The 62695-nt window shown below is 38.5% G+C and overlaps 1 protein-coding gene across 3 annotated transcripts; it reads left to right on the top strand.

Annotated features, from left to right (window-relative positions):
• The first annotated feature begins 7307 nt into the window (after positions 1-7307).
• TMEM64 (transmembrane protein 64) lies at positions 7308-61664 on the top strand. Of its 3 annotated transcripts, XM_033202631.1 has the most exons (5): positions 7351-8276; positions 22433-22588; positions 28540-28711; positions 35365-35438; positions 61181-61271. In XM_033202631.1, the coding sequence occupies exons 1-4, from the start codon at positions 7482-7484 to the stop codon at positions 35403-35405; spliced, it is 1164 nt and encodes a 387-aa protein (XP_033058522.1). In that variant the 5' UTR covers positions 7351-7481; the 3' UTR covers positions 35406-35438; positions 61181-61271. The 3 variants fall into 3 exon arrangements, with proteins under 3 accessions (XP_033058523.1, XP_033058522.1, XP_033058521.1); XM_033202630.1 differs by lacking the exon at positions 35365-35438 and having other exon boundaries at positions 61181-61664; XM_033202632.1 differs by lacking the exons at positions 35365-35438; positions 61181-61271 and having other exon boundaries at positions 7308-8276; positions 28540-32445.
• Positions 61665-62695: the final 1031 nt, after the last annotated feature.

Here is a 62695-nt window from a genome sequence, read left to right as displayed (position 1 = left end):
GAGAGATTCCTCAGGGCAGTGCATACTTGGTGAAGCATGGGCAAGTGTGTGAACATGAGGCTAGCAGATCAAGACGGATGAGATTGCAGCATTTCCCACTACAACTGTAACCTTGCATGGGATAGTTGTCCAAGACTGGTTATTTTCACCATTAGCTCAGAGTATCAAGGACACCAGTTTCAAATGTCTAGTTAACACATCTGAGGAACAGAATTAGGAGCACTATTTAGAAATGGCCACCCATCTGGAGTCATTGTGCTTTCCCTTGCCATCCTAAACCTTTCAACACCACTCTGATGCATGCACCGCACAGGCTTTGTAATGGAGTTATTGGTCTTTTCTCCACAATTGGATTGTACTCCCTGAAGGCAGGAAATGCCTTTAATTCATCTTTATATTCTCAAAAGAGTCTAGCAAAGTATATACCCTCAATATACTCTTCTTGAACAAATAAGCTGCATACCCCTCATTCAGGAAGAATTAGTTGCTAACAGTGAAGAGCAATTTCATACAGGGTCCAAATGTACTTATTTAAATTACAGATCTTAAGCAAGTCAGAAAAAAAGGCACTTGTCTTCTGTAAAATGCACCAAAAAGGGTCTACAAACTATTTGCCTTGCTAGCTGAAAAGCCTGTTGAAGAACAGCATTGTTCTCCTGAAGCCACCATTTGATGCAATGCACTTATACTTTCATTTCCTTTTGCTGAGGACTTATTCACTGAGGGATGCCTGGCTTATGTGTTTATGTGTTTCAGAGTTTCATGAAGAATTCAAAGCTTCTGGTTAGCCACTGTGGCTCACACCTGTAAACTCAGCCCTTTGGGAGGTCGAGGCAGGTGTATTGCTTGAGCCTAGGAGTTCTAAAGAAGCCTGGCCAACATGGCATAACACCATCTGTATAAAAAATACAAAAATTAGCCAGGCGGGGTGGCATACATCTGTAGTCTCAGCCACTCAGGAGGCTGAGGTGGGAGGATCACTTAAGCCAGGAGGTGGAGGCTGCAGTGAGTCATACACATGCCACTGCATTCCAGCCAGGGTGACAGAGCAAGACCCTGTCTCAAAAATAAAAAACAAAATAAAATAAATGAGTCAAACCTTCTGGAGCCCTATTACAAAATAAACCAAATTATAATTTTGAGCCCAGAACTCTAAAATCTCCCTTAATTAAAGATTTTAATGGGAGCCAGAGATAAGCAAAAACACAGCAGGCCACCAAACCCAGAAGAAAAGGGGACTCCAATTGCATTTGATAAACCACTTGCATGAATAACAATAAATCACAGCAAACTAATTTTAACAGTTAGCTTCAACAACCACATATCAAAACACATTTAATGTTATGGGTGCACTTTAACTGAAGCTAATATTGTACAGTACATGGAAATTCATAATTATAAAATAGCAAATTTAGAGTTTGGAGAGTGATGTACCATCGAATTCATTTTTTATAGTATCTTCCCATTTTCCATTTAAATGTGATTACTTAATGCTTGATTGGATTTTTCTCTTCTCATTTTCAGTCCTCACAGATACTAACAAAGTACTACATCTAAGTCAGAAATATAGTGGCAAGTCTATAACAGGCAGCCTGGAAAAATTTGCTTATTGTATAATTGACACCTGAAGAGCTGAGGAGATAGATTGGTTCTTATTTTTGATCAGGAAAAATCACAGAAATGAAGCCCCAGGCTATCAAAGGGGAGAGAAAAACTACCTGCCACTCCCCAACTACATTAAAATAAATCCTGAAATGACAGAATCTGTTACAATTAGAAATAAGCAGTGGAAAATTTGCATTCACCTCTACATCTTTCCTTTGAATCTCAGAGGAAGCACTGTCTCTCCCTTGCATCTAATCCTTCTCCTAATATATTAACCACATCCTCTTTCATCTCCTTTACAACCTGGCTTCATAACATTTCCTCCCTTCTCTTCCTTAATGCTCTCTTCTCTCCAGCCTTCTTTACTTCAATCTATAAACACACTGGAATCCTCCAGTTAGAATGTCCCCATCTTCCTCACCCTGTATTACCTTCTAGCTATCACCCTTTTCTTCCTTTGCATCCAAAATCATTAAAAGTGCTATCTAAATTCACTCTTTTATAGTTATCTTTCATTCACCCTCAAACTGGTGCAATTTGTCTGTTCCTGAAAGTACTTTCCCTAAGGCCCTAATGGCTACCTTTAAAAGAAATATCTAAGAGACACTCATTGGTCCTTCTCTCATCTTGGGTCTTTATCTTAGGTTAGTAGTGTCCAATCTTAGCAGTGCCCAATCTTTTTCTTTTAGAAATAAAATAAAATAGAGAATTAAAGGCTTCTGGAGCCCTATTACAAAATAAACCAAATTTTAATTTTGAGCCCAGGACTCTAAAATACCCCTTAATTAAAGATTTTAATGAGCATCAGAGAACAGCAGGCCACCAAACCCAGAAGAAAAAGGGACTCCAATCACACTTGACAAGCCATCTTAACATTCCATCTTTCCATCAAAATGTCTTAACATTCTCTCTTCCTCGGACTTCTAATATAACAGTTTCTGCAGATATCCTCATACTCCCTGAATTTACATTTGAAATCTGCTTCCACCACTTTCTCTGTGTGGCTATGGGTGAGTTATATCAACTCAAGTGATGGTTGTACTGCGCTTGTCAGCCTCTGACCTGCCCCTGCTGTGTCAGTGAGAGTCTCTGCAGGCAACAAAAGCAACTGTAAATAGAGTCTAATCAAGGAAGTATTAAAAGGGATGACAAAGCATCAGAAAACCATAACTAGAGCTGGAAAAGAGTTGGAAACTTGGTAAATAAGAACTTTGTTCACAAAATTGAACCACTGCCAAAACCATAGTGAAAGTCAATTGGGAAGAGATAAACACCTTGACCACTTCTCACTTGTACTATCCTCCAATATTCTGCTGGTGCTTCTCACTGGTCAAGCCTAACTGGAAATCCAGACCCCGGTGGAGGCTGAGTGACACCGTCTCTAGAGGCCAACCTCCTGAGACACACAGCAAGCCAGGGAAGGGCAGACACTGAACCTGGAGAGAGGACACCAGAGAACAACCAGCACTTGAGCACACTGCCCACTGCTCTTTCCTTCACTTAAAAAATATTTACTGTGACAGGGACTATTCTAGGGAATCAGAGTACAGGGGTTCACAAGACAGGAAAGATATGTACTTTCATGGTATTTCATTCTGCATAAGGAAGACAGAAAGGAATAAACAAGGCAATTTCAGGTGATGATAAGTGCTATGAAGAAAATAAGGGGTACCAGGAACCCGATGTAGAGAGGGCAGTCCTTTAGATGAGGGTAATCAGGAAAGTCATCTCTGAGGAGATGACAGGAGAGCTTAAAATGAACAAGAAGGAGGAGACCAGGCTTTCTCAGAGTCAAGGGCAGTGTGTTCAAACAAGAAAGATTGGCAAGGGCACAGTGCAAATGTCCCGAGGAAGAAACCAGCTTGACTCATCCAAGGGAGACACAGGAGGCCTGGGTGGCTGGAACATGTAAGAGGGAGGGTGGCAGGAGGTGAGGTAGGAATGTCAGGCAGAGGCTAGATCATAAAGGGCTTTGTAGGCCAGGCAGGCAGTTGGGTCTTTCCTGAATGCAATACAAAGGTTTTAGGCTGGTTGTGGTGGGCTGGTAGATGTGGATTAAGACACATCTGATGTCCAACTGTAAAATATAACTTTCACAATTCTGTGAAAAATAAATTGTAGTGGGATGAGAGTAGAAATATCCCACTACAGCTTGCACTGCCCTACCAGAGGTCCCATACCCAGGAAAGCTAAATGATGTTTCAGGTACGAGTGACACTGTTTAGAGCAGGATGAGCACCTGACCCAAGAGTAGCTCATTTCCAGGTTGGCTAGCAGCCCATGAAGCGACTTACAGCTAAGAGCTCTGAACTGGCTTACATTCTTCTGAAATACAGACTAGAGGATAAAAAGTGGATTAATCAGCCAGTTGGTAGTATGAGAATAAAGAGGCAGCAAAAAGCAGAGACACAGAAAGAAATAAGAGAGTAGCTTATGCCAGGGCTCCTAATAGCTACTCATATACCCATATAAACACTTGCTCCTTCTTTTTTTTTTTTTTTTTTCTTGAGACAGAGTCTCGCTCTGTCGCCCAGGCTGGAGTGCAGTGGCCGGATCTCGGCTCATTGCAAGCTCCGCCTCCCGGGTTTATACCATTCTCCTGCCTCAGCCTCCCAAGTAGCTGGGACTACAGGTGCCCGCCACCTCGCCCGGCTAGTTTTTTTGTATTTTTTAGTAGAGACGAGGTTTCACCGTGTTAGCCAGGATGGTCTCGATCTCCTGACCTCATGATCCGTCCGTCTCGGCCTCCCAAAGTGCTGGGATTACAGGTTTGAGCCACCGCGCCCGGCTGCTCCTTCTTCTAATTAGTCTCCTGAGTTTCTCTTTCTTACAAGCAAAAGAGTCTAACAGGCACATTGGTGTTCACAAGTTTTCCTCCTTAAACCTCTCCTTCTTATGCACATTAGCCAGGATGACAAAGATTTGCTCTGGTAACAAAGGTCAAATCTCAATGGCTTAAAACAACCAACGTTTACATGTCCCTCATGATATGACTGGGACTCTGTTCATCATCTTCCCTCCAATACCAAGACTGATAGTGCATATGCTCTCTGGAACATTGATGATTGCCATGGCAAAGAGAAAAAGAGTTCTGGAAGGTCTTGCATCAACAATTAAATGTTATGCTAACAATTAATTGAGAGAACATGTCATGTAGTTCAACCCCATCACAGGGAGGCCAGGGCATGCAATCCTGCTATATTCCCGAAAGAGAACAGGAAATATTTACATTTCTTCAAGATGGGCCCATTACTTATTTAATCTAAATTTAATCTAAGGAGCAGTGAGCCTTCTTTAAATGTTTGTTGAATACACAAATGATTGCCATTTGTAGGGAGAAAATGAAGGCAGGAAAACCAGACAGGAAATATTTGGCACACCTATCACCATGCACTGAATCATAACCATGGTCTTAATTGCTGCCTATACACCAATGTCAAAATTTCTAGGAGAGATGCCCCATTTAATTCCATATCTATATTTTGAACCACCTACTGGAATAGCACATTTGGATGTTATCATAGACACCTCAAGTCTCATGTATCAAGAGTGAACCCTATCTTTCCTACAGACTTGTAGTCGCTTTCTTGGTCAATGGCCCCATTATGTGTTACTTCAAATAAGAAATCCAGGTGTTATCCTTAACCCCTCCCTCTCTTCTGAAAACAAATCAGTTGCCCAGCTCCTCTTTAAACTTATCCCCATTCAACTAACACCAGGACCATTATCCTACTTCATGGATCCTCATAGCTTCTTGCCTATGCAATTTTGTCTGGTTTTCCTACCTTCACTTTCCCCCTACAAACGGCAATCATTTGTGTATTCAATAAACATTTAAAGAGGGCTCATTGCTCCTTAGATTAAATAAGTAAAGGGCCCATCAGAAGAAACTCAAAGCCTAAAGGAGACAGTGATGTAAACAAAAAATTACAATACAATGGGACAAACGTGATAACGGCCATATGGAAAGTAGCCTGGGAAAGGAAAGACCAAATTGAGGGTGATGGTGATGGGAAGGTAGTGTAGGACTGATATGGTTTGGATTTGTGTCCCTGCCCAAATCTCATGTCAAACTGTATGTAATCCCCATTGTTGGAGGAGAGGCCTGGTGGGAGGTGATTGGATCATGGAGGTGGAGTTCCCATGAATGGTTTAGCACCATCCCTCCTTGGTACTGTTTTACCAAAGTAAAACTTTAGGCAAATGCTGTGGGAGCAGTAAGAGCTGCTCCTCGGTGTGAGTCACAAGGCTTGGAAAAAGGAGTTGAAGGATGCAGCACTTGCCTGGCATCTAGTAGGGACTCTACCTAACTCAGTCTAACCAGGGTGGATAGAAGGGAATGGCATGGAGGAGCAAGCAGGAGGCTGATCAGCAAGGACCTAAGGTGTCCTGATCCGTTATTTGTCAGGCAACTGGGTGGAAGGTCATCCACTGAGATATCAAACCCAGAAGGAAGAGTCGGTCTATGGGGGATCACACTTTTAATGAGGGATACAATCACATGGTTAACATTTACTGAAGACTAATTTCAGGCATAGTGCTAATCACCTTACTTTACTATTTTGTTTAATCCTCACAACACTCTTATGAAGCAAATTGTACCATTATCTTCATTTTGCAATTTAAAAAGAAACAATGAGATTCAGGGACTGACGGTTTGACCAGTTACTAAACGTGATTTGCACCTGAGCCCAGGTTGATCATCTATCTACCAAGCTCTGCTGAGTTTGAGCTGCCTGCAGGAATTCTGTCTGGATGTGTCCACAGGCCGCACCACAAGCTGGGAAGTGTGGGCAGAGACATTGACTTAGGGGTCACTGCTTATGGGGGGCACGGCAGGATCAAAGCTGTGGGCCTGGATGAGATGGCTCAGGGAACTCTAAAAAGGAAGAAGGCAAGAGGACCTGGGGAACACTAACCTTAAACAGGCAAAAAGAGGAAAAGAAACCAGCGAATGAGTTTGAGAAGCTGCCCTCTGAGAAAACGAACCCTTAAGAAATGTCCTTCAGTGAATCTTTTTCAAATGCCCCTAGACCAATGCCTAGCACTCGATAAAGGACCTCTGGAGTCAAAAGGGGCGTTCTGTCAAGGGGGTGGGGGGACTTTATACCTAATTTTTCCAGCTCCTAAAGGACCAAGCGATATGAAACCCGCAGGGTGACCTCGCTACCTGGGAGGTAAGTCTGAGACAGGGAGAATAGGGTCAAGGACAATAGCCAAACCCTCCTCAGAACAGGACAAGAACGCTTTCCCCAATTCGACAGGGTAGCGGCGGATGTGAGCGCCACTCACAGCTGCCCGCTCGGATAAGAGGTTACTGCGGAAACGACCAGGAGGGAACCGGCGAGAATCCAAGCAGCTCACCGACTGGGGTCGCCTCGGTCCGAGAAGGGGAGCGCGCGCCCTGACACGCAGGCATGCGCGCGCCTGTGGGAAGTCAGGGAGCGCGCCCCTGCCAGTCGCCCCGCCCTCCCCAGAGCGCCTTCTGCCCTCCCAGCAGTTTCCCTCAGCAGCCCTGGGCCTCCGCTGGCCCACGCAGACGCCCCTCGACCCCTGCAGCCTGGCGGGCAGGCGTCACGGGGGCGGGACCAGAACACAGCCCGCTCCGCCCCGAGCGCCCGCGGCCCCGCCCCCTCTGGCCGACAAGGGGCGGGCACCGCCGGAGTGGGCTCCGTGGGCGCTGGGGCGGGAGTCTCCTCACTCCCGCCTGGCAGTCGATCCTCCGCTGACTCGGCGCCCTTTTCCGGGCTGTCTCCCACCCCCTGAGCGGACGCAGGGAGTCGAGGCCGGGCGAACCGGGCGCCATGAAGGGCAGCTGCCTAACAGGCGCCGCGGCGGAGGGGCTGGTCGGCTGAGGGCCCGCGCCGGGCCGAGGCATGCGGAGCCCGGGCGGGATCCTGCTCCAGGCGCTGCCCCGGCTGCTGCAGCACGCGGCCCTCCCGGGCCTCGCCGAGCTGCCTGCCCGCTGGGCCCTGCCGCGGGGTGCGGGCGGGGACGGCCCGGCGGACCGCCTTCCCCGCGGGGGCGGGGCGAGCGCGGCGGCGGCAGCGGCGGCGGCCTCGGGCGCCCTGCTCGGCGCCTATCTGGAGCGCCACGGTCAGCCAGCGGCTTCGGAGCTGCCGGAGCCGGGCGGGGCCTTGGCGGGCGGCCCCGGGAGCGGCGGCGGCGGCGTGTTGGTCGGCGTGGCCGAGGTGAGAAACTGGCGCTGTTGCTGCCTCAGCAGCACCTGTTGGTGCCGGAGCCTCGTGCTGGTCTGCGTGCTGGCAGCCCTCTGCTTCGCTTCCCTGGCCCTGGTCCGCCGCTACCTTCAGCACCTCCTGCTGTGGGTGGAGAGCCTTGACTCGCTGCTAGGGGTCCTGCTCTTCGTCGTGGGCTTCATCGTGGTCTCGTTCCCCTGCGGCTGGGGCTACATCGTACTCAACGTGGCCGCTGGCTACCTGTACGGCTTCGTGCTGGGCATGGGTCTGATGGTGGTGGGCGTCCTCATCGGCACCTTCATCGCCCATGTAGTCTGCAAGCGGTTGCTCACTGCCTGGGTGGCCGCCAGGATCCAGAGCAGCGACAAGCTGAGCGCCGTTATTCGCGTCGTGGAGGGAGGAAGCGGCCTGAAAGTGGTGGCGCTGGCCAGACTGACCCCCATACCTTTTGGGCTTCAGAATGCAGTGTTTTCGGTAAGTAGGGTCCCGCTGGCCTGTCCCTCTCCAAGTCTGTTTTTGAGCGGTCTTGTGGCGGCCCTAGGAGGGCGCTCTATCAGATAAACACCAGCAGAGAAGTGACATTGAGGGCAGGAGTTACAATTACTTTCCATCGCACCCTGGGAAATCTGTCATACACATAAAACATACCTAACGCGGAGCCTCGAAAGACAGTTTGTTAGGTAAAAAACTAATGTTCCTTTTTCGGGATGGGAACGTAATTAAAAATGAAAAGCCCTCTTAACAGTGGTCATGCAGGGACATGAATGGAAATGCCCATCTTCAATACTTGTCATCTTTTGTAGCAGCTTTGGCAACATTTAGGGAGGAAAGCTTCACGTTTTTAGCTTTCTCTCTTGCTTGCATAAATACATCCAGGGTTTTGATTCAAGTTTTTAGCGACATGGACCGAAGGAAGTGTTTCAGTCAACAGTGGAGGAGCTAGTTGCAGACTCCGGATTTTGGAGTTTCCTAAATTTTTAATGGGCTTTTTCTTCTTCAAGTAATTGTGCTTTAATGCGATGTAAAGGAGAAAATCCTACTGTTTATCTTTCTTTGGAGGAACTTCATTTCGAAATCGCACGGTGGTGAATAAAACAGAACAGATAACCTTTTGATCAATTAGCATTTATTTTTCTTCTATATATGCACCATTATAGACTCTTTTCTGTCCTTGTATTCATATGTTTTGCTTGCCCAGGTTTTTATAGCTAGTGTGCATCTCCATGCAACTGAGTTAGGATAGAAACACTGCTAGTGAAGAGATCATTTTACTGGAAGAAAGGAATCTGGTCTTTACAAACTTTGTGACTTTGGATCAAATTACTGACCCTATCTGGCTTCACTTTTCTCTTTTATAAAGTGAAGGACTTAAAAAAGTAGATTACCGTGTTCCCCAAATTCAATTATTCTAAACTACCAAGCGTTTATGTAGATTCCCAGGAACTCAACCCTTCAGCTAGACTTAAAGAAAACTGTACTGAAGTAAAAAGATAATTGCACTCAAAACCGTAGGAATTGATGTATTTTAAGTGATTCTAATGCATTGTTTCAAAAAGTAAATCATTGTTAGTCCCTGGAAACTTTCTCATTTTGTTTTGAATTAGGAATAATTCTAACCAATCTACCTCTTTGTGATGAAATTAAAATCTTTCACTTTTTTCTTTTCTTTTAAATGCCTTCTGCAAACCTCTTGATTCCAAGCAACAGCAGCAATGACTATGGAATGGTATTTGGTAGAGGCAGTGGAAACAGATAAGGGGTTTTCTGTAGAGATAAAGTTTAGTGTTAGCAGTAGTTTGGTATAGTCTTAGTCTTAAATTTCTTTTTCATACCCTCCTATAGTATGAAATATAAACTTGAACTTTGATCCAGTCTTGGGTAATAATAAATAAACCGTCCCAGGACTTTGAAAGAAGGTTGGCTAAGGAACCTGAATAGATTGATTGTTAGTTTGTGTTTCAGTATAGCATGTATCCTTGGGCCTTTTCTTGTCCACCTACTGCATGCCAACTACTATCCTAGGCTCTTTCCACATATTTCTGATCCTTAAACCAGCCCTGCAGAAGTTGATTATGCACATATGATAGACTAGTGTCTACTAGTTAGGAGCACAGGGCTGGTGCTGTGGATTCCTGCTGTCTGCTTAGAGTCTAGTGACTTTGGGCAAGTTGTTTATTCTCTCTGTGCTTCAATTTCTTATTTGTAAAATAAGGAAAGTAATGATACCTACTTCCATAGGATTATTGAGAAGATTACATGAGATGAATACATGCAACAGAGCCTGGCTTAACAAACACGTGTTGGCTTTTGTCGTTTCTGTTGTTAGGACCCAAGGTCACCAAGGTACTAAACTAATGGTAGAGTCAGACTTTGAACCATGGTCTGATGGTAGGGTCTCAACCCACCACCTCTTCATTTCTTCAATATATATTTAATGCTGGGTATAGTCATGGGTAAATAGTAAGGGCTCATTATGTATTTACTGATTGACAATAAGGTAGGCTTTTCTTTTGATTATGTCTGTTACATATTAAGTATGTGACTAAGAAGTTGTATTTTGTACTTGGTAATAATTTAAGGTAATCATGTAGTTGAAACTGAGCTTGACAAGGGACAACTCTGAATTTAGCATTGTGTGGTCAATAAAAAAGAAGGGAAAAAAAAGAAAAATGGCCGCTTGCAATAGGTATTATTGTCACCATTTCACTGAGAAAGAAACAGAAGCTCAACCATCCAGGAACTTCTTCAGTCACCCACCTACCAAGTGGCTGAGCTAGGGTTTGAACCCAGAATCAGCTGATATGGTGCATCTTACTGTAAAGTTTTTACTCATAGCCATAGCAGGGTGGGCTGTGAAGCCACTGGATATGGTCTGTTATGTCCTGTTTATACCTATTGTCCTGAACTGCCTGCTTACAGAAGTAGTCCTTTCAACTAAAACAGTTTACTGAATTCACCCAGGATATGTGAAAGAAAAGAAAGCTTAGTTAAGGCTGATGTTAGTTTTAGTCTGACTTTCCTTTCTGCCTTCTAGAACTCCATTCTGCCTCCTCATATACCCTCTCCACCTCATACCCCTCCTGCTGACCATAGTTGCCCCCTTTTTAGGCATATTTCTTGTGTTTTCTACATCCCTCCCTATCTTTGAAATCATCCTTTTTTTAAAAAAAAAAACAAATTCCAGTTAAAACTCATTTTTTTGTGTGTGTGTGCCCATGATTAGAGAAATTCATCTGGGCTTACCTCAAAGAAGTTAGGTGTAGTGGTCATGAGAGGCCCAGGCTTTGGAAATAGATGATCCTGAATTAGTCCGTGCCATCTGGCCTTCTCCATTTCCTCATCTGTAAAATGAAGTAGAGTTATGAGGCTTAAAAAAGCTGATACTGTGAAGGCATTAAGTATTTTGTCTGGCTCATAGTCACTTCCCAGTAATTGTTAAGTGTTATTATTATTTATAGTGGTGGAGGTAGTTGTATTCACATTTTAGAAGCAGGAGCTGATTGTAAAGGATAATATATGGAAGAAGGAAAGGCGCTTTCCCTTGCTTATCTCCTCTGAACCATTTTTTCCTCTTCTCCCATGCATACTAGAAACTTGAAATCAGATTGGTTTCAACATTTACAGTGTCATCTTGAAGTAGTTATAGTTATTCTTTTGAGCCATACTTTCTGTTGTGAGATGTGTTTAATAATACATGCTGCAGAGCTGTGATAAAATATATAGTTTGCTCATTATTTGCTACTTCTTTCTCACCATCCTCTGCATTCCAAAATGAGGATACTGAAACTGAGCTACTTTTTAAAAAAATTTAACAAATACCTATATTGTACTTAACTAATTGCCAGGCACTGTTTAATCATGCACTCATAACTTATTTACTGTTCATTTCAGCCGTGATCCTCATCATATAGCTGAGGCAGTTGAGGTACAGTGGTGAAATAACTTGCCCAAGATTACACAGTTAGTAAATGTTTAGAGTCATTAACTTACCCAGGGTACTAGTGTTGGTCCAAGAAGATCTGGATTTCCCAGACACATCCTGATTCCAGTTGTAGAATACTTGTCCTAGCGCACCTTGAATATCAGACATTATGGAGGACTGGGTAAGGTTCTATACAGTTGACTTAGGTATCATCCCAGATGTTAGAGCAGGGGTCAGAAAACCACAGCCCAATTTTGTATGGCATACAAGCTAAGAATGATTCTTCCATTTTTAAATGGTTGGAAAAAATACCACAAGAATATTTCATGTACATGAGAATTATATGAAATTCAAATTTCAGCATCTGTAAATGGTGTTATTGGAATACAGCTGTGCTCACTTATGTGTGTGCTATGTGTGTCTCTTTTTAATCCAAAATGGCAAATTGAGCAGTTACTACAGACCCTACTGCCTACAGAGCCTGAACTGTTTACTACCTGGTGTTTCATGGAAAAAGTTTGCCAACTTCTTCTGCCTTAGAGTCACAGCAACAAAACAGCTACCAAGCCTGAGCCCCTGCAGCTCTAGGAAGAGGCCCTTAATTTCTCATATATATCTTATATTTTTATTTAACAGAAAAAATATTTTTAAACAAAAGCAATCAATGGATATTGTGTGTAAAATGCAAACAAAATAGAAATTAGTAAATTTAAAAGTGCAAGACCTTACCCATCACTGTGGCTCACTTCTTAGTGAACTGCTTTATAGAATTATTTGTTACCAAACCACCAATTACTTTGGTTATTTATGTGAGCTCACCATAGGTTTGAAGCAACAAATAGATTCTTTGTTTTGGAGGGAGCCAGGGAGCTGTGAAACTGGTACTGACTGAAATAATAATAGTGAAGGATGTCATCATAACTTTAAGCAGATATAACTGTTTTTCAAGTTTTCTTAGAGTTTGCATTGAGTTATCAAGAAGATAAATCACTTTTAGTAATTTAGTTTATATTTGAACTGAAATTTATTACAGCTAAAGAAAAGTTTTTGGCAAATGACTCTAAGACCACAAATACAGTATAGTATCTTAGCTTATGCTGTGGAGTCTTCTGGTTCTGTCTTAGCTCCTCTGTAGCCCTGACAAAGTCATTTAATGATTCTGGCCTCCAGTTTTCCTTATTTGCAAAATGAGAGGGTATAGATTAGGTCAGTTTGCTTTTAAAAAGACAAGTGTTCTGAGCAACAATGTAACATTACGTTTTATTTTTTAACAGTTTAGTGATAGTGTGTGTTATAAAAATACACATTTTCTCATTTTCTTAAGTTCTTATTCTGTAATATGTTTTCTTATTTTCTTAAATTCTTATTCTGTGCTGTAGATATAGCCATAGATTCAGATAAAGATATGATAGTCGTAATACTTGTCACTGTATCAGTGTATCTAATGATGATTTCTTCTTACTAGTAAAGTGTAATGATTTGCTGCCAGTGGTACAGTTCAGGCAAAATAGAAAGGCAGACACAGTCTGTGTTTTGAAAGAGTTGGAGTCTGGCCCTTAAGGGTCAGATAGGATGACCAAGTTGTGTAATGTCATCTCAGTGCACATCCTGAGACCTCAAAATACCACTGAATGCAGCTGACCTTTATTTCCTTGAAACTGGTTTCCCGTCTTTGTGTGTCTTTAGTTATCTCATCAGCTTCTGCGCTTTTTTGTGTCATATGTAGGCTTATAATTCACTAATCTATATCTCTAGCCTGTTATATTAATATATATACAGTGTGTTTTATTAACCCTTCCTAGATTTAAAAAAATTTGTTTAAAAGCAGAGGTTATTAAAACGTATTTTAACAATATTTGTTTTTTCCGTCTATATGTATTCATTGTAAAAACTTTGAAAAGTATAGCAAGTACAAAGAAAAAAGTCCTTAGCATTTTAGTGTTTATTTTTCTCTTTGCATTTTATTGATATGTATTTTTAATATAATATTGAGTTAATGATTTTTGTGACCTTCTTTTACTTGATGTAATGAACATCTTGTCATTACATGTATTGCAACATGACTTTTAATGATTGCACAGTTAGCTGTAGTTTTCTATCTTTGTATCTTTTTTAAACCTGCTTAGAACTGGGCCTTAGATATATATAGAAGGCATATGATACATTTTTTTAGTACAAATAATAAACCTATAGTATGTCAGATTGTATGAAGAAAATCTTTTCAACTTGTGTTCCAGAAATTATGTACAATAAGATACACATTTTTTCCCCCTTGGGAGAAGATTTAAGACCTCTGTGTGTATGCAGGTGGGAGGGTGGAAGGGTGGTTAAACCAGATTGTCAGATAAATTGGTGACCCCTCCCTAAGATATTTGGGAGCCATTAAAAGCATTTCCTAATTTAGGGACAGTGAACTCTTGAAAAAGCTTGCATATATGAAGATGCTTCTGTGTCGTAGACAGACATTGACCTAACCATTTCTGTCAGTAGAAATCTCTTTACTCTGAAGCCCTCTAGCTGTTAGGGTAGGATCTCAGCATTGCTATGGCCTCGTTCTTCTTTTTTTTTTTTTTTTCCTGCAGTAGCAGGACTTTTTTCAGTACTCTCAGGGTTGCTTGAGAGACCCTAACGAGAGGCTCTTAGCCTTGACATTAGGTTCACCTTGGAGGTTTCTGGAAATATTTTTAGTATTCATTCAGTAAATAATTGGTAGGTGCCTAGTATATGCCTGCTGCTGTTTTAAATGCTGGAGGTGAAGCCGTGAATTAAATAAAGTCTCTCCCGTGAGGTGGTAGCATTCCAGTGGAGAAATAGCATTCTAGGTAAATCATGGTGTAAATTTTGCTGAAAATAAGTTAATTTTCATTTATAACATTTTTTCTGTGTGCCTGGCAGAGTGTTCTTAATTTCTGAAAATCCAATTAAAAATGGACTTTGCATTCCAACTTGTTTATAAACTGGCAACTACTCTAGGTTTCCATATTTATAGATAAAACATTGTTGGTGTTGATACATCCAACCTCCAATAAACATATATTTAGCACCTAATATATAGTAGGCATTTGTTAAGATCTAGGGACACAATGAGGACCAAGACAGGCAGATCCCTTTCCTCACAGAATTTATAGTTTGGGAAAGGACTGAGGGGCAAACAAATGGCGAAACCTTTAGTTATTCTCCAGTGCAAAGGGGACAGGGAAGTATAGTTTCTGTCAGAGCACTTGAAAGCACTTAAAAGACTTGTGGCATCTGGGAAGGTTTCCTAGAGTAATTGATGACTGAGTAGTGAAAGACAGTGTAGGAGTTTTCGGAGTAAATGGACTGGAAAGAAGGATGTGCTTGTTGTACTCCCCAGAAGGAACAATGTAGAAAGGCCCAGAGGGAAAGAGGAGCAAGTAGTGTTCTAGGAACTGAGACAATTTTGATGTGACTGGGACGTAGTGTGACAGGATGTGTGAAACACTCAGGCCAGATCATGAAGCACTTTGTGCCATGCCTCATGGCAGTAGGAGGGAGTTTAAGCAGGATTAGGCTCACTTTTTAAAAAGATTTCTGTAGGAGTTAGCATAGGTAGTGAGTGAGGTAGTCTGTGTGTCAGGACCAGAGAGGAGACTGAATTAGGAATAGGCCCAGACGGTGGATAGATTTCCCCAGAGAAGGTGCGGTTGACAAGAGGTAGTAGATATTGGATGTGGGAAATGAGGAATTAGCTGTTTGCCTGACTGACGAGGTTTCCAGCTAGGGCCGCTGAGTTTGGGAACACAGAAAAGATGAAGAGGTATTTTGAGGAGCAAAGGAAAGAGAATATGCAGTTAACGCTTTTCTTTAAACTGATTTTTAAAGTTTTGATTTTCTGAGAGTGAAAAGTAGTTGCCATTTATGAATTCTTTTTCTCTCTTCCCCATTTCCCCATTTTCTTTCTTTCTTTCTTTTTTTTTTTTTTTTTTTTTGAGACGGAGTCTCGCTCTGTCGCCCAGGCTAGAGTACAGTGGCGCAGATCTCGGCTCACTGCAAGCTCTGCCTCCTGCGTTCACGCCATTCTCCTGCCTCAGCCTCCGGAGTAGCTGGGACTACAGGCACCCACCACCACGCCTGGCTAATTTTTTTTTTTTTTTAGTAGAGATGGGGTTTCACTGTGTTAGCCAGGATGGGCTCGATCTCCTGACCTTGTGATCCGCCCGCCTCGGCCTCCCAAAGTGCTTGGATTACAGGCGGAGCCACTGCACCTGGCCAACTCTTCCCCAATTTTTCTGAAATATTAGTAGGAAGTATTTTAGGGATATATACAGTAAAATACTATCAGTAAATATTAATTAGATGAAAAGACCAAATTGGTCATTTTAATTTCTCTTGACCAATCCTTTCTTGACAGTCTTAGGGATTCATGATTTTTTTCTATAGTGATTCATGATTTTTTCCTTTATAATGTAATTTAATATATTTTAATTGGAATTTATAATATTTTAACAGTAATTTTGTTAATAAGCAGCATCCCAAATACCAAGCAACACGTCTGTACAGGAAGGTATAATTTGCCAAAATGAATGCTAGATTCTAAATATAATAAATATATTTAGAGAAACTTCATTACATTTAAAGGTAAAGGTTGTGGCCAGCAGCGTTGCATTCTGCACATAAAATTTGAGATCTTCTGAACACAGGTCACCTTTATATTCTTTATTACATCCATGCCAAGATAGTCTATGTAAAAACAAAGTTTCTTGGTGGGTTAAATTAAAGTGGTAAAACCATTGTGTAAACAGCTATAATCTTAGAAAGCAGAAGAGCTGGGTCAGGTTTCCTGAGAGCTGTGCTTGGTGCTTTGCCTAAGAGGACCGACCACAGCCCCAGCTTCAGTGAATGTCCCAGTGATCTAAAGACGGAGGTTCTCAGTTGTCAGCTCCAAAAATGCCATGTTCAGAGGTGAATCAGCTCTTGCTCTTCAGAATTACAGTTTTTTTTTTTTTCTCTCATTTATTTTTTCCCTCCCAGATGGAATACTTCGTTTTCAGGATCTATTTGGTATAGTGGTGAAATGCTCTTCTACATGTTAATAACCCCATGTTAAGTGAATCACATCTTCAAGTATATCATGTACCTCTGGGAATAAAGGATATACACTTTTATAGTGCTTCTAGAGTTTTTAAAACATGGGAGGATAGCAGTCAGGTGGTGTTTGCCATCCCTTAAACTCTCGCTGTGGTATCTCATCACAGAAACTAACTAGCAAGATAGCATTGATATCCTAGGTTGAGAAATCTAGGGGTTCTTTGATTTGGAATACAAATCCTGAGTCAAAATGCCGGGGTACTTGCAGGCAAGAATTCCAATGGTATTGATCTAGGCTCATGTTTAATGTCTTTCTACAAAGTAGAACGAGGAGACAAAATTTTAGAACTTTGGTGCTTGAAGACTGCGGAGAGAAGGCTGGATGCATCTCCTTGTGGAAACAAGTGTTCCAAATATGTTTGTCAAAGACTGAGCTAGATGGAGATTCCGAGTAAAATTTTTGCTTATAGAAAATGCCATATTAAAATAGGCCAGGCGCAGTGGCTCACGCCTGTAATCCCAGCACTTTGGGAGGCTGAGGTGGGCGGATCACAAGGGCAGGAGTTCAAGACCAGCCTGACCAACATGGTGAAACCCTGTCTCTACTAAAAATACAAAAATTAGCCAGGTGTGGTGGTGCACGCTTGTAATCCAGCTACTTAGGAGGCTGAGGCAGGAGAATTGCTTGAACCTGGGAGGCGGAGGTTGCAGTGAGAACAAGATCGTGCCATTGCACTCCAGCCTGGGCGACAGAGTGAGACTCTGTCTCAAAATAAATAAAATAAAATAAAATAATTTGGAAGAAGCTGTTCATCTTTAATAAAGTTATTAATAGTTTAAAACCTGTATACATGTATGTTACTGTGTTGCTCCATTGGTTAAAGCATTGAACACTCCAAAAATATTTACGATTATTAACTAAAATTATATGTATGCATAATCACACTTTTTCCAAAGGGTAAGGTTTGGCCATGAAAGATTTGATAAACTTCAATTTATGCAGTTTATGCATAGGTGACGGTAGGTAGAGTTGTTTCAGATTTATGAAATCTGTTCTTAAATTACCCATTTGAATATTATTGATGTCATCTGTGAATGTCAATTATGTGTTATATTTAGAGAAACTTCATTACATTTAGAGGTAAAGGTTGTGGCCAGCAGCGTTGCATTCTGAAATTTCTGAACTGAAATATTTATTTTAAAGATAACTTCCATAATATGTAATGTTTTGTTATTAACTGCAATGTAATTTTTATAACATTCATTTTTGTTGTATGTTCTTACTTTTTATATCTGACATGTTTATTCTAAAGAAAGTTCTCTGCTCCTATAAGTGCTCTAAATTGAAGAAGGAACCTTGCTCAGCTTAGCTCCATTCACATCATTCTTTGACTAGACTCCCTGGTACCTTTCCTCTGAGTATAGGCACCTTCCTCTTTTATCTAAGGCCCCAACAAGTATCACCCCATCTAGTTTTCCTGTCTTTAGTTTACAGGATTTCTTTGTGTGTGCCCTATAGACAATCCTAGCTGTGCTGCCAGCTTTATGAATACATTCTGTACTTTCCCTGCAATTGCACTCTAGCGTGGGCGACAGAGCAAGACTCTGTCTAAATAAATAAATAAATAAATAAATAAATAGCATGGGCGACAGAGCGAGACTCTGTCTCAATAAATAAATAAATAAAATAATTTGGAAGAAGCTGTTCATCTTTTGTTCATTCTCTTCTTGGAACACCTGCCTTCCTCATCCTATCTATCTTTGCTTGCCAAACTCATACTAGGCTTTCAGTGTTGCCTTGAATCCCTCTTTTCCCAAAAAGTTACCCTTTGGCCTCTACTTCTACAATTAATTTTCATCCTTTATTCTTTAATGCTCAGCATGTAGTCCTTCTCAGTGCTCCCCATTCTGCCTGTTTCTCAGGTAGTTTATGTTTACTTGTCAGTGTTTAATCCATCAGTGGTAGGCATTGTGTCTTTTTATCTCTTCCAAGCACCTCTTGGAGCATCTTGCATTAGCAGTTATTGAGTCAGTGATCAATAAGGTGGATTGTTAACAACCAGTCATTGTAATATTCTTTCCAAATCAGCAGTAATGCATCTCCAGTTCAATATCTATTAATAGAATTGAATGTAGTTTTATTGAAAATATGAAATGATTTTTAGATTAGGTTGTATTAATAGTTGTAGAGTCACCTATAGCTGTTTAAAATATCAGATTTTAAAATTAGTAAAAAGGTTTAATAAAGTGGCCAGTAGCTTTCTTATATACCAGTAATACTCAGATGGGGGTGTGGAAAAGTTACTTTGAAAATCAATAGTAGTGGCAACAATAATAACATGAAATGCTTAGAAATAAACTAATAAGAAATGCATGGGATACGTGAATAAAGTGACCAAACTTTAGTAAGAGGTATAAAAGACGATTTTGAGTAATTATAGAAAAATTTCTGGATAAGAATACCTAATATTGTAGAGATTTCAGGTCTATTCAGATTAATTTGCAGATTTGCCTTAATCCCAGTATAAAATTTACTCATTTTTTTTGAGTGATAGAATGATCTGCAAGAATAAATATAGCCTAGAACAGTTATGGCCATTTTTAAAAGAAGCATAATGAAGGAGTTTTAATAGAATGGGAAATTCCTTGCCAGGTATTAACTGATAGTCTTTATTACAATTTGGTTTCAGTACAAGATTTGAGACACCTATGTTTTAGTTCTATGCAAGATTTTAAATATAAATGGACAGTTTTAGAGCTCCAAATAAGCCCTTTTTATATAAAATAACTTTTATTTCTACTAAAGTAAACATAATAAGTCAATGGAGAAGTTATTGATTATTTAGTATCTAATGCTGGGAAAATTAGCTATTGGGAAAGGGGAGGGATCAGGCTATATCCTCACCTTGAATTTGAATAAATTCCAGAAGGAATAAGTGGTGAATGCTAAAAAGAAAAACATAATCAGAAGAAATACATAGGTAGAAATCAACAGTAGACTCTTAAAACACTTTCTAAAGCTAAATGCAATGTAAAAATAAGAGGACAAAATAGATAATATTTTATTATGTAAAAATGTAAAAACATTTCTATGTCAAAACATAAGAGATAAAGGACACTTTAGCAAAAACTATATGCCACATATAATAGACAGCAGGTTGCCCTCACTATATAAATAGTTCTTACAAATAAGAAAAACACTTAACATCCCAATAAAAAAGGGCAAATGTGAACAAATAAACCCATAAGGAAATGTGAATAAAAAATGTATATAGAAAATGTGCCAATATAAATTAAAATAGTACAGATTAAATAATGATGAAATATCATTTTTACTCCTATCAAAATAAGAAAGATTAAAATTTAATATTTACAGTTGGTAACAGTATGACAATGGATGCGTTCATGTATCACATACTGACAGGTGTGTTGAAGCATTGTGGACATTTTGGAAAATTAAGTTTTTTACTATTTGAACCAATAATTCTAGTGATCTATCCTACCAGAGTTAAGATACATATGTCATGTATTGCTGTATACCAGATCAAAACTTAGTAGCTTAAAACAATTATTTATTGTCTTACAATTTCTCTGGGTCAGAGATTCCTCTGCAACTAGCTGGGTGCGTCTGACTCAGGATCCCTCACAATGCTGCAGTCAAGGTTTTGGCCAGGGCTGCAGTCATCTTAAGGCTTGACTGGGGCAGGATTCACTTCCAGGCTATTGACTGGCTATTTTTCCAGGCTATTTTTGCTAGCTGTTGACTGAACACATCAGTTCCTTGCCACATGGGTCTCTCCATGGGAGCTACTTAGAGCATGGCAGCTTACTTTCTTGAGGAAAAAGTGGAAGTCCTATTCTTTTTGTAACCTAATTTTGGAAGTGACATCTCCTCACTTCTGCTCTTGCCTGTTTGCTAGAAGAAAGCACGAGGTCCAGCCCACACTCTAGGGGAAGGGATCACACATTGACATGAATACCAGGAGATCAGGTCATTAGGAATATTTTAGATGTTGCCTAACACAGAGGTTAATATCCAACAGATGTCATCATAATTTTAGAATTTTTTAATAATAGCCAAAAATAAATGTAATTACATATATACAAAAAATGAAGCAATGTAAATATTCTACAGTAGGAGCGGTTAAATTGTGCTACATTCAGGCAATGGTAGTATAATTGCATAATAATGATAATTTTCACCTTTTTTGAGTGTCAGTCATATGCCAGGTATTTCCTAGATACTTTAGAAATATTTCTGATCCTGGGCCGGGCGCGGTGGCTCAAGCCTGTAATCCCAGCACTTTGGGAGGCCGAGGCGGGCGGATCACGAGGTCAGGAGATCGAGACCATCCTGGCTAACACGGTGAAACCCCGTCTCTACTAAAAAAATACAAAAAAAAAACTAGCCGGGCGAGGTGGCGGGTGCCTGTAGTCCCAGCTACTCGGGAGGCTGAGGCAGGAGAATGGCGTAAACCCGGGAGGCGGAGCTTGCAGTGAGCTGAGATCCGGCCACTGCACTCCAGCCCGGGCGACAGAGCGAGACTCCGTCTCAAAAAAAAAAAAAAAAAAAAAAAAAAAAGAAATATTTCTGATCCTAACAACAGCCATCTAAGCTGGTGATGATTTTCATTTTACAAATGAAAAAACTGATAGTTAGCACTTTGGGAGACTGAGGTGGGCGAATTGCCTGAGCTCAGGAATTCAAGACCAGCCTGGGCAACACGGTGAAACCCTGTCTCTACTAAAATACGAAAAAGTAGGGCCGGGCGCGGTGACTCACGCCTATAATCCCAGTACTTTAGGAGGCCAAGGCAGGGGCATCACGATGTCAGGAGATTGAGAACATCCCGGCTAACATGGTGAAACCGCATCTCTACTAAAAATACAGAAAATTAGCCGGGTGTGGTGGCAGGCGTCTGTAGTCCCAGCTACTCGGGAGACTGAGGCAGGAGAATGGCATGAACTGGGGAGGCGGAGCTTGCAGTGAGCTGAAATCAGTCCGCTGCACTCCAGCTGGGGCGACAGAGCAAGACTGTGTCTCAAAAAAAAAAAAAAAAAGTGGTGTGGCGGCGTGCGCCTGTAGGCCCAGCTACAGGGGAGGCTGGGGCAGAAAAATTTCTTGAACCCAGGTGGCGGAGGTTGCAGTGAACCCAGGTCGCACCACTACACTCAACCCCGGGCGACAGAGCGAGACTCTGTCTCCAAACAAAACAAAACAGATATTTAGAGACAGAGTAGCTTATTGAATTCTCAGCACCAGAATGCCATTCTAGGGTTATCTGGCTTCAAAGCCCAGCGACCACACTGCTATTTAAGAATGCTTTTGAAGAATATTTAATGATATGAGGAAGACTTACAAAACTGTTTTTACAAAGTTATCTATGTGTGGATTTTATTTACATGAAAGAAAAAGTCACAAATGTTATCTTTTGATGATACTATAATAGAATATTAAAATTTACTTTTATTTCATTCTAAATATTCTACATTCTGCATGTATTCTCTTTATAATCTTTTTGTAAATTCAGGATACTGTTGTAAAGATGTCAGCTCCTTCCCAAGGAAATACCACTAGTTAGATTTATACACACATTTTTTTATGTTGAATTGAAATTTTACTTGGTAATGAATCATTCCCTTTAATCTACTCTTCTAGATTACTGATCTCTCATTACCCAACTATCTGATGGCATCTTCGGTTGGACTGCTTCCTACCCAGCTTCTGAATTCTTACTTGGGTACCACCCTGCGGACAATGGAAGATGTCATTGCAGAACAGAGTGTTAGTGGATATTTTGTTTTTTGTTTACAGGTGAGTTTAAGGCCAAGGGTTGTCTCTTTTTTTCTCTTTTTCTTTTGGTATGGCATTGCTGATTTGAGAGATTTCATTGAAAATAATAGGAGGGTTTTTCCATTTTAGATTTTTTTTTCTTGGTTCTTTTGGTACTACCTCATATTTTGACAACACTAAAATTTTTAATTGTGTGGATATATGCAAGTGTGTAGAACTGATACAGAAAAATCCTCTTAAAGAGGCAAAAAAGAGGCCGGGCGCGGTGGCTCAAGCCTGTAATCCCAGCACTTTGGGAGGCCGAGACGGGCGGATCACGAGGTCAGGAGATTGAGACCATCCTGGCTAACACGGTGAAACCCCGTCTCTACTAAAAATACGAAAAACTAGCCGGGCGAGGTGGCGGGCGCCTGTGGTCCCAGCTACTCGGGAGGCTGAGGCAGGAGAATGGCGTAAACCCGGGAGGCGGAGCTTGCAGTGAGCTGAGATCCGGCCACTGCACTCCAGACCGGGCGACAGAGCAAGACTCCGTCTCAAAAAAAAAAAAAAAAAAAAAAAGAGGCAAAAAAGAATGACAAAAATAAGATTATTTTTGCAGTGATTATTTTCAGTCATCACAAATCAAATACTGTATTTTGACTTTGTGTGAAATGTGCCTGAAAATAATTTTAGTAAGGTTGGGCAGAGTTGAGTGTTTATCTTGTTACTTTATATTCAAATTATTGAAACTCACCTGTTTGTATTTTTTAAAGTATTATGTTGACAATGTAAATTTCTTTCTAGTACAGTTTGATGTGAAACAAAAGATTGTTTTAAAAAGTGTTACCTCATAAAAATGTCTAAGGTTTTCTATTACAAGTCCAAATAAGACTTGTGTAATGGATTATTATTACCATGCAAATTGTAATATAGTTTGGGGCACATAAAATTTTACATAAGAGGTTGATGAAAGAGGAAAATACTGCCACGTAGGCAGATTTCCTTAGAGCCTTTAAATTTGCATGCAGAAATAGTTAAAAATTTATTTGTGATTGATTTTATTCCTGAGATTTAACAAAATAGAAAATCGTAATTTTTCATGAACTAGTGAGATGATGATGATAGTTAACCTTTATTCCATGCTTTATATGCCACATATTGAAGCCCATTTAGTCCCTACAAAAACCCTAGGAGGTACAGATATTTATTATTTTGAGCTGGTTATTTATTATACATCTCTTCCCAAATCTGCATTCAGTGACATCACATTGATAGCTTGAAATTGCCCATGATGGGAATATTTACACCATGGGAAATGGCAAGTGCTGTAAATCAAGCCCCCTATCTCTGATCCACAAGAACTGGTTCACAAAGACACCATTAGATAGTAACTTGTTTAAAGTCCCCACTAATAAGTGTTAGAGCCAGGATTTGATCCAAGGTGGTTGGTTCTAGAGATCATGCTCAAAAACAGTAGAATATAGTCAGCCCTCTGTATCCATTGGTTCCACATTCATGGATTCAGCCAACTACAGATTAAAAATATTTGGGAAAAAAATTAAAAATAACAATATAACAATAAAAAAAGCACAAAAAAGCAATGTATTACAATAACTATTTATATAGCATTTACATCATATTAGGTATTATAAGTAATGTAGAACTCATTTAAAGCATATGGACAGATATGCAAAAGTTATATGCAACTACCATGCCATTTTATATAAGGGATTTGAGTATACGCAGATTTTGAAATCTGGGGGGATCCAGGAACCAATACCCCACAGATACACGGGACAACACTATACTCCTCTAAGCAAATAATACTAATGAGATGGTCCTCCAGACTTACTGGTCTTTTAACTTATTAGTTTTAACTGTTACTGAGTATATGGTGCCGTATTACAGATTTAATTTTGGTGGCATTATTCTCAAAGTTTTGAGACTCTATTGTGTTTAAAGTACTATGATAAAATAAAGCCAGAGTTAATTTTCTTTATGCTTACGAGGTACAAGTTTAGTACATAAAGTAAAACCATGAATATTTACATTGAAATATTGCCCAAATAAAGCTTATCAATAAGAGTCCTTGCTTTAAGAAAAATGTTGTAATATGTTTGATGTGTAGAGTCAGTTTTTTTCTTTTTTCCCCAGAGCTGTATTTTCTTTAGATAATCTGAATCTAAGTTAAATGTTTTTGTTACAGTTGGTTTATTTATATTAATAGAGCACGCTAATCATACAAAGTTAAACTTTCTATACATTATATCTACAGCACAGTATATAAATTAACATTTATGATCGTCCCAGAGTACTGTAAAATTATCTAATGTGTATCGCGTTCTCAGACTTTTTTAGTATGAAGTTAAGCATTTTTTTTTTAGTTTCCTGAAAATAAGTAATCTGTTTGAAACATTTTTTCCCTTTGACTTTACATTTGAGTAATTAGAATCCCTCATTGTTAATAGTTTGGAGAGAACTTTTACTATTTAAAACTTTTATGCGTCTTAGTAAATTACTCAACCATAGTCAATGAAGTTCATGGTACTTTTTAAACTATAGAATCTTCTTTTATTCAGTGATTTCTCACCCTTTGGTTAAGCTGGCAGATTTAAGCTTAGAATACAAAACAGTGGGGAGTCACATATTTCTTAGCCTAGGGATTTATGAAAAGAAGTGAAGACATGTTTACGCTTGCTTGATTTAATTGATATTAGTTACAGCCTAATTTGTATCAGGAGGCATTTAATGCAGCTTACAAAATATATACAAAAGAATAAGAAGATAGCTTAGGTTAAAGCTAGCAGAATAAGTATATTCATGAAATTCCTCATATTTTCTAGAAATGAGCCACAAATTTGCCTCTGAGTTTTATGGCTGCCAGCCTAAAATAAAGCAGTACAAAACAAATGTTCATAGGAAGCCACAACCATTTCTTGTATAGTTTGATTATCCCTTATCCGAAATGCTTGGGGCCAGAAATGTTTTAGATCTTGAATTTCCTCAGATTTTAGTATATTTACATTATGCTTACCTGTTGAGTATCCCTAATCTAAATATCTGGAATCTAAAGTGTTCGAATGAGCATTTTCTTTGAGTGTCTTGTTAGTGCTCAAAAACTTTTGGTTGGAGCCTTTGAGATCTGGGATTTCTGAATTAGGGATTCTCAACCTGTACTGAAATCCAGCTTAGATTCTGTGGTCTATTTAGTTACTCTTCCATGCCTGTTATTTTTCTATGTACCTACCAACCAAAACCATCCAAGTTTTATCTGCTTTACCCCTATTCTTTTGGGGAAGTCATGTAACCAAACAGATTGATATTTAACTCATGGTTGCAAATCTTCACTTAGTTTCTCAATACTACCCCACATCCTAGCTCTCTCCTTTGTCTTCTCACTACCCTGCTGTTGTCTTGAAATAGTTAGTTATTTTAAACTATCTTCACTTCTCCTCACAATTTTGACTCCTTCACCTGCCCGCCCTCTTTATTGTCAACAGATTACCTCTCTTGCTTAACAGAAAAATCAGAAGCCTTCAACTGAGAAACCCCTGAATTTTCATATAAGAAATCTGTTAACTTCTTATGTTCCCGCCCCTGCTTAGCCTGCTTTCCAGTTAGCATTAAGAGATGCCTGCCTTTCTGTGTGAGTCTTGACCTTCTGCCTGTGTTTGATTCTTTGATTTCATTTTAATAAGGAAACTTTTAAAAAAATTGTCTATACTTTGTTTCCATTTTCTAAATCCTTTTAACACTTCACTCGGCTAAGGAAGATGGGGACGGCATGTTGGGGGACAGTCCAAATCATCAGACCCTGGGATCAGAAGTGCAGCTGGGAAAGTCCCACTTAAAGATACAACCATTTCACCCTTGCTATCTGTGGCCCTGCCACTTCCTTCCCTCAAACTGCTCTTTTTAAGGCTGTCAGTAACCTTTTCTAAACGAAATGCACTTTCCAGTTCTCATCTAGCTTGACCTGTTAGCAGTCTAAGACTCTTGACAGGGTCTTCGTTATTAAAACACTCTTCCCTTAGTTTCTTTGATACCACTGTCTTAACTTTTTTTCCCACTTGCCTGGCTTATGCTTAACTTCTTCCTTTCACCCCTTATATCTGTGTTTTTGAAGATTCTAGCTTTAGTTTTCTAGTCCTACTCTGAAAACTTTTTTTTTTTAACAGCAAATCCAATTACTCTGATGGTTGCTAAGATGTGCAGTTGGGTAAAGATCCTCCCCCCCACCCTCATCCTACTCCCCAGCACTGTCTTTAGCTCAGTCCTCTTTCTGTAGCTTCAGACCTATTCAGTGACATCCATGAACTTTTTTGGATATCTAACAGGCACCTCGAATTCAGCATGTCTAAAACAGAATGTAACATTTAATTCACAACACACCCCTCCCAGTATTTTCTTCATCTCTTTAAATGGTGTTTCCGTTTATTGATATGTAGCAAACTTAGGAGTTTTCAGTAAATATATCTTGTTTCTTTTAAGAGAATTAACGGAAAGCAATCACAGAATTTAAAGACCCAGCTTTAAGATGACTAACTTATTTACAATTTTACTGAGTAATGGGTACTTATTTAATGGCACCGCCTAGTGCAAGTTCCAAGTTCCTCCCCTCTCACATTTACCATACCCAAAGTATGCTCTGCTTCTATTGTCTCCTCCCCAACCACCCTCAGCACTTGGATTTAAAATACTTTCCCCATAAAGCTTATGTTATAATTATGGGTAGATTTTATTGAAATTGTATTATATTTCAGTATCACTTTTGGTTACAGCAGACTTTGTAAACTTGCTGGAACATTAAATAACACCTGCTGTATTTGCTCCAAGTCCTAAAGAACTGATTTATAAATGAACTTTGGAATAAAACTCATTTAGAAAATGTACACTGCTTAGACATTCTGAGGAATTGTACATAGAATGTTAAAGTGGGCCGGGCGCTGTGGCTCACCCCTGTAATCGGCCACTTTGGGAGGCCGAGGCAGGCAGATCACGAGATCAGAAGTTCGAGACCAGCCTGGCCAACATGGTAAAACCCCGTCTCTACTGAGAACACAAAAATTAGCTGGGCATGGGAAGCATGCCTGTAATCCCAGCTACTGAGGAGGCTGAGACAGGAGAACTGCTTGAATCCATGAGGTGGAGGTTGTAGTGAGTTGAGATTGTGCCACTGCACTCTAGCCTGGGCGACAGAGCGAGACTCCATCTCAAAAAAAAAAAAAAAGGAAAAAAGTGCAGAGGGACCATAGCTTCCTATAAGACAATGAGAAACTGCAGCTTCCCTAAATCACATGACTAGTGAGTAGCTAAGCTAAGACTAGAAACCTGACTTTCAGTTTCATCGGTATGATTATTTTTTCTAGTATCCCTTTGACTAACATTTTAAAATAATCATCATATTTTCCTCTGATTTTGTTTTTTCCTAAGTGTAGGCAGTTTCTTGTTCACAATCTCTTGTTAATTTCTTTGGAAGTTTATTGGCATTTCATTTTTTTAAGTGGTCCATAATACTTTTAATTTTGTCTGCACCAGATAGTTCAGTGTAAATGGTAGTGCTTCTCACTAAGTGGGCTTAGAAATACCTATGGACATTTATAGTCATGCAAAGGTATAATACATTAATTATACCAACAAAGTTTAGCCAGCTGTTACCTCTGTTGTAGACATTTTTTATTCCTTGAAGAAAGATTTTTGGTATAAAGAGACAGGTTTGGCTTGTATCAAGTGAACCAAAAGGAATGTGTGTTTTCCTAATACCGTGTCATGGTTACCTGTAGACTTCGGTCCTCCACTCCCAGGAGAAGCAGCAAAGGAAAGAATAAACAATAACTGTATGTAAACTATTTAAAAATGTATAGCCTTTTACCTACCATCTTTGAGAAGCCCCTGGTTTGAAGCATTTCTAAGCCAAATGTTTATTGGATTTATTTATCTCTTTTTTTCTGTATAAAATATTGATAACTGTAATGTTTTATTTTTATTCACAGATTATTATAAGTATAGGCCTCATGTTTTATGTAGTTCATCGAGCTCAAGTGGAATTGAATGCAGCTATTGTAGCTTGTGAAATGGAACTGAAGTCCTCTCTGGTTAAAGGCAATCAACCAAATACCAGTGGCTCTTCATTCTACAACAAGAGGACCCTAACATTTTCTGGAGGTGGAATCAATGTTGTATGATTCTAATGAGATATGTGATTGTCAAGAGCCTAGTGTGCTCTCTAAGGTCTAGCAGTCACTTCACTAGTGGGCAGAGACAAGTTCTAATTGTATTACGGCACAAACAAAACTGACTCATTTTTAAATTGCACAATTTTTTTTTTTTTAAAGCAAGAATCATTTTCTGGATATGTAAGTGTAAATGTAGATGCAAATTTGGCTGCACCTCTATTGGCCTATAGGTCTGCACTTTAGTGTTTTTAATTGTTTTATTTCTGGGTATTTACGAACAGAGAAATAACCCAAATATTATTTCTGATTAGTGTCTTTATTTATAAATCCCATGAGTTGTTTGTATGCATATTTCCTACTTGTAAAGATGAGTAAAAGTATGCAGTTTTAAATGTATAATGTTATTGGATGTTCTTTGCTTTGGTAGTCTTTCCAGAAAGGATAAACAGTGGTTTTTGTTTTGTTTTGTTTTATTGTTTAAGTGGGACCACTTAGCTTCCCATTTCCTTACTAGTTAGAGAACAGACATTAATTTTCAGTGGAATGTATTTTTGCAGGCATCATGTTGTTACAGGGCCATTTACACCTATTCACAAAGCTTAAATCCTACCTTGTGGGACTGAAGTGCTCTTAAGATAACTGTTTATTTTCACTGTGTAATATGCAAAGCAAAAGGGAAATTATTTAGTGGGTAGTGACTCAAAATTAGAACTCCTGTTCTAATTCAGTTACATTGGCTTTACCCTCCTTAGATTTTTCATCAAAGGGCTGTCCCATTGCAATCTTACTAAAACATTTTGTTAAAATAAACTTTTTTCCTTTTTATATTAATAATTAGGCTTTTAAATAAAAATATTATTCGTTTAAAATGGTGGGCTTACCATCATTGAAGATGTCACTCAGGTGGCCTTGTTTGATCAAAACGCCTTTTTTAAAAACCAAGCTTTAAAAACATGTTTATAATTTCATGAAGTACATATATATTGTTCCCATAGTCTTCAGCTTTAAAACTATAAATATGATATTAAGTTAATGCCCAAATTTGTGTTATTTGCCCTACTTTAAGTAAGTTTATTTTCTTTGTTTTTTCGGTACTTTTCTCTGATAAGACTCAGGAATTCTGAAATGTGAAATTGTCTCAATTCTTTCTCTTGTAGCATGAATCAAATGTATTTATTAATAGCACTTATGACTATAGAATATAATTTGGCATATGATTCATATTACATATGTATTATTCATTTATTTTATTTTTAAAATGGTTTAATTATAAACTTAATGAGTTTTTTTAACAGATGAGATTATAGATATTAATGCAAATTTTCTGGTAGGTATCTCTTTTATTGCTATGACGATTCCAACTTATCAGAGACCTCCCATTTGCCTTTTCATTACGGTAAAAGCTTTGCCCTCATCTACTAAAGTACAAAGGAATTCTTTGGAAGCAGATTATTTTAGTCTTATGCTAGAGATGAATTTGTTCATTTTAATGGGTGATCTTTTTTCCCTATCAGGTGTAATTGCTTTCCTATCAGGTGTAATTGCTTTCCTTTCCTTTATAATGTGTAAGTTTTTTCATCTTTGACTAACAGTAAAGTTCATTTATATGTCCATACCAAGAAGACTTCAGTGCAAATACTTTGAGAGCACCTGGGTCTACAGGACATAATTGGCCTCCAAATCCTCCTTTCTTGTTAATAGTAGGAAAATAGATATAGTATTGGAATACCCTTATTCTTTTTTGAGTCCTAATTACTCATTTCTTTTTTTTTTTTCTTTCTTTCTTTTGAATCCTAGTTGCTGGTTTTTAATGATTTTAGTTTAACAATCCCAACCAACAATACATTTGATTTATTTTTTTCTGTCTAACCTGACAGTCTTTTTCGTGTGCTTCTTGTTTGTTGGTTAGTTTTTGTGAAAGGAATCATTATTTAAGATGACTATTTTCATACTTGTTTTACACTTCACGTATTTGGAAGTGCATTTATTTACTTAGCATTTGTGACTTGAATAATTTCACCAAATGAATACTTTTTGATAGTTATAATGAGTTCTAATTGTTACACTTTGCTTGGTACTTATAATAGATATGTAAAGGTAAAAGAAATAATTTTTCTGTATTCTGCCAATCTTAATTTTATATAATAAATCATCCATTTTTTTCTTAAAATAGTATGGATTGACTGTTTCTAAAATACCAATCTATGGCTGTGGTTTTTCTTTTCTTCAGCATTTCCAGCATCCAAGTAAACAGTAGTCCCTTACAGTCCTGCTACTTGATGGGTGAATTTGGTTGCTGGGTTTTTAGGTTGCATTCACAATAAATCATGCAAAGTATTGCCATGCCTTATTTACTCCATTTTTAATCCTGTATCCCAGATTTATGGCAGCAACACACATCTATAGGGTACTTTTATGTTGTCCAAATATTGCTGTTAGTCATATATACTTATAAAATGTCTCCAGTCATGTATATTTATAGAAATGAAATGTCAAATTTCTCAGACTGTTAAAGTGCAGTATAAAGTTGCTTAATACACACTTAAAAATGGTATATAATTTCTGAATCTTATGAAAGATGTGTTCTTTTTTAATTCTTTGGGCGTTTTCTTAAGTTTTACATATTTTTTTGGTTTATTGTTAATGATTTTGTTTACTCTTTGCCAAATTTTGTCATGTAGGTTATTTTATGATAGCACCTTTTAAAAGTGTATATACTAATTTACTAAGTATATTCATGTCCATTTTTATTTGATCATCTGATTTGTGAAATAACTTGAAATTTGTTCTGTTTGGTTTGTGAAAATAATATTATCAACTCTCTGTCATTAGAATGTGTATTTTATGTTCAGAAGTGACTGTGGGTTTATTCAGAGCCAGCCATTCTCTCCCTTGATGCACTTTGTAACCAGTTACAAATCCTTTTAGGTGGCTTTTGCCTGATAGGGTCAAGTGTATTACTATAAAACATTTTTCTTCTTGTGAAGCTATTAAATTCATTAGTTACTCTTATTTCCCCTTGTTGTAATTAAGTGGTGCAGGTACAAGCATATCCCCAGCATTCCTGTGTGTGAATGTGCACTGCTGATTTGGACTGTTCTTGAGAAAGGTGCTGTGACTTACATATGTCAATATTTGTTGGCTCTAGGGATATCTTTAGAATGCTTGAGCAAGTCGCTAGGTGTGTGCCAGGTTGGTGCAGGTAAACCCATGCTGTTCATAGCCAAGCAGCATTTGCAGAGAAAAGGAGAGTTTTACATAGACCCCAGGCAAAACAGTACTAACCTAGTTGATGGACTTGGTGGTGGAATTTTCACCAGGTTCAGCTGGAGGCTACTCACTATATCAGAATGATGCTCAGTATAACACTGTTTGATTTTTAGATTGGCCAATTTCTGTTGTAATCAAGTATTTAGTATATAATTTTTTAAAGTCATTGCTTTAATCTGAAAAGCCATTAGAAGGGAGAGGAATCACTGTTGACAGAATATTTAAAACTCAGGAGTTCAAATAACCTCACATATTGAACATAAACTGTTAACTTACTCCACAACTTAATTCTAACCTGATACTTATGAATTGCAAAATGATTGCTGCAAACTATTTTCTAAGGTGGCTGAAGATTTAAAATAGATCATTCTAAAGGGAAATCAGTAAAATGTCTTGATAATTGGTATCCAAATCACTTGTGTGCCTGAGAAAATAAAAGGTAATATTTTACTTCTCGCTTTTCTTTCTTTGTTTTTATATTTTAATGGATGTAGAGACATGACCCATGAGAAGGAGTGTTTCAGGGGATAGGGAGGATGTACTCCTAAAAATGAGAATGTTGATAATTGACGCTCCATGGGGTGGTTATGATTCTGGAAGAAGCCCTAAGGAGAAATGATTCTGACATCTTAAATTGGCACTCACTCCAGTTTTTTTCTACATCTTTAAGTCATGAAATGCCACCTGCCAAACAATTGTTATTCGTTCATCCCAGCTAGTGGCAATATTTACGATGCTTTTCATAATGTCAAAGGACTTTAACCAATATAATTTTCTGTTGATCTCTACCCTATTTCCATGACTGTTTCCTAAAAGCCACATTCCATTTGCCATAACATTTTCATCTTAGCACCAAGAACAATATTTGTCCTTGTTTATTTGTAGAAGCTCCAATACCATTGTACACCTTTTGTTAACCATTTTGGACCAAAATTATTTGCTAGTTTATAAAATGGGCCACAAGACGTAGCTACATGTTGCAGACTACTTTCACCCAGGTGGTGTAGAGGAACATTCGTCAGATAAGCATTTTGACATTGTGGTGTGCTTGTTATCCAAGGTTGTACGATACTGTCTGCCATGCTTGCTCTTCTGGGTTGACAGTGCCTATTAGCATCAGGAGTGTGGGGAAAGTATATATTAGTGGTATACTGTATTATAAGTTAAATATTTAACATTTATGGGGTAGCATTATATGCATGGTGATATTAAACAAGACATATATATATAGTAAATTTACATTTAAGCACTCTGCCAAGTTTCAACCAAGTTGATTATCCAAATTACTAACTGATATCACTGTCTTAAACGTGACTTAGTGTTCTATAAGGTCACTTGCTAGATGAAAGACTAGAAAATCTTAAAATATTCAGTGAAGTTCAGTAAGAAAGAGTGAATAGAGTATGTATTGAACAAAAAATAATAATTCCAAAATTACAAAAATGTTAGAGTGCAATTTGAGTGGTATGCTTCAGTGTAAGTACATTTATCCTAGGAGACATAAAATTCATGACCACCACAAAGAAGGAGAAGCCAAGAGGGAACTCTGGTTCTGTCTTTGTTGATTATCAAGCCGTTTTCAGTAAAGTGATTTTGGCCTGTTTCATACTCTAGCTCTTATAGTCCTGTCCTAAGTTGACCTTGGCAGGCAAGGCAGGAACTGAGTTATTTTCACTAGTTGTTGTTGTTGTTTTCTTTTTTTTTTTTCCAGTTAATTACTCTGATTTTAAGTAAATTAGCTGGTTTTGTATCATCACATTTCTACTTTATACAATAGAACAGCTTTGTTTGGAATGAGCATTTCAAGTAGGTTTCGTAGCAGAGCATTAAATTATTAGATGGATTTGGAATAGGTTCTGGGAACATAGAACCTGGGTTTTTCCTTCCCTCCACTTGCTGCTGAGTGCATATAAGGCCTTGCTCTCTGGTGGAGTCTTGGCAGAGAAAACTAGGATAGTATTTTCTCATACATGGGCTGGCAAGTGCCAGGGGAAAAGACTGGAGAGCAGATCTTGAAGATCTCTTTGGCTTTCAAATTTGAACTTCTAAAGAGAAGTTTGATATTGTCCCCACCAAAATATGTCACTTCTCCCTTCCTGACCCCCAATAAATGGCTGAGAAGGAGGGAGTGTTCCCTGCTGCCTGAGAAGAGAATTCAGGAAGACCAGAGACAGAGAAGCTTCCTCCAAGAAACTCAGCCTGCCTGCTTCATGTTCCACCACTGGCATTTCTGATGTCTTATATTAATTGCAGCTTTGTTCTTAGTGTCAAACAACTGGAAACAAAGTGAACTTTGTTTTCAGCCCCTCTCTTGTGAATACATTGTGATAGATCCACACAAGGAAGATTGAGTAGCCATCAGAAAGGATGAACTAGATGTATTCCAGTGAATTAGAGACGTTTCCAGGAAGTATTGTTTTGTGAAAGAAGATGCAGAAAGCTGTAAAAATATTGCATTTTGAAGAAAATGCCCTTTCTTCCTTGGTATGTGTGTATATGTGGGTTTGTATGCATGTGAATATCTGCATCTCCTCATATAGTATTAAATTAGTATGGATAAAAATATGGAAGGAAAACTAAGATGGATTTCTCTGGTGGGGGTGGAAAGCTGGGTTCAGGGGTTTGATGAGGATAGAATGAAGAGGAGAGAGGGGGAAGATAATAAAGCCAAAAAGGAAGGGAAAAAATCAGTTATTTTTAAGAGCAAAATGGGCCTGTATTTCTTTCACTGGCGTGTTAGAAGTCATTCTCTTCTTAAAACATCCCAGCTGATAGTTGTTCTGCTCAAGTACTTGAGGTGACGTAGTAGAGAATTGAAGAGTGTCCTTTCTTAAGGCCAGCTACTAGTATTCAAACACCAGGGCCACTGTTTCTTGGATACATGATCTTGAGAAGTTAAGAAGTTACTTCTGTGTTTCAGTTGCCTCACCTGGATGATGGTAGCCTAGCTTAGCTCATGGAGGTGATTGTCAAAATTAAAGAGTTTAATACAGTTATGTGTTGAGAGTAACACTTGGTAGGTAGCAAGTACACAGTAAGCATTAGCTATTATTACCTGGCACCAACTTGTTCTTAGGCATTGAGAAGCTCTTTCAGTATCTGAGTATTTAGCAGACGACATATGGGCTAAAGTAGGACAGAGTATTAAAAGTTACCTGGCTCCTGTCTTTACAGAGCACACAATGAAGGTAGAGAGACAACAAATATAACAAAAATAACAACAATACAATACTTACAGGGTAAAATATCAATTTAAAAATTACTGTAGCACAAACTGAGTGGTGAAAGGAGTACTTAAATCATTGCATGTGGGGATAGTTGGGGAAATTTTCTTAAAAAGATACTTTTTTACCTTGTTTTTGGTTTTTGCAGGTAGGAACTATAAAGTTCATGGTACTCAAGGGGGTCTTTGACCAAAAAAGGACTAAGAAGAATTGAGGCAAAAGGTAAAAGTCATGCAAATAGGAACTTTTTTCAGGGTGGTGTAAACAAATGAGTTTTCAGTCTAGTACATTTTTCCTCAGTTAACTACTACCTCCACCAGCAGCTTTAAAAAGTTGTTCAGCTAACACATAACTTAGACTCATTTGATTCATATCTTTTGAGTTATCCATTTCCTTCATAAACAATTAAGGTTAAGTTTATCGAATTCTTATGATTCTTTTATGTCAATTTTTCAATTATCCGTATATTCCCATATATTATTAGTGAGAAAGTAAGATTTAAATGTTCTGAATTTCCACATAGTCGTTTTTTTGAGCAAATAGAGAAAATAGGCTAGATATCAAGCATTTGTTAGTCTTTGGGGTTACAGAAATAGAAATAACACTAGAGGGATTCTCAGTTAGTGGGGAAGGTAGAAAAGTGAAGGCACAATTACATTAAAATGTGGCCAACCAGGTCTATGATGACGGTTTGTACTGTAAAAGCAGAAGAATAAGGTAGAAATAGGAGCTATGGTATAACTGCTCAGTGTATTTTTCTTGCCCACTGCCCAGATAGAGCTGATTAGTAAGACAGGAGAATTGTAATAAAGAGTTCAATACACATAGAGCTGGCTAAAGGGGAGACTGGAATTTTATTATTACTCAAATTAGCCTCCCTGAAAATTTGGACACTAGGGTTTTTAAAAGATAGTTTGGCAAGCAGGGGCTAGGAAGTAAGTGTTGCCGACGGGTTGGGGATGCTATCATAGGGGTATGGAAAATGGCCCTGTGCACTGAGTCTGCTTTTGGGTGGGGGTCAGAGAGCTAGATAAGTCAAAAGTTACAGGCTCAAGTGGGGCCATCCTGTTGTCAGAAGAGCAAAAGCCTAAAAAGACATCTCAAAAGGCCAGTCTTCTGTTTATAATAGTGATGTTATTTACAGAAGTAACTGGGGAAGTTGTAAATATTGTGACCTCCAGAATAATGGTGGATAATTGTTTATGCCTATGTTTTAGCAGAATTTAGGCCCTTCTCATTTTTTTTTTTTTAACTTGGTGGACATTTATTAGTTTTATAAAGGTGGTTTAGTTTTGGGAAGGACTATTATTATTTGAACTATAAACTAAATGTTTTTTTCCAAAGTTAGCTTGGCCATACCCAGGAATGACCAAGGGCAATTTGGAGGTTACAGGCAAGTTGGAGTTGGTTAGATTGGATCTCTTTTACTGTTATGAAAGTTGACATAAGTTGTTATAATTTTTGCAAAGATAGTTTCAGTCCTCCCTTTTGGGTTTTGCCATACCTTATTTTTTTTTTTTTTTTTTTTTTTTTTTTTTTTGAGGCGGAGTCTCGCTCTGTCGCCCGGACTGGAGTGCAGTGGCCAGATCTCAGCTCACTGCAAGCTCCGCCTCCCGGGTTTACGCCATTCTCCTGCCTCAGCCTCCCGAGTAGCTGGGACTACAGGCGCCCGCCACCTCGCCCGGCTAGTTTTTGTATTTTTAGTAGAGACGGGGTTTCACCGTGTTAGCCAGGATGGTCTTGATCTCCTGACCTCGTGATCCGCCCATCTCGGCCTCCCAAAGTGCTGGGATTACAGGCTTGAGCCACCGCGCCCGGCCACCTTATTCTTAAGGTGCGAGCTTTGGATATTCTATTAGTCTGTTCTCATGCTAATAAAGATATTCCCAAGACTGGATAATTTATAAAGGAAAGGTTTAACTGACTCTCAGTTCCACATGACTGGGGAGGCCTCACAATCGTGGCAAAAGGCAAATGAGGAGCAAAGTCATGTCTTACATAGTGGCAGGCAAGAGATCATGTGCAGGGAGGGGAACTCCCTTTGATAAAACCATCAGATTGTGTGAGACTTATTTACTATTATGAGTACAGCACAGGAAAGACCCGCCCCCATGACTCAATTACCCCCAACCCACAGTACGTGAAAATTATGGGAGCTACAATTCAAGATGATATTTGGGTGGAAACATAGGCAAACCATATAATTCCACCTCTGACCCCTCCCAAATCTCACGTCCTCACATTTCAAAACCAATCATACCTTCCCAACAGTCCCTCAAAGTCTTAACTCATTACTTAAAAGCCCACAGTCCAAAATCTCACCTGAGACAAGTCCCTTCTGACTATAAGCCTGTAAAATCAAAAGCAAGTTAGTTACATCCTAAATACAATGGGGTATACAGATATAGGATAAATACATCTGTTCCAAATGGGAGAAATTGGCCAGAACAAAGGACAGGCCCCATACAAGTTCAAAATTCAGTGGGCCAATCAAATCTTAAAGCTCCAAAATGATTTCCTTTGACTCCATGTCTCACATCCAGGTCATACTGATGCAAGAGGTGAGTTCCCATGGTCTTGGGAAGCTCCATCCCTGTGGTTTTGCAGGGTACAGCCTCACCTCCTGGCTGTTTTCACAGGCTGGCATTGAGTATCTATGGATTTTCCAGACACCTGGTACAAACTTTCAGTGGATCTACCCTTCTGGGGTCTGGAAGACAATGGCCTCTCCTCACAGCTCCACTAGGTAGTGCCCCAGTGGTGACTCAGTGTGGGGGTTTCCACCCTACATTTCCCTTCTGCACTGCCCTAGCAGAGGTTCTTCATCAGGGCTTCTGCCTGGACATCCAGGCATTTCCATACATCCTCTGAAATCTTAAGTGGAGATTCCCAAATCTCAATTCTTGACTTCTGTGCATCTGCATGCTCAACACCATGTGGAAGCTGTCAGGGCTTGGGGCTTGCACCCTCTGAAGCCACAGCCAGAGCTGTATATTGGCCCCTTTTAGCCATAGCTGGAATGCAGGGCAGTAAGTGCTGAGACTACACAAAGCAGCAAGGCCCTGGGTCCAGCCCACAAAACCATTTTTTCCTCCTAGGCCTCCAGGCCTATGATGGGAGGGGCTGCCGTGAAGACCTCTGACATGCCCTGGAGACATTTTCCCCATTGTCTGGGCGATTAATATTTAGGTTCTTGGTACTTATGCACACTTCTTCTGCTGGCTTGAATTTTTTAAAAGAAAATGGGTTTTTCTGTTGCATCATCAGGATGCACATTTTTCAAACTTTTATGCTCTGCTTCTCTTTTAAACATAAGTTCCAATTCCAAGCCATATTCTTTGTGAATACAAAATACTGGATGTCTTTAATAGCATCCAAGTCACCTCTTGAATGCTTTGCTGCTTAGAAATTTCTTCTGCCAGATGCCCTAAATCATCTCTCTCAAGTTCAAAGCTCCACAAATCTCTAGCACAGGGACAAAATGCCACCAGTCTCTTTGCTAAAACATAGCAAGAGTCACCTTTGTTCCAGTTCCCAACAAGTTACTTATCTCCATCTGATACCGCCCCACCCTGGACTTTATTGTCCATATTACTATCAGCATTTTGGTCAAAGCCATTCAACAAGTCTCTAGGAAGTTCCAGACTGTCCCACATCTTTCTGCCTTCTTCTGAGCCTTCTTAACTGTTTGAAGCTCTGCCTGTTAGTTCCAAAGTTGCATCCACATTTTTGGGTATCTTGACATCAGTGCGCCACTCTCAGTACCAATTTACTCTATTAGTCTGTTTTCACACTGCTAATAGAAATATACCTGAAACTGGGTAATTTATAAAAGATATTTAATTGACTCTCAGTTCCACATGACTGAAGAGACCTCAAAATTGTGGTGGAAGGCAAATGAGGAGCAAAGTCATGTCTTACATGGTGGCAGGCAAGAGAGCATGTGCAGGGGGACTCCCCTTTATAAAACCGTCAGATTTTGTGAGACTTATTCACTATCATGAGCATGGGAAAGACCTACCCCCATGATTAAGTTACCTCCCACCAGCTCCCTCCCACGACATGTGGGGATTATGGGACCTACAATTCAAGATGAGATTTGGGTGAGGACACAGCCAAACCAGTCAGAGATGGAAAAAAGCCAATGACTGCTCCACCTTCCTGCTGACGGGGGCTTAGTTGAGATAGGGGTTAGTCCCAGGGTAAGAGAAATGAAACTGCTTTGCAGCTGTCTGCATGCCTAATATAACAAGCAAAAGTTCTGACTGCAGGAGTTCTTGTAGAATTCATCTGAAGCCCTGAGAGATCCTGATGAATAGCCCTGAAAGCCAATCAGACATGGGTTTGCTAATAGAGAGAGATTAGGGTCAGAGGTTGTTAGAAAGACAAATTGGGATAAACAGGAAAGAGTAAATTTAATACACCATATCTTCTATAGTCAATTTTTAGTTCTGTGACTAGATCAGTTAAACAACTGTGTCTCATTTCAGGAGGTTGTAGATGGGCTAGGCCTCTATATATGATGAAGGCAAATGTTTTTAATAAAATAAATTTCTATATTTTTTATAGAAATAAAAGAAAAACAAAGGTTAATGTTGGGCACAATTTATCCAGATACTAGACTCAAAGCATTTTTAGTTACAGAGGAAAAAGGTGGTGGCAATCTGATCTGACATGATTTTCTTGCCTGTATCACAAGGAATAAGTTCTAGCTTTCAAGGTCTTAGGGAAAAGTAGCAACCTAGCACTTTGGGAGGCCGAGGCAGGCAGATCACGAGGTCAGGAGATCGAGACCATCCTGGCTAACATGGTGAAACCCCGTCTCTACTAAAAAAAAAATACAAAAATTTAGTTGGGCGTGGTGGCAAGTGCCTGTAGTCCCAGCTACTAGGAAGGCTGAGGCAGGAGAATAGCGTGTACCCGGGAGGCGGAACTTGCAGTGAGCCGAGATCGCGCCACTGCACTCCAGCCTGGGTGACAGAGCGAGACTCCTTCTCAAAAAGAAAAAAAGAGAAATGGAAGAAAAATTTGAAAACATTAAGTTTAGGGACTTGTAGCTTGTAGCCTGGAAAGAATTCAAGATTTGGTCCAAATTGCAGAAAATAATGAATAATGAAAACCCCAAAACAGTGGCCAAGACTAGAAACTAAAAACAGATGTATTATAGGTTTTTTTATTTGAAACATAATTTTTCCTCTCGTTTCTATTTTATTAATGACAAATCATAGTAGGACAAATTTATTTGCAAATTAAGTCTAAGTTTTTTTATACTTGGCCTGATTATTTAGATAAAGTGCAGCAAGAACAATTATTTGCCATATAGGCTTTCTAAACATTGGCTTTGCTGGAATTTTTTAAAATAAGGAATTGCAGATTTGAATGTTTAAAGCCTTGAGCCAGCCATGGATTTATCTGTGCCTGCAAATACCTGTATGAATTGGATAATTTTTCTTTTCTCCAGGTCCCAAGATAACTTGAGGCTCCCAGGCCTATCAGAAAGTGATTTTTTTTTTTTAAATCATAGGTCAGGAACCCTGTATAGGGACTAGGTAGACAAGGTATTAAGTTAATTTTTACAAGTGGCTTTTATCAGCTTTGTAAGTCAGTTTGATTCCTTAAAGCAGTCTGTTTATATTTGAAAGCATGCCATTCTAGTTAAAGCCTTGGTAAAATAACCAATGGTGTCTTACCATAAAACAAAGCAGATTTTTATTGAAATTACGCATGTAACTATACTGTTATAAGTTAAGTATATGCTTACAAATAGTTTTTAAATTCTGGAGAAATAAGATAGAAAGAAATATGTTTTAACTTTTACTCCCATGAGTATACCCTGTAAATAGCTTAAAAGAAAAAAGTTTTCTAGACTCTGCAAAACAAAAGAATTCGCAATATGTTAAACAAAATGTCATAAATATTATTTGTCCTTTTTTTTTTTTCTTAAGAGACAGAGTCTCCCTAAGTTCCAGGTTGGTCTCAAACTCTTGGGCTCAAGCATTCCTCCTGCCTCAGTCTCTCAAAGTGCTGTGATTACAGATGTGAGCCCCTGTACCTGATGTTGGTCTTTTATTAATTCAGTCCATGCAGTTGCTGTTTTGCCCAATGTTGGACCAGGAGTCCTCATGAACACACTAGCTCTCTATGACAGTCCTGGAAGGTTTTTTTGTTTTTTTGTTTTTTGTTTTTTGTTTTTTTTGGTTTTAATGGCACAGTCTCTACAATTATCAGAAACCTGCATCCAAGAGCACCCATTAGCATCTTATAGCTGGTTATAAACCACCTTTTGAAAAGGATCAAAACAAGACAATTATCTGTGGAAAACAAAAGTCAGGACAGCCACAGTTAAAGATGCAACTGAAAAGGAAGCATGGTCATTTTTATGGTACATAACCATGTAGTAATTATTATCTATAACACATACTCAGACATATCAGAATTATAGGAAATGTATATAATTTTGGAACACATATTAATAACACATTTATTGACTGCAGCCAAAAAAAGTTGAATACCATTTTATATTTGATAATGCTTTCTGTATGATTTTAGTATACCAAATCAGTCAAATATGTCTCTTTTGGACTTCAGGGGACTTAATATTTAAAAGTTAATGAGGTCAAAAAAATACTTAAATCAGAATTTGATTTTGGAATGTTTGTCAAATATCAAAGGTTTAACACTTGATAGCACCAAACAGAATTCTAGGTCATTGTAAGTAATTTACTTAGCCAAAATGATAATTTAAAATTTCAAAAAGGCAAAAATCTTTACTTGTTAATAGAGAGGAGTCTCAACTTGTTAAGACCAATACAGATAGCATGAAGCCAACTGAATCTCTCTTTTCTCTCTCCCCTGTATTTAAATGACAAATAAAATTTTTTATTTCTTAATATTATGAAAATCTTATTTAAAAGAGAAAGCCAAATTTTAATTTTGCATTAGTATATTCTTAACGTTAAACTCAATTTTAATAACATTTTATAAATAAATCTGTCCAGTTTTAATTAGTTTGACTATGGAATATAATTTTTATAAGTCTTCTTATAATCCTTTCTAATTTTTTATTAAAGGGCAGATCAGTGCTCTAAGGAAACTGTTATTTAACAGATGGACCTAGATTCTGGCCCTGCATCAGTATACTCTTATTTTAATATTTTAATTTATGGAAAAACTAAGTAATATCCTTTTAATTTTGGCCAACTTGCTTATATACAGAATTTTCTTAAAGCCAATTAATTATAGTTCTTTTATGTATTTTGGTAACAAAATATATACTCAACATATATAAATAGAAGCAGATCTGGTGGGGGGATAAGATGATGATGATTATTATAATTATTATTATTTTGAGACAATGTCTCTGTTGTCCAGGCTGGAGTGCACTAGCATAATCGTGGCTCACTGCAGCCTTGACCTTCTGAGCTCAAGCAGTCCTCCCACCTCAGCCTCACAAGTAGCTGGGAGTACAGGTGCACACCACTGTACTGTGTCTGGCTAATTGTGATAAGATTCTTTATTTGTCAGTTTTTAAGTTTTCCTTTTTGACTTCAGACCATTAGTCTCTTGATTATCTGTTCTCTGACCTAAATAATTGTCAGCCAGGCAATTCTAAATTTGTGTTTTTAAATAGATAATTTTTAGCTGAAACAAAATAGAGAATTTATATTTTATTTAAACCAAAGGAAAATGATGTGGATAAAAGTTTAGTCAAGATGACCAGGAAAAACAGACACTCCTACACAGGGAGATTTTTTTTTTTTTTTTTTTTTTTGAGACAGAGTCTCACTCTGTCGCCCAGGCTGGAGTGCAGTGGCGTGATCTCAGCTCACTGCAATCTCCACCTTACACAGGGAGAGTTTTTAAAGATCTGTTTCTTGATTGGATTATTGGCTTTTAGGGTGGAGTCTTTTAGGCAACTGGGCCAGGAAAGCATGCAGTTTTTAGGGTCCAATAAGTAGGCACAGCAGGAAGGCAAAACAGATCCCCAAGATCACGGATCTCATTTTTACACCAAATCCTGGGTCCCCAAAAGAGGGAAATACTACAAGACAAGACAGTGCAATGATTCCACAGTGTATCTCATTGAAAGGACATTTCTCCTAGGCTGCTTGGCAAACCAACGCCAATCGGCCTATGCTCTAATCACCCCATCTTCCATTCTATACCTTCTAGGTGTTTACAAGCATGCTTTCCTTATTTAAACATACAAAGAAAGACGTACAACCCTGTGGTGATCATCGTTCACTGGAAGCAAGTGACATCAGTCATTTAAAAAAGTGTATCTCTTATCTAGCTATTATACATTAAGGTTAAATTTTCTCATAATGCAAAGTAATCCTGGTGCCCCCAAAAGTCAAAGAGAATAGATACAGTGGAAGGAGGGACAAAGAGGAGTAAATGGGAAACAGAATTCAGTTGACAGAGAAGTTTTTACAGAGGGAGAGCAAGTGCCTTAAAACAATATCTGTACCCATATAGTCCAAATTAAATCAATTTTAACTACATAGTTTTCAAAAAAACAATCCTTTAAAAAATTTCTTATTACCAGATTTCAGCAGGAAAAAACAGTGGATATTTTTGGCTTTTGAATTTTTTACCAAAGGTAACCTCCCAAATAAAATTAATAATCCTTAACTAAGGCTATGACTTAACCACGGACACATGAGGTGTCTCCACAGAGATGGCAGGTAAACTTTACAAGATCTAAAATCACCCTTAAGGTAGCTCAGGGAAAGAAAAATTTAAGACAGGATATCAAAAGCTGTACACGGAAGAAAAACTAATAAATGGCAAAAGTCCCACAATTTTTAAACCGGAAAGGACTCATTCCCTAATCTGGGAATTGAGCCCAGGCCACCATTGTGAAAGGGCAATGCCTTAGCTACTGAGCTACAGCATGGGACAATTGTCATTGCTCTCCCAGAAGGAGTCTAGAGTGGGGTCATTTTTAAGCTTGTAAAGGATTTTAACTGCTCAAGAGAATTCTTAAGGCTAGCCATGACATGAACCCGAAAATTCTTTCCCTTCAAATGGCAGAGACCAAGAGAGAGTGCCTGCATCTGGTCACAAAGTCGTTTTTAAGGACAAGACAAAAGGGAAACCTCATGATTTTGTTTCAGGGATGTGCAGCAAAGTTTGTATCTGATCAGTCTTCAGGGTGGGTTCGAACAATGGGTTTATAGGGGTCTAAGGCCCACATTCTATCCTATGGTACCCCTCTCCACAATAGAACAACACAGAAAGACAAACTTATGGCACAATATATACCAGATTTGCTACAGCCTGAGTCTAGTCTCACAGATCCTGTTTCCTATTAAAACCTTGCAGAGGAGACATGTTTCTTACCAATTCATTCAGCCAACTGGTTTGCTCAGATAGAGGCCAGAAGCCTGCCTGTTAAGACATTCTTATCCTTTTGCCAGTTTGACAGGTTTCCAGTTTCGCTTTCTCTGAGTGACTTTGGTGACCATGTTTGCTGTGCCATAGATAGAGGGACTAAGCTGCATTACAAAAGAAAGTCATCCTTCTCCACTTCATGGAACCATAGGCAAAAGCCTCTCAATTTTCATGGGGGAGCTGAATGAACGTCTCTTATTCTGACTGGAACAAAATACACATAACAAAACACACACCAATCACCTCACTCAGCACCTGAGTATTGACCTGGGAAGCCTCAAAGTTGCTCCTATGGGACCTTGTCATCCTTGATCTACTCAAAGTGGGGTCAGATGATTTCTGACCAGGAATTTCAACAGGTGGTCTCTGGGCAAGATGGAAGGGCAGAGGATCACCCTGAGTTAGACCTGTTGAGCTCCTGCTAACAGTTCCTTCAGGGCTCACCGAATGTGACATACCAGATAAACTATGAGAGGCTGCTAGACTTCAATCAGCAATTCCTTCAGCGATCTCCTCTACATAAACACAGACAACAAATTAAAGACACAAGACCTTCCAAACCAGATTCCAAACCAGAAAAATATTCCTCCAAACAGGTCCCCTATTCTCCACACATTTGGGGAGAAATATCCCCAAAGCAAAACTCTTCCTACAATCTAGGGAGAGCCAAGCAGTCCCCATGATAGGCTATAGAGCCAGACAGTCCCTGTGATGGGAAAAATGGAGGAAAAAAATATTAATGCCTCAGAGAGGCCAACAGATCAAGAGAAGTAAGGGGATATTGACAGTGTCTGGAATACTCACCAATATTTCTCTATTGCGATTAGATCCATCCACTATGGGTCAATTGCACCCTCCTGGTAGCTGCAGTACCAGAGATAGCCCTTAGTCCAGTAGATTGACGTGGCCATTTGGGCTGACCTCCAGACCCATCACCAGTGAGGGGCTGCCAAACTGCAGGCAGATGCCCGCAACAACGATCCCAAATGAGCTCCCAAATCTGTAACTACCCAAAGTGTTCCTCTTGCCCTCTGCTGAGATGAAGCCAATTTATGAAGACAGGAGAACTGCAATAGAGAAAGAGCTCAATACACATAGACCCAGCTAAACAGGAAACTGGAGTTATATTATTACTCAAACCAGCCTCCCTGAAAATGTGGAGGCTAGGGTTTTTCAAAGATAGTTTGCTGGGCAGGAGCTAGAGAATGGAGAATGCTGATTGGTTAGGGATGTAATCATAGAGGTATGGAAAATGGGCTTTCTGCATTGAGTTCACTTCTGGGCGGGATTCACAGGACCAATTGAGTCAGAATCACAGATTCAGGTAGGGACATCTGGTCGTCAAAAATGCAAAAGCCTGTAAAGACATTTCAAAGGGCCAGTCTTCAGTTTTATAATAGTGATGATATTTACAGAAGTAATTGAGGAAGTTGTAAATGTTGTGACTTTTAGAATAATGATGAGTAATTATTTAACTGTGCCTATATTTTAGCAGAATTTAGGTCCTTTTTTTTAATCTAGTAAATGTTTATTAGTTTTATAAAGGTGGTTTAGTTTTGGGAGGTGATATTATTATTTAAACTATAATCTAAGTTTTTCTCCTAGCTAGCTTGGCCCACACCCAGGAATGACCCAGTTTGGAGGTCAAAGACAGGATGGAGTTGGTTAGATTGTCATAATTTTACTGTCATAATTTTTTCACTGTTATAATTTTTGCAAAGGCAGTTTCGGTGGTAGGGACAGAGGGCACTGGGGGTGGGAAGGGTTGAAACAGACTTGGAAGGTATGCTCCAGCTAGTGATTGCTGATTTGAATTTGGAAGAAAAAAACACAAATTGTCCCAGGGGAAAAGAGGAGAAAGGGTGTTTTAAAGACAAAAGCACAGGAGAGATTGGCAAGTAGTTCAGAACAGCTAGAATATAGAGGGCTAGAGGGGGTTATAGAAATGAGGCTGGAGATTTGCATATAGGGGTGTGTGTGTGTGTGTATGTCTGCGTGTTACAACATGTAAATAGAGTAATGTAAAATATTAAGAATTAATAAGTGTGGGTTTTTATTTTTATTTAATTTTATTTATTTATTTATTTATTTATTTATTTATTTATTTATTTGAGATGGAGTCTCACTCTGTTGCCCAGGCTGGAGTGCAGTGGCACGATCTTGGTTCACTGCAAGCTCCGCCTCCTGAGTTCATGCCATTCTCCTGCCTCAGCCTCCTGAGTAGCTGGGGCTACAGGCGCCCACCACCACGCCCGGCTAATTTTTTCTTTTGTATTTTTAGTAGAGATGGGGTTTCACCATGTTAGCCAAGATGGTCTCGATTTCTTGACCTCGTGATCCACCCACCTCGGCCTCCCAAAGTGCTGGGATTACAGGCTGAGCCACCACGCCCAGACAAGTGTAGGTTTTATATGTATGGATGAGGTGATATTAAAGTGACAATTGGGTCTACATTTTAAATCACACTCATAGAAGTTTGGAGAAATTGAAGAGGGTCAAAAGTACCAGACTGAAGACTGACTGCAGAAGAAATAATGAAGGCCAGAAATAGGACATGACAACAAATATAGGGAGTGGTTATATTTGAGAGCCATTAGTATAAAGAAAATAAATTTGGCAAGGATAGGATGAAGGGTATCAAAAGAGGGAAGAAGATGTGATGGCTCCTCATTTTTGGAATGGATGGTGTCTTAGTCTGTTTTGTGCTGCTATATCAGAACACCTGAGACTGGGTAATTTATAAAGATCAGAAATGTATTGGCTCATGGTTCTGAAGGCTGGGGTCTAAGGTCAAGGGTGGCAGATTTGGTGTCTGGTGAGGCTGTTCTCTTCATCCAAAACGATGCTTTGCAGACTCTGGAGAGGAGAAAGCCTGGTTACTCAGCAAAAAGCAGAAGGACCAAGAGACAAAAAGGAGTTTAACCTGTCCTTTTATAACAGCATTAATTCTACCAAATCATCTGTTAAATTTCCCACCTCTTAATACTGTTACAATGGCAATGAAATTTCAACATGAGTTTTGGATGGGACACACATTCAAACTATAGCAGATGGTGATGTAAGTATGAGCAATTTGGAGGCAGAGGAGAAAATATTTTATTTGAAATGCCTATGTGCCATGGAAATCAAGAGACACTAGGTAAGTGGACTTATGGAGCTGAAACTCAAGAAGAGATAGAGGCTGGAGATAGAGGTTTGAAAATTTATCAACATCCATAGGTGATATATCAAGCGTTTGGTGTGGATTTGGTACCAAGTGAGAAGAAATGGTGACTAAGACTAGGGCCAGGCATGAGAGTCCCACAAAGGAGTCAGATAAAAAAACAGCAGCCAGTCGCGGTGGCTCATGCCTGTAATCCCAGCACTTTGGGAGGCTGAGGCAGGCTGATCATGAGGTCAGGAGATCAAGACCATCCTGGCTAACATGGTGAAACCCAGTTTCTACTAAAAATACAAAAAATTAGCCGGGCATGGTGGCGGGGGCCTATAGTTCCAGCTACTCGGGAGGCCGAGGCAGGAGAATGGAGTGAACCCTGGGAGGCAGAGCTTACAGTGAGCTGAGATGGCGCCACTGCACTCCAGCCTGGGTGACAGTGTGAGACTACATCTCAAACCAACCAACAAACAAAAAACAGCTAAGAGGAAGCAGACAGTGTTGAGAAACAGGACGCTGTTAAATACTACAGAGAGGCCAAATGTGTTAGCTTAAAAACATTGATTGAGTTTGACAATATAAGCAGTCATTAGAAGCTTGCTGGCAGTAATTACAGGCAACCTGGGAACATAGAAGCCTTGCCACAGTGCTGAGTTGAGAATGGGAGACGAGAGATGGGAAAATGTAGAACACTCTGGATAAGTTTAGCAGTGGCAGTGAAAGAATACAATATAAACATTGAGGCTTGTTAGAAAGGGGCCTGCTTTTCAAAGAGACTGGCACTTCTTTACCCTTTACTGTAAATTTCATACCTCTTTTGAAGTTGTTAATATAGTTATTAATTATGTCGTTGTAAGTGTTGGAAAGTCAGACTGAGTTAAACAGGAGAAAGCAGTAGCTGAGGAGTGGGAAAAGATGAAGAGGTAAGACTGTGGTTCTCTCATAGTAAAGTCACCTGGAGAACTTAAAAAAAAATAGCCCATACCTGGCCATTACCATCAATTAATCATAACCTTTCCACGTAAGGCCTGGTCACTGACTTCTATGTAAGAGCTCCAGCTAATTCTGGTGCCTAGTAAGAGTGTGAGACTGGAAAACTGCAGAGGAAGGGCTTAAATACTGAGAGAGAGAAGCCTTCTATGATTTATATTAGTGTGTTGTAACTCGTTAATTAGAGATATCCTTAGCCTACATCACAAGATACTGATACTATACAAGTAAATACAACATTTGTCTGGGAGTTAAGAAACATAATGCATTTTAATTCTTACTCTTGCCAGTTAGCTACATAATTTTGTGCAGGTAAAAAATTTCCACATATTTACAGTGTGGCGGCTGAGATCCTTTACCTAAGGTCCATTCCAGTCTAAATGTTGTTTTCGTTTTCAACTATGTTTTTAGCAGAATCATGGCTCTCTAGACCAAGTAACTGATTTGTCCCTGGGGTTAAATATAATCCCAACTCTAATCAATCTTAGGATGCTTTGTTAACATTTTTTTCTTTGATTTCCTAAATAAGAATATCAAAAGATTCATATGGTGAAACATATCTGATACCCTTCCTGGAGAACTGCAGGACTTAGGGAAAACTCATTCTGTGTTCTCTACCCTCAACATTCATATCCCAGTGAAATTTATTTTAAAATTAGTTTAATTTTAGAAAAACATGTTTTAAACCTGAAAGCAATGAAGATTATCTAGTTCAGATTTTTCATGTTGAAAAAAAAGGATATTTCCTAGGGTGAGAGAAAGTTAGTGGCAGAGCATTTCAGTGTATCATTGCCCCATTCTGTCTTTCTATGCTAGTCAACTCAGTGGTAACAGGAGGCCAGCAGAAGCAGTGACAGAACAGCATCCAGCCTATGTTGCCTTGGTGATACGGGAGGCTCCAGAGCACCTTTAGAATTTCCTAATTTATTGAAAGCTTTACTCCACAACCACTTAAACTTCATAGAATTTGATTAAAGCTGAATTCTTTAAAAATATTAAGTTCGGCTGGGCACGGTGGCTCATGCCTGTAATCCCAGCACTTTGGGAGGCCAGGGCGGGAGGATCACGAGGTCAGAAGATCAAGATTATCCTGGTTAACACGGTGAGACTCCATCTCTACTATAAATAGAAAAAATCAGTCGGGAGTGGTGTCATGTGCCTGTAGTCCCACCTACTCCAGAGGCTGAGGCAGGAGAATCACTTGAACCCAGGAGGCGGAGGTTGCAGCGAGCCTAGATCGCTGCCACTGCACTGCAGCCTAGGTGACAGAGTGAGACTCCATCTCAAACAACAACAAAAATATTAATTTCCAGAAAATTGCATATCTAATGATAACGAATAGTTTGAGACTTATGGTATATATATGGTGTGTATGTGTGTGTGTGCCACAATCCTTTAGTTTTAAATCTTTGCCATTGAAATAAAGAAAAATGAATTTGAGGGTATTTAGTTTAGTTAGTGATACTCAGAAAAGTTTGCTACATGTCAAAGTAGATACACTTTCTACTCAGCAAAAAAAGCAGAATCTTCTTTAAAAATGCAGAGACACTTATAAGAAGTAATTGAAAAGAAAGGAAAATTATTCCTCAGGAATAGTTGCAAGCCTTGTCATATCTCCTGGCTGTATATGTAGGACATTAGGTCAGATATAAGATAATTTTTGCTCTAGCATTAGCTTCAAGCTTAAGAAATGATAAAGTTCTGGAGATGCATATATTCATAATACGCTTTCAGGGTTAAAATGTGTGCTGAACATTTGGGAGCAGATGTTATCAATGGAATTCTTTGAATTTAGCTTACAAACCTTTTGTACTTATTGATTTGATAGACACAATTAGAAACAACATAGGATTTATTCAAACAGATCGAAAGAAACAATTTTATTTGTAATACTATGGAAAGATTAAAGTGTATATAGGAACTGCTTTTACTAGTCCTTTAACCTAAGGTCCTGAATTAAAGTACTCAATGAGTTAGCTCTGATGTCAGAGAAGTGAAACTTGATTTGGTTTTGGATCACAATTTTTGTGCTACATTTCCCCCCACCACCAAAAGTTATGAAATGATGGTAACATATGCAGAAGACCTAAGCCATCCATTACAGACACTTGAGAAATGTGAATTTCTTTTCTCACTTTGCTTTGCTTTCTTTAAGTGACAGAATTAATGACCATTTCTGCAGGGTACAGTGTATGGAGGAGCATTCAGTGACAAAAGAGGCTCAAATATTTTCACTAAGGTGTAAGAGACCAAATAATTTACAATTATGTGGCCAGGCACGGTGGCTCACGCCTGTAATCATAGCACTTTGGGAGCTGAGGCGGGTGGATCACCTGAGGTCAGGAGTTTGAGACCAGCCTGGCCAACATGATGAGACCCGTTCTCTATGAAAAATACAAAAATTATCTGGACGGAGTAGCACGCACCTGTGGTCCCAGTTACTTGGAAGGCTGAGGCTGGAGAATTGCTTGAACCTGGGAGGCAGAGGTTGCAGTGAGCCGAGATCGCGTCACTGTACTCCAGCCTGGGTGACAGAGCGAGACTCCATCTCAAAACAAACAACAGCAACAGAATTACAGTTATGTCTTTTTTGGGTGTCTGTTACTCTTGACTCATAAGTTAAGAATTAGCTTGTTTAGGTGCAGCTGTTACCATTTAATAACACAGGTACATTGAATTTCTTGGCTTCATACTTCTGACAAATGAGTTGATTTAATTTGAGGTTGTTTAACCTCTGAATTGATAAAGCTTTTTTTTTTTTAATTTTGCTTTAAGTTCTGGGATACATGTGCAGAATTTGCAGTTTTGTTACATAGGTATACATGCACCACAGTGGTTTGCTGCACTTATCAACCCTTGATAAAGCATTTTAAAATTTTGTAATCAAATTAGAACTACCTTGTTTATTATGATTTACTATATTTCATATCACCCCCTTAGAATAAAAAAGAAAGAAAAATGCCCTACTGCTTTTCTTACAGAGCTTATTATATATTTGTTTTATATTTAAATATCAGTTCTAACTTTTAGCTGGGAATGAGTAAGCAGGACTGTGCCCTTATTGTGAGGTGAGAGAGGCCAGTTGAGTCACATCACATATTGAGTTCTTTCAACTTATCCTATCCATGTAATTTCTTTACAATAAATATTCCAAAGCATTGTTCTTGTTTTTTAATTAACAAAATGATGCAAGGATCATCTGCAATAAAAATTTGTGAAAATGGCCAGCAAAACTTTGAAAAGAAAATTATAAAGAAGGACTTCCTGTACCAAAATTTAATGTGTATAAATCATGGAAATCAGAAGAAACAGTTAGACTAATGGAACAGAAGAGAAAGTCTAGAATGAGACCTAGTGTACATAGAATATATTATATTTAAAAAGTAATATCAATAAATAGCATTTAGAAAACAAATTATCTTTTGAAAAGTTTAAATAAAAATCAGAGGTTTAAAATGAGAAAAATTAAATACAACATGCTACTACCAGAATGAAGGTGCATGGATAAATTTTAAATTTTTAACTTGAAAATCCAAACCTTCATTCCACCTCCCTAAAATACTTAATTTTTTCTCATCTGTTATTCTATACATACTGTCTAATGCAGAAACATGTGTTTATTACATTTTATATTCCATTTTATTTAGTATTATGCTCTTTCTTAGGTCTGCGTAATATTTTAAATTATCATTGTAATGGGTATTTTAACAGTCTTTTTTTTGCAGGTATAGGTAATTCATAGCTAACAGTCTGTGTAAAACACTTTGGGGTTTTTTCTCTTTCTGTACAAGTATATAAAAATATGTTTGTATGCATTTGCCTCACTGACTATAATGGGACTGTGCTATGTACACTATTATTATCTTTAATTTTTTTTCAGTGCACAATATATTTTGGAAACAAGATGACCTTTAAAATCACATTATTTATTGTCAAGTTCAAAGAAACAAGGTCTGCTATGATTTTATTTGGAAATCCAACTTTACTGTAAAGAAGTCTTTTGTTCTAAATTAATTTCTAGGCTATATTCACAACTTTACAATATTTCCTACTTTATCTGTTTTGAAGAATGTACTGTTGCATATTATTCTAATTTCTAAAATTCAAAATCTTAACAGTGAAATCACTAGTAGAATATTGGGTTACTCGATAATACTTACCATTTCACAGAGCAAAAGAAGAAGCCAATCTCTATTCCCTTCTCTGTTTAGCCTATGCACAATTGCTTTCCTTCTCTTTTCTGGAGTAGAACAGGGACTCCAATTAGCGTTCAGTTGAAGCAGATATATGGAAATAGAATGTTTTATGGAGCTTTAGAGATGCCTACTAAGGTACATTCAATTCTCTTGCTTCAACATCCTTGCCATCTTGGAAGCATTTGTCTTGTTCTCTGTCTTGGTCATTACCACATGGCAGCACTTAGTACAATGCCTGGTACCTAGTAGATATATTATATATTTGTTGACTTGTGAAATAGTAAAATTATTATTACTTTTTACAGTTCATATATTAATATTATTTGCTTACTTTATTGGATTTAATACATATTTAAAAGTGTTGACATTAATCATTTTTCACTTTTAATGCGTTATGTAAATGCCAGGGGATATAATTTAATACTCACAATTATGCTATACCAAGGATCTTGCTTTTTCTGGATTACTGAAAACAAAAACATTTCATTTCGTGTGAATTTGATAGAAACTTTCTGAATTTTTAAAATAAATTTATTAAGGAGTGTTATTACAGAATTCAGTATAATGAATATGGTCATTAGGATTTAGAAATTGTACTTTCAGTACTTCCAGTGTTTATGTTTAAAAATCTACTTTTATATTAGATAATTTTATATTTCACAAAAAGGAGAGGAGTTTATTTTAGATGTATAGACACAGATTTTTAGAAATGACGAGAAAATACATCAATTACCCTGAAAATATCATCCCCTAAAACAGTATTTTAAAACTGCAAGCATTCTTTATGGAACTAAAAATTCATATTAATTAAATGGGTTCCAAAGAGTCATAAGTATTATATTTATCAAGATGATTTCTAAGTATGTTTAAATGACTCATAGTAATAATTCATATAGATTATATAAATGAATAAATATTGTCTCTTTGCCTTTGTAATAAGAGATATTTTATTTTTGTCCTCTGGTTATAGAAATAATTTAGTAGAAAGAAAATTATGTGATTGGCTTAACATTACTCAATTAAAAATAAATTCTTGATTTTTCTAAACTTAAAAATACATTTTTCTAATTACCATGGCTTGTTGCCTCTAAATTTTTATTAAAATTACAAAAAAATGGACTGGGCATGATGGCTCATGCTTTCAATCTCAGCATTTTGGGAGGTCAAGGTGGGCGGATTACCAGAAATCAGGAGTTCGAGATCAGCCTGGCTAACATGGTGAAACCCCTGTCTCTACTAAAAATACAAAAATTAGCCAGGCATGATGGCAGGCACCTGTAATTCCAGCTATTTGGGAGACTGAGGTTTGCCTGAACCCATGAGGCAGAGGTTGCATTGAGCCAAGATCATGCCACGGCATTCCAGCCTGGGCAACAGAGCAAGACTCAGTCTCAAATAAAACAAAAACAAAAAAATCAAAATGAAAAAAAATGCACTTAGGTTTCCAGGGGAAAATGTGCATAAATGAGCTGCATATTATTATTGTCATTAGATATATAGCTGGGAAGGTATACTGACAATCCAGCCAATATAAAACAAACAAACAAAAAGTCACTGAAATGTCTGGGACTCAGTCAAAGCATATTTGGATAAATTCTATTCAGCATGTCACGTGATATCTCTTGCTTCTGATATATGAACTTATTCCTGTCACTAGAAATAATGACAATAGGCCGGGCGCGGTGGCTCAAGCCTGTAATCCCAGCACTTTGGGAGGCCGAGACGGGCGGATCACGAGGTCCGGAGATCGAGACCATCCTGGCTAACTCGGTGAAACCCCGTCTCTACTAAAAAAAAAAATACAAAAAACTAGCCGGGCGAGGTGGTGGGCGCCTGTAGTCCCAGCTACTCGGGAGGCTGAGGCAGGAGAATGGCATAAACCCGGGAGGCGGAGCTTGCAGTGAGCTGAGATCCGGCCACTGCACTCCAGCCTGGGCGACAGAGCGAGACTCCGTCTCGAAAAAAAAAAAAAAAAAAAAAAAAAGAAATAATGACAATAAAGGTATCCTAGTATTTTTGCCCAGCTACCTTGATAAATTAATGTTGAAAATGTTTCCATCTTGAGTTTTCTTCTTTTTTATGCTTCTTGAGATTTATATTATTCTAGAGTAGAATTATTTTTTAATTTTGTAAAGAAATTTCTTTGAAGCAAATTTTCTATAGGTGGAAACACAGAAAACTCGAAATTAATTCTCAACAGATTTCAGATATTGATTTTATGTTCTAATTTTATCTAGTGGTAAGTAAAGTACTAATTAAATTTGTCCCCATCATAGAACATACGAATTGACTAAATGATGCTAATTACACATACAAGGTAGAGATGGAAAACTTTGAGAATTAAACTCTATCTAAAAATGTTTAAGTATTAACACTCTTTTCATATTAACAAGTACTCTATTTCATGTTATAGCTCCTTTCATAAGTAAAATTACCTCTTGACTTCATTAAATTTACATTCAAACTTACAAAATTTTCATATTAATTTGTTGTATTGCAAAGCCCAGGTTATCTTAGGTTTGTATGCTGGTATGGTCAAAATTTTAAAAAATAGTTTAAATGGTTTTTTTCTAGTGTAGAACATAGAGTTATTTCTGAAATAAGGATCTGTGTTGTGAATCCTGTAAATTGGTTGGTTGCCCATTGAGTTATACTTTGTTAATGTCTGGAGTTATTCTTTGGAAAAATAAATGCCACAATCTAGTTTAGTTGTGACATTGCTCTTAAGAGAAGAGCACGGAGATTTCCACAGTAACTACGTAGCATTTTCTTTCCTGATCCACCCACTCATCTCCTGGGAAGCTGTGTGCCTTTCTGTTCCACTGCAGCTGATCTAGCTTACTCATAGTCTTTTGGGATTATCCCAGGGTTTGGAACAATGCCAGAGGTCACGTTTTTTGAGCTCCAACTGTCCAGGCACTTAACAGGAATAACCTAACCATATGAGGTAGACTTTATTAGACCTTTATGGATGAAGCAACTGAAGGGCAGTGAGCTCTAGTGACTGGGAAGTCCTTTAGTTTGATTCTAGAACTGAGCTTAGGACCACTATGTAATATGCCTTCCCACTTTCTAGACTAGAGCTTCTCAGCCATGAATGTGCTACAGGTATACCCAGGTACTGATCCCCTCAGCCTTTGACGTTGCTGGACAGGATGTGGAGCCCAGCATCCCAGGTCTCTTCTTATATTGGTGAGAAGCTTCATCCACTTAGACCAGAGTGCTATACAAAGATGATGGTTTTCTACATGTCCTGTGAAGCAAAAAAGTTTGACAGGCACACACCCTAGAGCAAAGAAAACATTTAGAAATAAATATATTAAATATATTTTCTAATTTTTAGCTAACATTAAAATAAAATTTCAGATTCAGCAATCCTCTGACAAGGGATAACTTTTTTTTTTTTTTTTTTTTTTTTTTTTTTTTTTTTTGCTGTTCGTATGAAGTGCCTACTTCCCAGTTATCAGAATTGGCAAATATTTAGGTTTAAATGCTGAAGTACATAAGGGTGCATGAGGTTAATAAGGGAACATTTTCTAAAGAAATGATATTTGCAAGTTTAAAAGAATATGATGGAACGAATATGTATACTGTTTTGATAAGGAATGATTTATATTGTTCAGGAGCCCTTGAATAGCACTGAAGTGTGTTGGAGACTATATATTACTTAGTACCATTAATGAAGAAATATAAAATAGTTCAGAATTTCTGACACCACAGGAACAGCTCAGGGGAACCCAGCTGGTAATCCAGATTGGCTTAAATTAGATTGTAGTGATGCATGAACACTTACACTCAAGTGTTTTCATTGTATTTAAAATGATTTTTTTTCACAATGCATTCATCATGGAAGTTCATCTGAAAGTGTGTAGTTTGTGGTTTTCCACATTTTTTCTCAATAGAAGTTTCCAGGTAAAGATAAAACATGTTGCAGATAAATCAAAGAGGAAAAATTCATTTCCTCTTGATTGCAATAGCCAGAGAATGATTGCCCACTTACATACATCTGATCTAGTTTAGTGACTTGCTAGGGACTATTTAGGGAGCTTTGACTATTGGTGATCTCGTCTGAATACCCGATTACATATGAAATACAAGGCAGGGGGAAGCAAAGAAGGTGACTCTGAGCTTGTAAACCTCATGGACCTAATAATAAAATGGCCATTATCAGGGAAAATATTACCAGGAAGATGAGGTGAATGAATGTGCTGTGAGGTGGAGAGGATGTTGAATTCGTTGGGGAGCATGTAGATCTGCAGGAACCAGGGAGAGACCCAAGAGGAGAGTTAGTGAAAGCAATTGGAAATTCTTGCTTGGAGTCATGTGCAGAGATTAGGACTGGTGGTTTAGAGTCATGGTACTCTACTCATAGGTACTCGTAACAATAGGGGTGAAAGAGACCTAAAGGAAGAAAGGATAAAGAGATAAGCTTCATAAAAATAGGCCTCATCACATTACCTGGTTAACCACCTTAACAGGAGGAGAAAGTCAAAGTTGGGCGGCAAAGGAGACAGGCCAGCTGGCCTCCTTGATGTTCCTAAACCACAAAGCACAACCCTACTGGGGCCTGCACCTTCCATCCTCAGCCTGCAGTGCTCCTCCCACAAGGGTTCAGGTGCTTCCTTTGTGCTCCTGTAATGCTCTATGTTTCTGACACTGCTTTTACCAGAATATCATACTTACCTGTTTATGTTCTTGTATCATAAGAACAAAATTCAGTGATATAAAATATTCATTGATTAAATTAACAGAAGAAATGAAATGAGAAAAGATTGTACTTAAGGCCTCATTTCAGATATCAAGATCTTGGATTTCTGATAAAGTGGTCTGATGACATGTTACTTCAAATAAAATATAATTGGACACCCATTGTGTGCCAGCCATTCCTGGAACAAGGGTCAGACATTATTAGAAATCATCAGCAGGACTCTCTGCATCTCTCAGCTCTGGTGATCTAGGTACTGGCTTCTTTTCAAGCAAGCTCTCTCTAAGTGACAGCAGAGTCAACATCTACTCCTTCAAAATGATTCTGTCTCTTGGGGTCACTTGCCTATCAAGTAGGTAAGGGCCCCTGGTGGGACTACCCATGGAACAGGAAGTGACAGTTTGTGAAGCAGGGTGTGACATGGGATAAAAACAAACTAACAGAAGTCCATTCTAGAAATCATACAAGAGGCCTTCAGGAAGTGGAGGTGAGAGGATGGCTTAAGCCAGAAGTTCTGGGCTGTAGTGTGCTATGCCAATCTGGGGTCCGCATTAAGGTTGGCATCAATATGGTGATTTTCTGGGAGCAGGGTCCCATAAGATTGTCTAAGGAGGAGTGAACTGGCCCAAATTGAAAAAGAGGAAATCAGGTGCTCATAAGTGGCATCATCATCTGAAACCAATAGTGGAGGACAGCTAGGAAAACGGAGTGAATTCACTTTTCTCTTCCTCCCTCTTATTGTCAAAATTACAACTGACTACCAGAGAAAAGGATACTAGGCCTGGAGTTGCCTTTGTTGTATGTTTGAGGTTCCATAGATGAAGGAGAGTTTAAGAAGAGAAAAAGATCAGCTGACAGTAAGGCCACTTGTTGGCATTAAAACATTGAGGCTTGGTGATTTTATTTATTTAAACATTGTTCTTGATTTGATATGAAAAAATAAATAAAAAATCAAAGTTTCATCTAAACTTTAAAAAGTTGTATAAAATCCTAAACATATAATGATAAAGATAGAGCGTGGGCTTTGCAAATAAACTTAGGTCCAAAGCCTACTCTGCCATTTTCTACCTGTGTGAAGCTTAAGCAGGTGACTTAAGCTTTTATATCACGTTCTCTGCAGTGCTTACTTAGGGGTTAAATAACAAAATTCATGAAAAGCACTTAGCATATCATATAGCAGGGCAGTCAAAACTAGTGAATACTATTGATGGTGTTATTGCTTAAAATTTTTTTATTGTGGCAAAATACAAACAACATGAAACTTACAATTTTAACCATTTTAAGTGTACAGCTAAGAGACAGAAAGTACATTTACATTGTTGTGCAATCATCACCATCATCCATCTCCAGAACATTTTTGCATCCCAAATTGAAACCATGTACTTATTAAACAAATCTTTATTTCTCTCTTCCCTGGACCCTGGTAATCACTACACTAACTCTGTCTCTGTGAATTTGCCTATTCTAGGGACCTCATGTAAATGGAATCATACAATATTTGTCCTTTTGTGTCTAGCTTACTAAGAATTTTTTTAGTAGCAAAAGCTGAATGAATCTGGACTGGTTGGTCATTGGTTGCCAGGGTTTCTGTACTGCATGGGTCCCAATCCATAAACTTAAATTCTGTCATCTTCCTGATACTATCTACTAATTACAGGCATAATGTTCCTAGGAGAAAAGCAGTCTCTTTTGCTGGCACACGCTTTAGGTGTCCAAATATATTTCAACAACATTACAGGAGCAGAACTTTTTTAAGAAGACTGTGTAAAATCTGAAAACACTTCTGAAAGGTAGCTCTGAAAAGTTCTTGGGTACTTTAATTACAGGTGAGGTTAAAAAATTTCAGCCTGTGGATAGCACCATTTTTATTTATCAGCCTCTTTATTCCTCTCCCAAAGTGACTGTATATTGTGCAGTTGGTGAGCAATTAAATAGTGGCGACAAGGCATAAATATTTAAAATTTATTAAAAACTACCAAGGCCTGAATCAAGAGATGTGATTAATTATCCAGGAAAAGCTCTATTTTAAAAAATGTGATCACAGATGTGTAGTAATTACACAATCTGTTTCTTTTTATCATGTATATGAGCTAAATGAAATGTTTCCCTGCCTCAAAAGTCTGCATTTCCTCAGTTCTCCGTAATGATGCCAATTCATTCATGGAAGCAAAGCAAGAATCATTAAGCTTATAACCATCAGATACCAAGGAAGTTGTTTCTGTAGCAATCAATCAGCCACGTGAAATCTCTTAGGATTTTTACCTCTTTACTCCAGTGACTTATCAATGCAAACATGCCTCTGCCTGTCAACTGGTATATCTTAAACCTCCCACTTAAAAAACAGTTTCTCCTTGGTTTAGCTCCTTCACACATGGCCTTTCTGATGTCCATGGCACAGATTATGATAACTGTTACTACAACCAACAAAGGCCACTTCTGACTGCAATTTTTGCTTTCTTTATATAATCTTGGGTGAGCAGTTTATTGTCTCCAAACCTTGGTTGATTCATCTGTAAAATATGAGGAGAAAGATAGCTTGTGAGAATGACTAGCACAGTATATGTACAGGTAAATACTAGATTTAGGAAAGAAGTAAGTGAGCATGCATGTTGTACTTTTCCAGCCTTCTTCCTCCTTGAAACTGTTTCTCCTTTGTCACCTAATAACTATATTGTAGCTGCTGGCTCCCATATTTGGGAACTGAAGTTTCCACCTCATTTACCCACTCACTCTCAAGGCTTGTTCAACCTTGGGCAGTCTGCCTGGCATAAGCTAAAACTGCCGCTAGAAGCCACTACATTTGGTAATTTAATTACTTTTATCTCATCCATCCCCTTGGCCCTCAGGACTCTGCTGATTTGCAGAGCAAGTTTGATAGCCTCCTATCTGTACCTTTTAATCTAAAAAAATGGCATTGATTCAGACAGACATTTGAAAGGACACTGTGATCACCAAGGGAGACAAAAATTCTGTAAGAACAAGATTTTTAAAAAAGTGTTTATAATTTACATTAACCCTGGGCTCTTTCTCAGAAAAGGCAATGTTATGTTTCACATATCCTTTTACTTATTTGAACAATTATGCTGGTTTATTGAGTACTTACAGTAGCCCAGACACTGTGCTAAGCACCTCACATATATTATTTAATGTAATACACCCAGCAATCCTAGGAGGTAGATGCTGCTATAATCCATTCTATAAATAAAGAATAAAAGACTTGGGTTAGGTAACTCGCCTAATATCACACAGTAAGTGGCAGAGCTGGGTCAAAACCGGATAGACCTGACCATGGTCTGTCCACTACAGCAGAATATTCAGTGGTATGTTTAAAGGCGGTTACTCAATAAAGAAAAGATAATACTGAACTATTTCTTTCATTTAGGAAGCTTATGGAGAGGTTTAAATGATGGTCCTTTTTACTACACTTTTTTTTTCTTCTTACCCTCTTTATTTTTCTTGTACTGAGGCCTTTAGGGTTAATTTTTAAATACTAAATCTATCTGTTCTTCTCTGTTCCTTGCAGTAAGAAACATAAGGCTTCGAGAAGGCCATACAACTGTACATGTTTGAAATTCCTTGTCCAGAACGTGGTGACATAACATGCTGAATCCATTCAAGAGTAAATGGTGATCTCAGTGATTCTTGTGGTTGGAATATTTTTTGTAATGAAAATAGTTGAGACCCTGTTGATTAAGTACCTGATAAGGTGTGCCTATAAATTAAGAATTAGGAATGCTCCATGCATAATATAATATTTCTTCAAATCAGAAATAAAATATCCCATATGTAGAACTTGTTATCTACATAAAAAAAAATCAGGAATCACTTGTTAAAATATTTCATGTGGTTTCCAGAGTGGTCCACAACATAGCCTCTTGGGAGGGTTCTTTTTCCTCTATTAGAACTTCAGTTTCTGGGTTTTTTTCTCATTGTTTTTTATTCCCTATTTTTGTATATATTTTAAAATATACATAAATTTTTATAATGTGCATAATAGTAATACATAATTTATATTTGAAATTATGTACTATTACTATGATATACATATCAGGTACAGCTCAAAAACATTTTGTTGATGAAATATGTGATCAAAAATGGTTTGGAGTACACTAGTTTATAGATCTTTGGAATTATAAAATATTAGGAATTCTTAGAAATTTGCGAGTTACACTTCTAACATTTCTAAAATATAACAAGCATTTATTCGTGATCCAGCCAACCAGTAGTCCAAATAACCAGAACTTAAAAAAAAAAAAAAGAGAAAAAAAAAGATTTCCATAAGAAACAGCTAAATCATAGTACATATATCAGGTGATAAAGCTAAAAGGTCATTTGTAGGATGTGCTGGGTTCATCTCCAGTAAAGTATAGTGATGACTAAAAGCCATAAAAATGTCCTTGGGGCCTTGCAAAACTCTTAATTATCCTCTAGTCTAAATTTTCTTAATTGCTTCTAGTTTAAAAGTAAAGTTATATATAGTGCCAGTCATTAAGTGATTTTCATTTTTTCAAGTTATTTACTTACACTGTCTGTGGCTCCCATTGTCTCTGATATGACCTACAAGACCTTCCAGTATCCCAATGGTCCAATCCTACCTGGTTGATCTCCAGTACTCTCCTCCAAGACAACTTTCACTAATTCTTTAATACATTTCTTTTCTTTGGGCATTTACAGATTCCATTTCCTTTTTCTCAGAGAAAACACCCTTTCCCTGCTTTGCCTAACTCCTTCCCACGCTTTCAGTCTCAGCTAAAATATTTTCCTTCCCCCTAGTTTAAATGAGTTGCCTCTGCTACGTGTTCCGTGGCATCCTGTAATCTCCTTTCCTTTATCATTTATCACATCACATGCTCAGATGTCTGTCTTCCAACCCTACATTTGTAACACTCACCTCACATTTTTGCAGATGGGCCTGTCTGGACTGTATTCCCTGGACCCACATCTAGGTGGAGAAATAATGGTGCATGACTGAAGCCTACCTACTCAGGGATTGGGGAAGCTTCTCTGGCCCTTACATGGTACTGCACACTCTCACACA

Source organism: Trachypithecus francoisi, unplaced genomic scaffold, assembly GCF_009764315.1.
Source record: "Trachypithecus francoisi isolate TF-2019V2 unplaced genomic scaffold, Tfra_2.0 Lachesis_group7, whole genome shotgun sequence".
NCBI lineage: Eukaryota > Metazoa > Chordata > Mammalia > Primates > Cercopithecidae > Trachypithecus > Trachypithecus francoisi.
The sequence above is the reverse complement of the archived record's forward strand: the minus strand, read 5'-3'. Positions and strand labels throughout refer to the sequence as shown.

Coding starts and splice junctions, on each gene's coding strand:
- TMEM64 (XM_033202630.1), top strand. CDS start 7,482: ATGCGGAGCCCGGGCGGGATCCTGCTCCAGGCGCTGCCCCGGCTGCTG. Junction 22,589..28,539: donor ATTTTGTTTTTTGTTTACAG/GTGAGTTTAAGG, acceptor TTTTATTCACAG/ATTATTATAAGTATAGGCCT. Junction 28,712..61,180: donor GACCCTAACATTTTCTGGAG/GTGGAATCAATG, acceptor TGTTCCTTGCAG/TAAGAAACATAAGGCTTCGA.